At 37.2% G+C, this 60948-nt stretch overlaps 6 protein-coding genes, 1 non-coding gene and 4 pseudogenes across 9 annotated transcripts; 4 read left to right on the forward strand and 7 right to left on the reverse strand.

The window, feature by feature from the left end:
* The first annotated feature begins 20655 nt into the window (after positions 1–20655).
* LOC125207985 (E3 ubiquitin-protein ligase At3g02290-like) lies at positions 20656–23066 on the forward strand. Of its 2 annotated transcripts, none has more exons than XM_048107516.2 (5): positions 20656–20795; positions 21198–21590; positions 21824–22256; positions 22563–22672; positions 22868–23066. In XM_048107516.2, the coding sequence occupies exons 2-5, from the start codon at positions 21474–21476 to the stop codon at positions 22892–22894; spliced, it is 687 nt and encodes a 228-aa protein (XP_047963473.1). In that variant the 5' UTR covers positions 20656–20795; positions 21198–21473; the 3' UTR covers positions 22895–23066. The 2 variants fall into 2 exon arrangements, with proteins under 2 accessions (XP_047963473.1, XP_088918229.1); XM_089062103.1 differs by lacking the exon at positions 20656–20795 and adding an exon at positions 20861–20944.
* A 100-nt stretch (positions 23067–23166) lies between these two features.
* LOC125207986 (glutathione transferase GST 23-like) lies at positions 23167–24156 on the reverse strand. Its single transcript, XM_048107518.2, has 2 exons — positions 23815–24156; positions 23167–23654 (listed from the first exon to the last, which is right to left on the reverse strand). Exons 1-2 carry the CDS (start codon positions 24121–24123, stop codon positions 23286–23288), a joined length of 678 nt encoding a protein of 225 aa, XP_047963475.1. The 5' UTR covers positions 24124–24156; the 3' UTR covers positions 23167–23285.
* Positions 24157–24610: 454 nt separating this feature from the next.
* On the reverse strand, positions 24611–26131 carry LOC125207987 (glutathione transferase GST 23-like; annotated as a pseudogene). Its single transcript, XR_016133066.1, has 2 exons — positions 25165–26131; positions 24611–25074 (listed from the first exon to the last, which is right to left on the reverse strand). The product of XR_016133066.1 is annotated as a glutathione transferase GST 23-like (transcript).
* A 135-nt stretch (positions 26132–26266) lies between these two features.
* LOC125207984 (oxidoreductase bty37-like) lies at positions 26267–28243 on the reverse strand. Its single transcript, XM_048107514.2, has 8 exons — positions 28075–28243; positions 27836–27986; positions 27642–27761; positions 27522–27568; positions 27317–27442; positions 26789–26873; positions 26649–26705; positions 26267–26564 (listed from the first exon to the last, which is right to left on the reverse strand). Exons 1-8 carry the CDS (start codon positions 28119–28121, stop codon positions 26490–26492), a joined length of 708 nt encoding a protein of 235 aa, XP_047963471.1. The 5' UTR covers positions 28122–28243; the 3' UTR covers positions 26267–26489.
* A 1523-nt stretch (positions 28244–29766) lies between these two features.
* LOC125207303 (Regulator of chromosome condensation (RCC1) family protein) lies at positions 29767–33757 on the forward strand. The gene is made up of 8 exons (XM_048106584.2): positions 29767–30281; positions 30837–31030; positions 31506–31553; positions 31893–31965; positions 32213–32384; positions 32687–33118; positions 33192–33383; positions 33486–33757. The coding sequence occupies exons 1-8, from the start codon at positions 30026–30028 to the stop codon at positions 33526–33528; spliced, it is 1410 nt and encodes a 469-aa protein (XP_047962541.1). The 5' UTR covers positions 29767–30025; the 3' UTR covers positions 33529–33757.
* Positions 33758–34284: 527 nt separating this feature from the next.
* TRNAI-AAU (transfer RNA isoleucine (anticodon AAU)) lies at positions 34285–34358 on the forward strand. The gene has a single exon. It is a non-coding gene; the product is annotated as a tRNA-Ile (tRNA).
* A 114-nt stretch (positions 34359–34472) lies between these two features.
* LOC125207304 (MYB-like transcription factor EOBII) lies at positions 34473–36042 on the reverse strand. Its single transcript, XM_048106585.2, has 3 exons — positions 35772–36042; positions 35435–35564; positions 34473–35047 (listed from the first exon to the last, which is right to left on the reverse strand). Exons 1-3 carry the CDS (start codon positions 35896–35898, stop codon positions 34624–34626), a joined length of 681 nt encoding a protein of 226 aa, XP_047962542.1. The 5' UTR covers positions 35899–36042; the 3' UTR covers positions 34473–34623.
* Positions 36043–42058: 6016 nt separating this feature from the next.
* LOC125203269 (scarecrow-like protein 3 pseudogene) lies at positions 42059–43455 on the forward strand (annotated as a pseudogene).
* A 1327-nt stretch (positions 43456–44782) lies between these two features.
* Positions 44783–46299, reverse strand: LOC148923801 (putative receptor-like protein kinase At5g39000; annotated as a pseudogene).
* A 2265-nt stretch (positions 46300–48564) lies between these two features.
* On the reverse strand, positions 48565–51078 carry LOC125203932 (putative receptor-like protein kinase At5g39000; annotated as a pseudogene).
* Positions 51079–53503: 2425 nt separating this feature from the next.
* On the reverse strand, positions 53504–56912 carry LOC125203933 (SNF1-related protein kinase catalytic subunit alpha KIN10). Its single transcript, XM_089060379.1, is given in 10 exon segments — positions 53504–53878; positions 54199–54288; positions 54598–54783; positions 55158–55289; positions 55412–55509; positions 55512–55591; positions 55675–55855; positions 56343–56420; positions 56423–56532; positions 56620–56912. Coding segments are annotated over 9 exon segments (1083 nt in total). The 5' UTR covers positions 56529–56532; positions 56620–56912; the 3' UTR covers positions 53504–53746.
* Between the last annotated feature and the right edge of the window lie 4036 nt (positions 56913–60948).

The raw sequence follows: 60948 nt of genomic DNA on the forward strand, positions 1-60948 counted from the left end.
GCGGCGATTCGGCCTTCTATGGTTTCGGGTGTTCTAACTACTTCTATCCGCAACTTACTCAACTCTCGTACTAAGCCTTCCTCTTCGGTTAGAAAAACAGCGAGTTGCGAATGGTCTCTACAGCTTAAAGCATCTGCTACTACGTTTGTCTTGCTGGGGTGGTAGTCGATGCCACAATCGTAGTCCTTCACTAGCTCGAGTCATCTCCGTCGTCGCATGTCCAGGTCCTTCTGCTCGGAAAAGTACTTCAAACTCTTATGGTCCGTAAAGATTTCACACCTAACTCCGTGGAGACGGTGCCTCCAAATCTTTAGGACATGCACTACCGTGGCTAACTCTAAATCGTGGGTGGGGTAGTTCGACTCGTGCGGTTTTAATTATCGGGACACGTAGGCGGTCACCTTGTCGTCCTGCATCAATACGCATCCTAATCCGACCTTCGAGGCATCGGTGTAAACTACGTAGTTCACTCCAAGCTTTGGCACAACTAACACTGGTGCGGTGGTCAGCTTTTTCTTCCTTAGCGTCTCCAGTGCGATTCGTAGGTGCTCCGCATGCTCCTTCCCGTCCTTCGAGTAGACTAAGATGTCATCAATGAAAACTAAGACGAACGTATCTAGGTATGGGTGAAAAACTCGGTTCATCAGGTCCATAAATACGGTTGGGGCATTGGTCAGTCCAAACGGCATCGCGACGAACTCATAGTGACCATATCTCGTGCGAAAAGTGGTCTTTGGTATCTCCTCCTTGCGAACCTTCAGCTGGTGGTATCTGGATTTTTAATCCATCTTTGAAAACACGCCGGCTCCTCGGAGTTGATCAACAGGTCGTCTTTCCTCGGTAGTGGGTAGTTGTTCTTAAAGGTCAATTTGTTCAATGGCGCCTAAGGACACAGGTGCGGCTCCTGGTTCGAGATCGGTCGTGCATTCTAGTTGTCGATCTGGCGGCGGTCCCGGTAACGTCTCGGGGAAAATGTCGGGAAGAATCTCGTACGGCGGCGACGTCTTCGATCCTTCTTTCCTCCTTTTCCTTTCTGTTGAGTTAGACGAGGTAGGCGGGGGGTCCTTTCTTTATCATCACGGTGGCTTGTAGCGCAGAGATTATAGCGGTTCGCCGGTTCATCGAGATTCTGTGGTATACGATGGGTTCCTTATTCGGGGCGTGTAGGGATATTTGCCTCTCGTCACAGCGAATCGTCGCAAAGTTAGCGGTCAACCAGTCCATTCCTAAGATTACGTCGACATCTCTCATCGCCATAACTCGCAGATCGTAAGCGACTAACTTAACTTTTCCTAGTACGATTTCTACGTTCGAACAAGTTCGGGAAATATTTCTCGTCCTTCCATTGGTCGTGTCTACACCTCTTGTTGGTGTATCATTTCAGCGTGTGTCTGTCTGTAAAACTTATTTCCCACGTGTATCTTAAAAGATTTAAGCTTTCGCCTTCCTTTGCCGTGTCGCATCAAGAACTCAGAGTATGCATTAAGAACTCAAATTTTAATCAGACAGTCTTAACTTGGATATGGGACGATTTCAATTCGAAGAATCACCACAAAATGTCTTTCATCGGAAAGGCTCCAACTTTATCAAGGAAACAAGAATAATATCTCTAGCTTGACACTTTCAAATCACTGACACTTGGTTTAAAGCTTAGCGAGGACTAAGTTCCATTGAACATAACTCGTCCATTCTGAGAATTAAAAAGTTTAGGGGTATCAAGAAAACCCATAGAGCTTGAGAATTTAATTCTGATGAGAGCCCGAAAGAACATGGGATGGGTCATGAAAACAGGGTGGAACTAATTCTGATGTACTGGTAAAATTATGATTCTTCCTATAAGTAGGGTTCAAGGAATGATCGCACAGTAGTACTGAAAGAAGACAGTTGTGCAAGAAGAGTCATAGACTAGTTGCACAACACGATGGGAGGTACTTGGAGAAAAATAAAATGGACAAATACATTCGTGCAATAAAGTGGAAAAGAGTGGGAACAGCTTACTGCAAGATAAGATGATAAAAAGATGCGAATTCCCACCTTCACGAAATAAGGTAGAGAAGAGCAGATGTAGTTCACGGTGAGTTAAGATGATAGAAAGGTGCGAATTTTAATTTCGCACAATGAGGTAGAAAAGAGTAGAAACAACTCATTGCAAGATAAGGCAGTAGAAAAGTGCGAATTTCACAAATCTCAAAAGTGTGGTCTCAGAAGGGGTCTCAGTACAACGAACGAAATGGAGTAACGCAAATGCGAAAGTAAAATGGTAAGGTGAATAAAAGCTTTAGAAATCTTTTTTTTTTTTTTTTTAAATCCCAAACCAGACTGCCCGATAAAATTTGCAAATATTTCGGACAGCGGTTTTTTTTGATCGAAGCATGTCAAGGCCTAAAACGATCAATCGCGTCAAAATTTAGAAATGTTGACAAATGTCATGAAGTAGCACCGATAATGGTTCAACGGATTTGTTGAGGACAACTCGAAGTGATTGGAACTTATCAGAACAGTTAAGGAAGAAGAGAACATGATAGCCTTAACTTGGTGCTGAAGAAAGAAAAGTCATTGAGGGTGAAACAATATATGTAGTGAAACCGAGCTAAAAGAATTCAACTGCTACCAAAGAGAGCTTGCAACAAACATGGTTATAAGATGAAGGGGTGAACCAAAGTTTCAAGAAGAATGTTCCATCATTTGAAGAAAAGCAGGTCCGGAGATTTGATCACACTGAAGGTCATAACTACAGACAACTTTAGGAATGAAGTTCAATGACGGAAGCTCACAAAACCAAATATCGTTCTTATGAATTTGAAGAATACTACTCAAAGGTGAGGTCCAAAGTTATAAAGGGCAAACACAAACTTCACGCCAAGTGAATCATGACTCGATATAGGAAAAGAAATAATGGGTATCACTCGCAAATTGTGAGTCAACCAAGGTGTTTAAATAGATAAGGGTTCATAGTTATTCAAAACGTCCCGAAAAGAACTTAGGATCCAAGTAGGTACTGTCGAGTTAAAAATTGGTCATTCTAATTACGAAGGTCGCACTCTCTCGCATATCTCTCCCGAGCCTATTCATGATAACGTCGTTTTATGAAACCGTGGATTCCAAGTCGAGATTCATCGTATCGTCCAAAATAACTAAATTTGATGGTCGCATCTTCAAAGTCTTCTTCTTGCCGTGTCACATAGTCTTTTCGATTGCCATTAAACACGTGGTCTTAATGGGTCATAAACGTCGTCGTATTTGTGTTGCGTCGCCACTTTGGCATGGTATTCAACTGTAACAGCCCGCTTTCCTAAGGTACAATAAATGCGGCGACTGCTACCAAAACGGACTCAAGAAATGAACGAAGGCTAGGGTTTCAATTAAAGAGTATTGACCAGAAGATTTGAAAGAAACTATCAGAGTGTTTAAAGCAATAACTTAACCTCGAAACTCGAATAAGAAAAAGAAAGGTGTAATGAATGACGTTCAACAATGTCAAGAGTATGACATAGTTTTCCAAGATAAAGCCACAAGATAGTCTAAAGCCTCTAACTCGAAAGGAGAGTGCAAAATATTCGAAATAAACATAAGTGTATCAAGACTCAGCGGAAAACGACCAAGAGAAAGAATAGCTATGTATGAAGACACAACTACGCTTGAAGTTCCAAATATCCATCTTAATTAATTATCATACTCAACACCCGCCCCCGCTCGTCATCGTTCAACCTGCAAATAAGGAAAACACATGCAGGGCTGAGTATTTTGTAATACTCAGTGAGCTCGTTGCCAAAACATTTTATAAGTTATGCCACCCTTACCAAGTGAACTCGAGTTTTACAATTTATAAAATATCAACGAGTATCACAAAATATTTTCATAGATTGGCCAATCAAATATCTCCCATTTTCCTCATCAAATTCCACTGTCACAATCATATCCATGTGCGACGAAAGTGTGGCCACACTTTTCGCCCACGAGACCGGCCGACTAGCAAGGACGGCTCCCGATCCCCTCGTGTACACAGCCTGGTAGGGTTTGCGGCCCATACTCAGACCCGAATTCGTATAACATATCCATGACCATATAGCCCAATGGAGCGAACTCACAAACTAGGCATCAAGCACACAATATCACAATAAAACAGACATAGGCATGGCATAACAGTTAAACCACCCTTATAACACCAATCAATAATTTTGATAAAAAGTAAAAGAGTTTAAGAATAAAGCCCACCTCGACTGTTTAGTTTTCAAGTAGTTTCGCTTTTCCGTTATCTGGCTTCGCAACCGAGGTTTCACCTTTTTATTCACATAGGCACATATTCACAAATCAGATTCAATCACGACTCTTAACTCATGCATGTCACAATACTTCCCTCTTTCCCATCGATTCACCTTAATCTTTATAACTTATAGATTTCAAGTCACACTCATCATAAATTACTAATTTCAAGTCACGCTTAGCATACATATATTTCTTAGCATCTCAACCCTAGATCTATCATCATATGTCATACAAAAGTATTTAGCCATCAAGCACACACTACACAACACACACTTCAACACACACATCACACGCATAACACACACACGGCACACAAACCTCACACTCTCGGCACACACACACACACATGTTTCCCCATATCCCTTCTTATCCCTTTTTCACTCAATTAATATGCATGAAGGTTCAAGAACACCGATTAAACCGGTTGGAAGAAAAAGAAAAGAAGAGGTAGAAGAAGAACAAACATAACTCTTGAGCAAAAGTACCTTTTCAGAGAAAATCAATCGGTAGAAACAAAGTAGGGACTTGGTTCTTCAATATTCTCAGATTAAACTTCGATTTCTTCTCAAAAGATGAAGGATTTATGGAGTAAAGTGGAAGAAAATTGAGAGAGTGTATGGGGAGGGAGTTTTCGAAAATATGGGGGCTAGGGTTGGGGTTTTGGTTCTTATTTATAGAGTCCAATGAGATCTTTCTTGCAAGCTCCAGCCATTAGTATGTCATCAACGTATAATAGCACCTCGTTGAAGTCCACTCCATATTCTTGAGTGAAACCTCTAGAAACCAAACGAGCCTTGAATCCGATTTGCTCACCATCTACAAATTCACCTTTCTTTTTGAACAACCATTTACAACTAATGATCTTCCTGCCCTCCACCTTATCAATTAATATCCAAGTACCATTTTTGATAAGTGAATTAATCTCTTCTATCATTGCCTTTAGCCACTGATCTTTCTCTTCACACTGCATAGCTGCCGCATAGGAACTTTCTGAATAACAGATGTGTTCAGCCACACATAAAGCTAAATATAGCATTTCTAAATCAAGAGACCTAGCTGGTGGTTCGATATTCTTTCTCCTGACTCTAACCCGAGCCAATTGGTAGTTTCTCGGACCATCTTGACCATCACTGTCATCAGCATGGTCTCGTTCCCGTTCATCCCCAGCTCCACCTTGAGTTGTATCATCCCTGATCTGACCATCATGAGAGTCAGAATCAGGCTCAGCTCCACCTTGAGAAGTGTTTTCTAAGATTATCTCATCATTTGGAGTTTCTTTCTGGATCTCTTTACTGACTTCCAAATTATTGTTGTCCTTGTTGAGTGGCATCACATTCTCCACAAAGACCATATCTCTATGCTTCTCAGGCTCAATACACCCTAGTCTATGGCCTTTAACTCCAGCCTCATACCCTACTAGAATCACTGTGGCTTGTACATAGTAGAGATTTCCTCTCCTTTCTTCCTGCATAACCGATTCCCCATCTTTCTTGATGGTCATCTTCCCCTCAAAGGACTCAAATGAGCATCCCTTGTGTTCAAGCAACCCAAGTGATATGAGGTTCCTCTTAACTTCAAGAATCAGCCTCACATCACTCAAGATTTTAATGGAGCCATCAGCCAGCTGCAATCTCACACTCCCGACTCCTTTAACCGAACAAACTTGATTGTTTCCAAGAACCACAGATCCACCACTCGTAGTTTCATCAAATGACTCAAACCAATCTATGTTCGGACACATATGAAAACTACATCCGGAGTCAAGAATCCAAGAGACAGACTCACCTTTCATCATCACATTTAGCACCTGAGGGTCTTCATTCTCTTGCACATAATCAGAGCTGCTAGTCCCCTGCGCCGCTTCCTGCGCTTGTTTTTTCTTCCAAGCGTAGCAATCCTTTTTCAAATGGCCCAGCTTCTTGCACCAATGGCAAGACCGTGTTTCCCTCTGCTCCGTGGATCCACTCTTGAATCCATCATCTTCTTTCTTGAAGTTCCTTTTCCCCTTAAATTTCTTGATATTTAGACTCTCTGCCTGTAAATCCTGATTTCTCACTACGCCCTTTTGTAACTCTTTTGCCATGAGAGCTGAATGAACCTCAGAGAAAGTAATCTCCTTATCACGACCATACAAGATCGCATCTCTCAGCTGGTCATAGGAGTCAGGCAACGCATTGAGGGCCAAAATAGCCTTATCCTCATCACTCACCTTGACATCACAGGCCACCAAATCATCTACAGCCTTATTAAAATCCTCTAGCTGCTCAAGAATTGATTTATCACCAGAAAAACTATAGGAATACACCCTTCTTTTCATGTATAATCGATTAGCCAGAGACTTACTACAATAGATCTCATCTAACCTCTCAAGAATCTCAGCGGCGGTCTTCTGCTCCTGAATTTCTCTCAAAACCTTATCACCAAGGCTCAAGATCACCGCACCATAGGCCTTGAGCTGCATCTCAGCCAGCTTCGCCTATGCCTTCTCATCTAGAACAGGTGCCTTCCCTTTGCTCTCAGGATCGGGCTTCTCCAAGACCGCTGCGCATCCCTTCTCGATCAAAATTGCTTTAATCTTCATCTTCCATAGGCAGTAGTCATTCTTCCCATTGAATTTGTTTGACTCCAAAAGCAACACCATTCTCGAACAGATCTCCGACTTCTTCCAACGATTCTCCTCTTTCCCACAGACGGCGCCACTTGTTGGATTATAGAACCTAATCGGAGATTGTAACAGCCCGCTTTCCTAGGGTACAATAAATGCGGCGATTGCTACCAAAACGGACTCAAGAAATGAACGAAGGCTAGGGTTTCAATTAAAGAGTATTGACCAGAAGATTTGAAAGAAACTATCAGAGTGTTTAAAGCAATAACTTAACCTCGAAACTCGAATAAGAAAAAGAAAGGTGTAATGAATGACGTTCAACAATGTCAAGAGTATGACATAGTTTTCCAAGATAAAGCCACAAGATAGTCTAAAGCCTCTAACTCGAAAGGAGAGTGCAAAATATTCGAAATAAACATAAGTGTATCAAGACTCAGCGGAAAACGACCAAGAGAAAGAATAGCTATGTATGAAGACACAACTACGCTTGAAGTTCCAAATATCCATCTTAATTAATTATCATACTCAACACCCGCCCCCGCTCGTCATCGTTCAACCTGCAAATAAGGAAAACACATGCAGGGCTGAGTATTTTGTAATACTCAGTGAGCTCGTTGCCAAAACATTTTATAAGTTATGCCACCCTTACCAAGTGAACTCGAGTTTTACAATTTATAAAATATCAACGAGTATCACAAAATATTTTCATAGATTGGCCAATCAAATATCTCCCATTTTCCTCATCAAATTCCACAGTCACAATCATATCCATGTGCGACGAAAGTGTGGCCACACTTTTCGCCCACGAGACCGGCCGACTAGCAAGGACGGCTCCCGATCCCCTCGTGTACACAGCCTGGTAGGGTTTGCGGCCCATACTCAGACCCGAATTCGTATAACATATCCATGACCATATAGCCCAATGGAGCGAACTCACAAACTAGGCATCAAGCACACAATATCACAATAAAACAGACATAGGCATGGCATAACAGTTAAACCACCCTTATAACACCAATCAATAATTTTGATAAAAAGTAAAAGAGTTTAAGAATAAAGCCCACCTCGACTGTTTAGTTTTCAAGTAGTTTCGCTTTTCCGTTATCTGGCTTCGCAACCGAGGTTTCACCTTTTTATTCACATAGGCACATATTCACAAATCAGATTCAATCACGACTCTTAACTCATGCATGTCACAATACTTCCCTCTTTCCCATCGATTCACCTTAATCTTTATAACTTATAGATTTCAAGTCACACTCATCATAAATTACTAATTTCAAGTCACGCTTAGCATACATATATTTCTTAGCATCTCAACCCTAGATCTATCATCATATGTCATACAAAAGTATTTAGCCATCAAGCACACACTACACAACACACACTTCAACACACACATCACACGCATAACACACACACGGCACACAAACCTCACACTCTCGGCACACACACACACACATGTTTCCCCATATCCCTTCTTATCCCTTTTTCACTCAATTAATATGCATGAAGGTTCAAGAACACCGATTAAACCGGTTGGAAGAAAAAGAAAAGAAGAGGTAGAAGAAGAACAAACATAACTCTTGAGCAAAAGTACCTTTTCAGAGAAAATCAATCGGTAGAAACAAAGTAGGGACTTGGTTCTTCAATATTCTCAGATTAAACTTCGATTTCTTCTCAAAAGATGAAGGATTTATGGAGTAAAGTGGAAGAAAATTGAGAGAGTGTATGGGGAGGGAGTTTTCGAAAATATGGGGGCTAGGGTTGGGGTTTTGGTTCTTATTTATAGAGTCCAATGAGATCTTTAGGTAATAAGAATAGAATATTTGGTAAGATCTTTTGCCTTATAAATAAATAGACTAAAATAATATATTGAAGTAGGGAAGAAGGATTAACAAAAATAGACTTGGTGCCAAGCTTGGTAGTTCTCGAAAATTAGGCTAGATTAATTAGCCATGGTTTTGTTTTGGTATATTTTACGGAGTAGAATGAGATATTATGAAGTAAAATTAAATAAATAATAAAAGAATCCTCCCATGGAGAATGGTCTAGGCGTGTGTTTACAACTTTAAATAAGGAAATGAGTTTTATAATAATAACTAAAATAAGGTATGCCAAGATCTCTTGAGGTATGGAAAGATTTGATAGAATATTTTAAAATTCTAGGTATGGAAGGAGATCTCTTGCCGAAATATACATATATAAAATGAAAATATTGTCATGCCATCATAGTAACACTCGAGGGTTTTCTCTTAAAAGGCCCGAGCTTACTAAATTCTTTGTGAGCTAAAGTTCGACTGATCAGTTTAAGTTCTTTCTTTCTTTTGCCATATCTGAACACCAAGTGCCGTGGAGATGGTGCTCTCCCACGGTCACCTACCTTTTTCTCCAGCCGGGGAGGTGGCCACCTCCCAACGGCCTCCACTATCTCATCTTTGTGCCGTGGAAGGTGGCCACCTTCCAACGGTCACCTGTGTACACTAGCCCGAGTAGGGACACCACCCTCACTCGAACCCGAATTCGATTCTTACGTTCCAACCAAACAGATAGGCATAAAACAAATCATTTATGGCAAGACAACATCATTTTCACAAATAACAAAACATAAGTTTATATTTTCATCCACATTAGTATGTAGGATAGAAAAGTTCACCTCGTGCGTTTAAATTCTGTTACTTGAGGTTCTTTACTCCTACCATCACTTGCTCGTCGAGATAGCCTTTTGAAAATAAAAACGTATACTTAATCATACTCAAGAAAAACATCTACTTAGAATGCATGCATCCTAGTTAATCTCTTTTTATCCTTCGTTCTTTCATAGAAAATTTATGAAACTTTCATATTAATTAAGTCAGGAAAATTGATTAAAAGCAGTCCTTTGTTAGACTTAATTAATTATGTGACTTGAGAGCGTCGTCTCTCTCTCTCTTTCTTTCCTTCTATTTCCTTAGCGGCCGCCCAAGGCGTCGCGGGGCGACGCTGATCGGCCGTTCACGCCCATATTTCTCTGTTGGCGCCTCATAGTTTCCACCACAATATCGAAATAAATTTCCAAAAATTATTCAAGCTCACACTTAAATTATTGCAGTTATTTCCCTTCGCATATATATATTTATTTTGTACTTGGAAAAAGATTATTCGTAGTTCGCAATTTAATCCGGGACTTAATTTAATAATTCCCCATGATTTAAATTAATTATTGGCCCAAAGAATTATTAAAGGTCCAAGACTTAATTATTTTACTAGCCCACCTTATTTCTCCACAATTAAAAGAATTGAGCCCAAGCACCCAAAGCAAAAGGAAGGAGGCCCAAATTTAATTGTATACTCTCATCCTCAACACCACACGGGTCAACCCCTCTCTCTCCCTTCTCCCTCATTTCTTCCGCCCCAAATCAGAACTCGTCGACCTCCAACCCACAGCGACGGCAACTCGCAAATCGCCGGCCGTCACGCGCTCACCGGTCGCTGCCTCTCCTCCACGATTCAGCCCCAATTTCCTATCTCCCTCTCTTTCTCACTCCGAAATCGGCGCCGCCGCGCCTGGCGGTTCACATCGCCATCGCCGTCTCCCATCGCTACCCCAACCCGTTCTAAACCACGCCGCCCCTGAGCCTTCCTAACAGGGCCGCTGTTCGGAGTTCGTGGGCAGCCACTCCGTCAAGGAAATTCTTCTTCCCGAGTCGTTTCACCTTTGCACAACTAAGCTAACTTACGTTCTTTTCTCTTTCTCTATTTTTATAAATTTTGAAATGCTCCGATTTGCTCCAAAGTAAACAAAATTCTATTTTGGCTGTATGGAAGACTAAGATTCTGAACTAAGGTGACATGTATATATTTTGCTCACTGGAACGAGCAACTTGTGAAAGCTAGAATCAAGGTTTGTTAACTTATGTGAGGTTTGTGTTTTCCATGAAGTTGTGCAAGATTCCTATGTGATGAGAAGAAATAAAAAAGGGCTAAAAGTTGTAGTAACCTGTTATTGTTGAAAAACTACCTTGTTAACTCTACTCTATCTCACTTCTCATTCTTTGAAATTGAAATTGAAATTGATATCGAATATTGTGTGTGAACAAGAGTATATAAATACACATGAGACGGCATTTTGTTGGAGATTTTGATAAGGCGGTGGAGTGAGTCGGCAAGGATTCGAGGAATCCACGTGTGGAGTTGTGGGCTGCCATATGCAAGAGAGGATGAGCTGGGCCTCTTCATGACTCCCAAAATTTAAGAAGTGGACTGAAATCTAATTGATAGGGACACACCTATATGTACACTTTTAATTTCTTGAATTCCATTTTCATAGTTTTTGAGATGTGTTCCGGTAGTTAAACTTGTAAAATAAAAGTTTGGTTCCATTAGTGTGACCCTGTTCTTCACTTATGTATAGCATTCATTTACTAGAATTATAATGACATATTTTATTCTTCTGAAATTTTCGGCTAAACATTCAATGTCATTTCGAGAATAAAAAATAAAATAAAATAAAATAAAAAGTCGAGATGTTACATTCTACCCACCTTAACAAGACGATAAAAGTCGGGTTGTTACACTTGAGCAAAAGTACCTTTTCAGAGAAAATCAATCGGTAGAAACAAAGTAGGGACTTGGTTCTTCAATATTCTCAGATTAAACTTCGATTTCTTCTCAAAAGATGAAGGATTTATGGAGTAAAGTGGAAGAAAATTGAGAGAGTGTATGGGGAGGGAGTTTTCGAAAATATGGGGGCTAGGGTTGGGGTTTTGGTTCTTATTTATAGAGTCCAATGAGATCTTTAGGTAATAAGAATAGAATATTTGGTAAGATCTTTTGCCTTATAAATAAATAGACTAAAATAATATATTGAAGTAGGGAAGAAGGATTAACAAAAATAGACTTGGTGCCAAGCTTGGTAGTTCTCGAAAATTAGGCTAGATTAATTAGTCATGGTTTTGTTTTGGTATATTTTACGGAGTAGAATGAGATATTATGAAGTAAAATTAAATAAATAATAAAAGAATCCTCCCATGGAGAATGGTCTAGGCGTGTGTTTACAACTTTAAATAAGGAAATGAGTTTTATAATAATAACTAAAATAAGGAATGCCAAGATCTCTTGAGGTATGGAAAGATTTGATAGAATATTTTAAAATTCTAGGTATGGAAAGAGATCAATTAAGGAACCAATAAAATAGGCATAATATTATTTCCTTCCCAACATGGTGATTTTCGAAAATCACTATTAAATAAGGGGGTGTCGATTTTTCCATCTTTAAACAAGGAAATAATTGGCTCTTGGATTTAATTTGAATAAAATCCCAAGGATTAAATAAATTCCGGAAGAAATAGAATTCCCTCTTTACAAAGCAAGGGGGTTCGAAAATATCAACAAGAATTAGGGTGACAAGTATTTATAGAAATTTCTCTCTAATATTCTCACTCACCCTTAGATAATTAATTTACCACATAATCAATAAATAAATCATATGCCACATCATTAAATCAAATAGTTTGACTTTTCAAACTTTCAACACATACTCAACTCATGAAATTAAAAGCATTCTCGATTCCACGTCATCAACAATTAATTCTAGGGCTCTAAAATTAGGGTTATAAATTCGGGGTGTTACATTCTACCACTCTTAAAAGAAATTTCGTCCCGAAATTTGGTACCTTCAAGGGAAAAGTTCCGGGTATAGTTCCATTATCTCATCCTCACGTTCCCACGTGGCTTCCTCGGGCCCGTGGTTTCTCCATTGAATCTTAACGAAGATAGTGGTTTTATTTATCAAGGTTTGGACCTTTCGATCCAAGATCATCTGGGGTTGCTCCTCGTAGTTCAAATCCGGGTTTACAGCAATATCCTGCGTGAAGGGTTTAGACGGGAAAGCTTGAGAATTGAGTTGGAAAATGGAAAGTGTAATTAATTTTGAATTTGTCGTTCATAAAACAAGATTAGCATTTCACGTTGGTATAATTATTTTAACTAAATTAATTCCATTTCAGATTGATATATTCATGTCAATGACATTAATTTTTATTCATCCACGTAAATAGCAAAAAATAATTAACATAGTTTGTTTCCAATCTACTACTATAAACATTAGGGTGTGTTTTGATTTGTATGTTAGGAGCATTTAGTGCATGGTAACTAGTGGAATCTATTGTTTGGTAATGCTTGGCTCGATGAAATGTGGCAGTCCCAAGCTAAACACTCTGAAATAGGTGGTTTTCTTATCTTACAAATTTGGTGTGATAGGTATATGGGTTTTGAACAGTAACTCATATAAAAACACAAAATGACATTATTGTCCTCAACTTTAATTCCACACAGAGCAGCTCATTTTGAATTAATTAACGCAGCTGAATTATAGTTTTCTTTCACCTCGACGCAGTTGCTGCTCGAGATCAACCGGTCGACACCCATAATACTGTTGACTGCGCCGATTCAGAGAGTGGTAATGGAAAACGGCGCCAGCCATTTATTTTGTTCGAGGTTTGGTTTAATTTACCCAACTCCGAGATTTCCTCCGCGCCATTGTATTTTAGATTTGGGTGTTTAATTGGTATTCAAATCTCGAGTTTAACAAACTGTTTCCTCAATTTGATTCAAGTTGTCTGGTAATTTCATGTTTAATCTCTGTCAAAGGTTGATGGCAATTCCATGGCCACCAACAAGTTTAAAGATTTCTTCCGAAAACTTGCAATTAAGTTTCGACATTAGACACCGATTCCACCGAGTCCCCCACACCAAGTTTCTGCAAACAAATTAGTTCATCTGACTACATTAGAATACGAATTAGGGCAGTAGGGCAAATGGTGTTATTTGGTGAAAATTATGAGGGTAAATTCGCCAGTTCTAGTTAGTAATGTGTACTCCGTATATACAGCAGTACAACACCGCTATGTGACAATCCAAACTATTGTCTACTAAATGACCACCCAAGAAAGGCTATTCAATTTCAAGTGCCACGGACACAAAATTTGACAATGTCGATTGTTCGATGATGAAATGTATATTATAATAGGACCTAATGGAGTAGTTTTTAGTATTCATGTTAATATAAAACTTTTATAGCGATATAAATTAATCATTAATCTTTTAAAGCTGATGGAGTTTATAAGAATAATCATTTTAGACCAATAACTCCTAGAAGTGGATAAATTCACCATATAAATCTGCTTACTTAATTTTGTTATTTCCTCAAATTTGTTCAGAATAAAAGACAAAACTTTTTTTTCGTTTCGAAGCAGATTATATGTTTTCAATGTACAAACATATTGTGTTAATGGTTTTAATCGATTATGTGACACGACTTTATCATGTATTTGAAATCATAATAAAAATTAGTGTGCATAATTAATTAAATCTTGAAATTGGATTAAATAGTTATCAATTCTGTGAAGTTTGAAATGGAATATTAAATGACGATGATGATATTTCTTTTAAATTGTTTTATCTCCGATCCTTAAAATATTGTCTTTTGGCAATATTCAAAACAATATTATTTCATTAAAATAAATATTTACTTTAGTGGAATAATAATACTAGTATCATTTTAAACGTAAAAGACGATATTTGAAATCAACAATTGGATTGGCTAAGACGAATACAGATGATGAGAATTACATGTAACATGATTAAAGTAGCAAAGCTAAAACGCAACCAAGCAAACTAAGTTTATTAATTCATCATTATACATATACTATATATGTATATATAACTGCAACATCATCACGGCTTAGAAGAGACCTCAGCCGGCGGGCCTCCCGGAATCCCAGGTGGCAGGAACGGAACAGGAGGGACAGGCAGCGGAGGCAGAGGCACCGGCAGCGGAGGTAGAGGAACCGGGAGTTCTGGCGGCGGTGGTGACGGAGACGGAACCACGCCCGGAATAACCGGCGGCAAGGGCAAGGGCAAGGGGAACGAAGGCGACGAGGGCGGCGTCGGGAGAAGGGGAGGAATCACCGAAGGCGGCGGAGTAGGCAGCACCGGCGGAATGATCGACGGCGTAGGAGTCGGCAGGACCGGAGGAATCAAGGAGGGAGGCGGCAGGAGGGGGTTGGGAGGCAGTAGACCGGGATTCAATGGATTTGGCGGCAGAAAGAACTTTTCCGGCAAGTCACCGGCGGCGGAGGGGGGATCATGCCTGGCGTCTGACAAGAATGGGGAAGTGAGCAGGATGAGTGTAAGAATCCAAGACATTCTGACTAGTTGTGATTATGTACTTCTCTAGTAGATGGGAATGCTCCTTTTATAATGGCTAGTATTGCCCAAGTTTGACTGGGCACGGATATTAAAAAAATGAGCGGAAAAGTTAGTAAAATGCAGGTCCCATATTTATATATTGTTGTATAATAGAATGTGAGTGTAATGAGTTAGTTGAAAGTAGGGTCCATTTACTGAAAATGGAAAAAACCCAGGTGAACAATATTTTACGGACGGACTGAAATGTATAAACTGGACAATATGTCACGGATGAAGGGAGTACTGTGATGGAGCAATCCATACAAATTTGTAATATTTGAAAAGGGCAATGAAATCATTGGTAGAAGGTGGCAGCAGTTATTTTATTGAAGGCAAAAGGGAGTGAATGTAGGAATTTGGGGTTGGGATGAGTTATCTTATCTTGGTTGTCTGATTTTAATGTTGATTGAAGTTTTTTTGGGAATAGGGTTGTCCCACATTTGATTCACGAGAAGCTTATAGGATTGGAATTCACCACACAATATGATTGAACTCACTTTCATAAAAAAAATAAAATAAAATAACTGTATTTAAGTTAGGGAATCTGTGTTGAATGTTATCACATCAAATTAATATTGGGAATATTTTTTTTTATATATCTTTGAAGACGCATTTGGAGTATATATAATATAATGGCATGCTCAAGTAGTAAAATTTAAAGAATTTAGTTAATTTGCAATGTGTGTGACTTCATTTCATGCAACTTTCTTTAATTTTGCCTCCAACTTTGTAACTCTAAATTTGAATTTAATAAATCTACAAATGTAGATGTTTATCTATTAATATAATTTAAATAATTTTGTATTAAAATCAGTGTAAGTCATTGAAAGATGATTATATTTAAATTTAGTTGGATTCATGCTTTTATTCTTTGACTTTATAATACTCTTTGACTTTATAACATTAAATGATAAGAGGAGAGTGTGTTTTACATGTGCATTGATTGAGATCACTATAATTTGTCAAATTGTTCTATGTCATAATTGCTTTTAATCTAAAATTTCAAATAACACTAGCCCATCATCAATGCAACATTTTTAGATGGGTAAAAGATTTGAATAAGATTCCAAGTTTTTTTAGTCCATTATTTAATTGCAAAGCCCTTTAAAATGTTTAATGGTAAGTTGATATCGGTTCACGCGGTGTGCTACAAAGATTAATTTTGAAAATTTGTTTACATTATTTCGTATGCCATACTTCCTTACAAACATATTGATATATTGATAGTGTTAGTTGGTAAACTAAAATATAAAATATGATATGAAAATATTATCGAAAGAAAATCGAAATGATATAGATGGGCATTGATTTCTCTTTCTTCACGGGTAGTGAATTCACGGGCTTATGTTTATTCTATTTTAATTATCGTAGGCGACAATAGATTTGGACACGTCTTTTGTCGATATATTTACTATTTATATCGCATTGGAAAATAATAAATGAGGTGTGTGTCTTGATATAGGATGAAGGGCTCATAATATATATCAGCATTTAAAAGTTAAATGAAATTTACGACTTATCTTTTACACTCATACAAATGCACACACACTCGCACACCCTAGTTTTTTTTTTTTCCTTTTTTTAGTTGACACTAGTTAATATCTTTATATTATTAAAATTCTCAGTCTACAAATTCGATTAAAGTATATTATAAATCAGTCGAGCAAAATGTGTGAGTGGTATAAAATTTTAAAGTACTAATTTACATGCACGGTATATATAACCCTCGTATGAAAATATTTATTGCATAATTGCATCTCTAGTTGTATTTATGAAATTTTTATTCATAACTCTAGATGAATGCCAGAAATTTTCGATACAAAACCAAGATCATATCATTTTCATTTATGTATATTAAAAATAGCAACAAATCAAACATTGTGATTTTATAAAGTTACTATGATTTAATGAAATATGTAACTTTAATCTCATTCACTTATTTTAAAATCTAATGATGTAGGAATATTGGTCTTAGTTGTGGATTGGATACTATATGCATTTTAATTTGACCAATGTTATATCCGTAATTCTTAGAAATTCTAAAAGGCCGTGAGATAAAATTGAGACTATATATATAAATCTCATTTAAAATTGTTATCACAAATATGCAATTGACAACAACACTAAACAAGAATTGAAATCAAGAATCAACAACACACCAAATTACGTGGTTCAGCCAATGTGTCCTACGTCCACGGGAGAACTCGGGCAAATTTGTATTGATGAAAAGAAGAGAGTTACAGAAGCATACAATAGCAATAAACTACACAATTAGTCACACACTGATCCTATACAATCATAGCTACAACGTAGTAGCTCAATTAACTAACCAATGTGAGCGACAATCACTGAGCGAGTCACACCAACGATCAGCAAGAACTCCTTTTCTTCTTGACCGATAACCTTGAGCTCTCCACAATGAATCCCCAATTTCGAATGTCAATTTATGTTACAACATAATACCAAATCGATTGAGTCTTTATACTCAACTCCAATGATATACACCATGGTTTTTATTCCATGTGATGCAGCTCAGCTACACCCTCTCATATAAGTAATTAGCATGTTATATTCAAAAGATATTGTGAGACGTCATTCTAATAAAAGTTGCATATAGGAAGAATTAGAACAAAATAAAGTTGGTGAAAATAATCACACAATTCATTAGACTTTTAATCACATTAATTCAGCGGTGAAAATATTCACACAATTTTAATGGTTATTTTTTTTCGAATAAAGGCCAAAACTGGTCCTCAACATATGACCATTTTACGATTTTAGTCCTAAACTTTATCTTTTGGATTTTTTGGTCCTGAACATATGAAAATTTGATCATTTTGGTTCTCCGTCAATAGTTCCGTTAATATTTAACAGTCAGCGGATTTAATCATAATTTTGACCAAATTAAGTACTCCCTCCGTCCCAGAGAAGTTGGCATACTTTGAAAATGGCACGGGATTTTAGGAGGTTTTGTTTTGTGTGTTAAATGGAGAGAGAAAATATAATTTTTATATTCATGTGAGAGAGAACTTTTTCCAAAAAGGGAAATGTGACATCTTTTGTGGGACAAACTAAAAAGGAAAGTGTGCCAACTTCTTTGGGACGGAGGGAGTATGTTAATTCTGATTTTTTAGTCAATAATTAAAACCTTAATTATTTTAGTATATATGTATTAAATACCAAATAAATAATATTAAAAAACAAAATAAAGAGTTTGAAATAGCTTCTGGCAATATTTTGAAAGCTCATTCTCTCACTTCGACTTCGACGGCGTCGTTCTCCCTCTCTCACTTCGACGGCGCCGTTCTCCGAGTGGCGACCACCGGAATGAGAGCTAAGCTTGTTGTCGTCTAACCCTAGGTTATCGTCCGAACGAAGAAACCCTAGATGGAGAAGGAGAAGGAGAACGAGAAGGGGAAGGGGAAGAGCACCCGCCTCTCAAAATCGAATCCGGCTGAGAATCGACCTCAAGCACTGCCTCCTACTGAGAATCGACCGCAACCACCATCTCCGACTCTTTCCAGTGGTCGCTGCTCGAAAAACGGCGCCGTCAAAGTGACAGAGGGAGAACGGCGCCGTCGAAGTCGAAGTGAGAGAATGAGCTTTCGAAATATTGCCAGAAGCTATTTCAAACTCTTTATTTTATTTTTTAATATTATTTATTTGGTATTTAATATGATATATTTACTAAAATAATTAAGGTTTTAACTATTGACTAAAAAATCAGAATTAACCTACTTAACTTGGTCAAAATTATGATTAAATCCGTTGACTGTTAAATATTAACGGAACTATTGACGGAGGATCAAAATGATCAAATTTTCATATGTTCAGGACCAAAAAATTCAAAAGATAAAGTTTAGGACCAAAATCATAAAATGATCATATGTTCAGGACCAGTTTCGACCTTTATTCTTTTTTTCATAACCATTCTTTTTTTCATAACCAAATGTTATAAATGGAACTGGTCACCAGAGCTTTAACATGGTCAAGTCCCCTTTTAATGGTGCATGTCATATCATAAACTATACTTAATAATACATTAATTTGACACTAGAGCTTTAATTTGGTCAAGTCCATTTCAACGTGGTCAAAATCCTAAATCATAAAAAAGTGACTATAATGTCAAAGATAGTTTTCTTGGCCTTAACTGACTATGGCAATGGGTTTCTAGACAAAACACACACGATTCATCGGTGGATGGGCCTAAGAATCCGGCCCAATCAGGTTTAATATTTTTCAATTTATCAATCTTTTTTTTTATACATCAATTTATCAATCATATCCGATACTTTTTCACTTGTATCATTTTTATTTTTTACCTTGTTTTTTTAAGGAACAATGGGTGGATTGATTAAAAATATTCAACGATACCATCTGGAATAAAAGACTAAAACATAAAAGAAGGATAAAAAAAGGAATTGCGAGCTGCAATATGAGCTAATATATTTTTTACTACTGAAATTTTACTCCAAGCTACAAGTCCTGAGAGGACTTTTTAATTTGCTCTGAAAAATAAATTGTACACGAAGATATTTGCATATCTCTTTTATAGCTAATCGAAAAATATAATACAACTATAATTTTATAATTATGTACAATATTTATGTTATATTGATAATATTATTGTGGTTATGATTATTGAGGAAGCTCAAGAGACAAAAATACTCATGCCAACAGAATGTAGCCATCCCATTATTTATTTTTATAAAAAAAGACCAATCAGTCATAAGGTCGACGGCAAGCTTGGCCCCACCATTGGTTTCACAATTATATGGACAAAGCTAAATCCAATCGAGTTATACTTCAACCATATTACTCGGTTTGATTTGTTTTCTAATTTTTATTTTCTTCTTTTTTGGTATTGAAGTTTCCCCACTCATTCTAAAATTTGGAAGAAGTCATGGGAGGAGACTGGGTCAATTTTTCAAACCAATTAAAAACTGTACTCCGTCAAAAATGAATTTAAGTCAACCGAGTTTTATTTGATTATTCAATCAATTTCTCTATGAGATGGTATGGTTTAATCTATTAACAAATTAGTAGTACGAAATAATATAATTAAAAATTATATTGCATATTCCATGTAAGATATATGTATACGTAATTCAGAATATCTACATACTTTTTCACGATTATTAAATACTCCTATATTTCAATTGGATTTTTCGACAAATCGACACACTAGTTTGTGTATACAAAAATGCGTTGATACATATTATGGTTCAATTCTTTATATAAATTCTCATTTTAAGTATGGCTTTCAAGTTATGTAAATAATGGTAAAAACAATTTGAGTTGTTTCAATCTCAATGCAACGGCTGGAAATTCTGTGTAATTAAAATATTACCATATATGATAAATAACAAAATCAATTCAATTTAATTACAAAAATATAATGTAAATAGTAATAATAATGTTAATAATAACAATACAAATATGTATACAAACTAATTTTCTTAGTTACAAAACTATTCAAATTACTTATTTCATAATCCTTAAGGAATTTCATTGCCCTCAGGCAATTAAAACAAACACAAAATCCAAAATTTTGTCGCCTTCTCTACTTAAATACGCAGATCAATATCAGTTCTCTACCAGAAAATATTTAGATACCATCCTTGTGCAATTGACCTCTGATCATTCGGCTCTCTCTCTCTCTCTCTCTCCAGAATCATCTACCCTCTTCATATTGGTTCGTATTTTATGTTTCTTGTTATTTCTATTTTCCATTATATTCTGGTTTCAATCCTTGTGTACGTTTCTTTCGTTTTGATGAACCAATTTAATATTTTGTGGGGTTTCGTATTTTCTTTTATTGCTGATGTGATCACAACTTTTGAGGTGATTATCCGTTTCTTGGTTTGAGGGTAGTGGAAAAACTCAAAAAAGATTGCACCTTTATCGCTTGCAATTTATTTTCTAAATTCTTGCTATATCTGTTGCTTTGATTGTCGAATTTTATGGTGAATTGTATGGAACTTCTGATTTTTGAAATCGACTTTTGTATATTTGTGATTTTTTGTTGTTGGGAGAGTTGCTTCTTTTTCTCCAAATCCGATCATGCAATTTTATTTTAGTTTTTTGGCCTTGGCAGGTTGTTTGAGGTCTCCCCCTATAAGAAAAGACAGTTTTTTACTTGTGGGGAGAGGCTGCTGGTTCGCAAAGCTAGCTCAACTTCTGCGAGCTCGGGGGCCTCTCTCTTAGTAATTGAGTTACATTTGGGTGGTAGACATTAATCTTTTGCTAATCTCTGTGATAGATAACAGAGTTTGTTGAAGACATTGAGAAAACAGGACAAGTAGATTTTGTGAAGGTGTAAAAGGGGGGAAAGGGGGTTTTCAGGGGTTGGAGTCGAGTGTCGACAGTAGCCATGGGTGCTTCTTGTTGCTGCTTGAGGGATGAATTTGAGGATATTGCTAATCCAAACAGCCCAACATACAGGAATTGTGTATGCCTTGGTTCTTTCCTTCCGAGTTTCGTGCATATGGTATGTAATGCTATGATGATACATTGCCTGTTTATGGATCAGCGTGCCTCTCAGAACTCAAATCTATAATCATATATTATTATGTCACGCTTAGCACGTCGTTCTGCCTGCATCATGGTCATATTTTGACAACAAATAGTTCATTGGATTAGTTTGCTTTTATGTGATGAATCTTTGTGAGTGATAAATACATTCGGGTGCAAATATGATTTACTAAATGTTGAATTCTGCAGTATGCATCTCTGTTTGATAGAGGGGAAGAAAATGCCTTATCCCCATCCACTCAGGGAGCATCATCATTACATCCTATGGTATCGCTAGATAATTCCCTAGCTGAGATGTACCGCGCTCCTCCAAGACCTCTTCCATACGATGTAGATCCAAGAAGCTTCCGCTTGCAACAGCTTGCCAGGCTGGACTCAAAAAGAGCGAAAGAATCGAGTCATTCGCATGACGAAAGTGAACAATTGAGAACTAGTGGAGTAGATGATCAATCAGAACTCTTGAGTAACAAACACAAATGGAATGAGTTTGCATCCCAAGAAGGATCAAAAGATTATAATTCAAGATTATCATTTAAGCTCTCAAACTCCAAAATGGCAACCGGATACGCTCATATTAATGCTTCTTCAGAAGATGAAGATGTTTGCCCGACATGTCTTGAAGGTAGGTTAAATACATACTGCACTCTTTCATTATTCCTTTGCATTCGTAACAAACACTCACATTGCCCAAAATATATTTGGGTGCAGGGGAGAGGTTTTGACAGAGGGCTGAAGCTATTCCCTACGTATGGTGAACTTTGGGTGATTCAAGGGATGAACATCCATCATCCCCTGCATCACCTAGAGCTCGCCATACGAAGGGAATATCGTCAACCCACTATGAAGCAACCTCTCCCCTGCAATGTCCTCCTTTTATTTGTGTTCCAGTTTAAATTTTTTATACACCTAATGCTTCCTTGTCTTGCAGAATATACTACAGAAAACCCAAAAATAGTTACAGAATGTTTCCACCATTACCATCTTGGATGTATATATGAGTGGATGGAGAGAAGCGACAAGTGTCCTGTTTGCGGGAGGGTATGTAATATCTATTAGTGTATATATTCCCTCAGAACTTTTGTTTGGTTACTTTAACTAACAACAATCTTTGCTGTTGCATTATCGTTCAAGAAATAAAAACCTAGCTTTTGAATTTAGTAGTAGGATATGTTGATATGAAGTGGCATGATATAGTTCTGCTTACGGTCTAACATCTCTTGGTTGGATTTCCAGGTGATGGCGTTCAATGAGACGACGTGATATATATTCATGAAGTTTATGTCGTGGATGAAACCAACACCAACAAGGAGAGGAATAACAAACGAGGTCAAGGAAATGTAGAATACACCTAGCTAGAATTGGTTGAATCTTTGTAAGCTGATTCAATTCAGCATAAACACCCATGGCTTATAATAATTTTTCCTCCAAATTACTTCCTCTTCTGTAATTGTATAGTGTACAGCCCTTTTATCTATTGTTTTCATGAAGAAAGTCTAAATCTTTTATAAAATTAATTGGTGTGAAGAAGAGTATGCACATAACAATTATATTATTTTATTGCTGTTGCATGGATATAACTGATACCAATCATAACATCAGAATTCAGACATACATCACAATTTGTTCCATACTGTAACTATTTTCTTGAAAGCTATGCAGGCTTGAATTTGTTGCTCGATTTTAAGTGCTTTGTTACCCTTTTGAAGTGTTCCAACAGGGCTGTGCTGTCTGGTAGATTTTCTTTGATTACAGGTTCTTGTTTGAAATCCAGAGTCCATCGGTGCAGCCTAGGAAGAGTTTCGGGTAGCAAAACCTGTACTCCACTTATGTTTTCCATGCATCCGAACGAGTAGGTGAGCCAGCCGAAAAACAGGTCCACCATATTGATAGTGTTACCCCCAAAGAATTTCTTATCTCCTAGAGCCTCCTCTTCAAGGATTTTCAGAGTTTCCAGTACCTGTGCTGCTGTCTTGTGTTTGTCCTCTTCCGAAGTCAGAAAGAAGGCGAAAAAGGTAAGGCTCTGCATGATAACGAAATTAACATATTTCAGAAATGATCGATTATACTACACTGGTACAGGGAAAATCATGTCTGTGAATGGTTACTGCCAAAGTTGAGTTCTTTTTTTGTGTTTTAGATTCTGACTGTGATTACAGGTGGATAGAAGCATATATTTTTACCTTTTGCTGCCCGAAATCGATCCAAAATCGAGCCATGGCTCTCTCGTAAGGATCTTCTGGCAGTAAGGGGGTCCTATCTGGCCATGTCTCTTCAATGTACTGTAGGATCACAGCTGACTCTACGATGGGCTTTCCGTTGTGAACCAGCACCGGAACCTTCTTGTGAATCGGATTGTACTCCAAGACGGCCATGCTCTTGTTGGAGAGATCTTCTTCGATGTACTCGTACTTGACGCCTTTCAGCTTGAGTGCCCATATCACTCTAATCACATAAGGGCTTGCCCACATGCCATGTAGCCTTACTTCCATTGATGGAGGAGGTAAGCAAATTATGAACTCTATAGTTAGCTAACATATGGCTTTTATATTCCCACATATATTTGTTTTTTTAATTTTTTTTTAAAACCATCTATAACTTTACACAAGTTTTATTCTTTTCCAAGAAATTGCCAAAGGAGTACAAGTCAAACAAATTGGATGTGTTCAAATTAGAATTCTTGTGTTTGATGGCGACGTTGCCGACTGGAAAAGAATCATTTTTGAGAATTGTTTGTCTGTGATTTTCTATTGAATTATCCTCTTTATCTTATGTGAGTTAGTTTTTTAATTTTATACAAATGTTTTTTTATCTTTAATGCATAATAACTCAGTTTATTAGTAATTACTATCCTGCAACTATGAGTTTTATATACTTCCGAATCATTAAGATTAAATTTGGTAGCAACATTTGTTGATATGGAGTATGTGTAGTGTTTTTTTTTAATCTAATTAGAGGATTTGGAGAAGACAATCAGAATTCAGACATGGATCTAGATTTAATCATATAAAGTAAAACGATAGTACTACAAAGTAGCAGTGATTCTTGAATTGTTATAGCAGAATGCTAGATTCCTATCAAGATTCATATCAGTTCTTGGTCGAAAGAAGATGCTTCCTTAAATTTACGAGCTCCGGAAACTGTGCCTCTGTGTCCGGAAGATTCTCCTTAATCCCAGGCTCTTCCTTGAAATCCTGCATCCACCGGTGCAGCCGCGGAAGAGTTGTGGGCCCCAGCACCTCCACGCCCACGACTCGTTCCACTTGCTTGAACGAGGTAATCCAACCATAACACAAGTCCACCAAACTAACCGTGTCCCCACCGAAGAACTTTTTATCTCCCAACGCATTGTCTTGAATGATCTTGAATATTTCCAGCAGGTCTTCCGCCGCCTTCTCCTTGTCTTCCTCCAAGCACGCAATGAAGCTTTGAAATGCGTAGCCCTGTGCGCACGATCATGAGATAAATGAAATATTAGTTCCCTCCAAAACAAGAACAATGAGGGGAGAATTCATCCCACTCAATCTAATTACCTTTTGATCTCCATAGGCGATCCAGAAACGAGCCATGGCTCGCTCGTAAGGATCTTTAGGGAGTGCGGTCGGGCCATGTTTCCTCAATGTATTCGAGGATCACGGTCGACTCTGCGACGGGCTTCCCATCGTGGACGAGAACCGGGACCTTCTTGTGGACAGGATTGTAGCGGAGAAGGGCGTGACTCTTGTTGGAAAGATCTTCTTCGACATAGTCATAGTCGAGACCTTTGAGTTTGAGTGCCCATATCACTCTTCGAACAAACGGGCTTGCCTCGGTACCGTACAACCTCAGCTTGCTTGCTTCTTCCTCCATTGATGATATGGTGTAAGAAACCAAAAATATGAATTTATACAATTGGAGATGTTGATTTCTTATTGTTCCAGTTAAAGAGGTAGATGACTATTCCTTGATATATTTCACTATCAAGTATAGTATTAATCATGAATGCAGATGGTATTGATGATTGCAACTAACAACTGATCTAACACACATTTAGTCCAACTTGTTTGATTGAGCGACGCGGATTTCCTCTTCACCACACATTTCGACTGTTCATAGTCACACGTTTGGAAAATTTTAATGTGACTTTGGTTGATTTTTTATATAGACCACCACTTAGCCAATTCTAAAGGGCTTGACATGAATAAATAAATTAACAGATTGTGCATACTCTTTTATAACTATGTTTTGAGCTTACAAGGAATTGATTCTTGATAAAAACACGTATAATTTGAAGAGGCCAACAAAGATCTCTTAACGATTACTACTAATCTCCTACCAACAGAGGAGGATAGTCAATTGAGACTTTTTCCTTTGGTTATTAAGATAGAGACAAAAATACAAAACATAAAAAGATAAATAGGTTTTTTTTATGCAAAAATGCAAAATTGAGAGCACACGAAATCAACAATAATTTTTATGAGGGTACTTTTAAATTTTTTTTATTATGAATATGAGGATAATTAAATAAGAGGTAGATAAGGATAATTAGGGAGCACACATGAGCCTAATTAATGAAATAAATATTTGAATAATTTGATTTTTCAAACAATCATGTGTTTCCTACCACATCAAATCACAGCTTCAATGAACTATGAATACCACAACCAAATTATTTGTCCATTGTATTTTTAAAAGAGCAACTCATGTAGTAGCTTCAATTTACAAGAATGAAAACCTCATAAGTTGGCAGCACAATACCTGAGCAAATTCAACACAATACCAACGTTAAGTTTAAGATCACCTCAAACACATGATAATGAGGCTTGACACAGACACACAATCAAAGAGACTATTGTCCCTCACTCGGTTCAGGCACCAGTCATGCAGCCGCTTGGAAAGCTCGTACGAAGGTCTCAGGTGGCTGACCTCCGTTCAGCTGGCTCTTCCCGTTTATCTGCAACAGTCACACCTCTTAGTTATCATCCCCTTCGTGCAAGATAGCACTCGGTGTTTTCACAGAGTTTTAGGCAGGGCTTACCGTGTAATGAGGGACTCCATTGATTTGTGATGCGTAGCGTTTAAGGTCCTCGTTAACCTTACAACAAAAAGAACTAGTGTAAATTGGTGATACAAGCGAGACAAGGAAGCAATGGGAAGTTTTTTTAGTTGGAACTATACCTCCTTGAGTCCATTGTTGGGATCTTGTAGAAACTCGGCTGCCCCTTCTACACCAACCTTTTTGGCACACTCCACGAGAAATTCCCTTCAGATAACGAAAGAGGGGCTATGTTAACGAGCATTCAAGCATAACTCATCAAATGTTTGACGCCATAAGGCACAATATATCATTGTTTTCATCGTGTGGAAGAATGAATGATACTACGAGTTCACTAGCAGACAACCCCAACAAAATAATCAAAGAAACCAACTCCAGCCAAGAATGATATTGTCATAAATCCACCACCAATCCACCATTAACATCCCCAACATGAATCATTTTCGATAATAGGCTGATTATAGTGATAACAACACTTCCAAAGAGAAAACAAATAGTAGATGGACAATACTTGCCAATAAAAACTTGAAAAATGATTTGGTTCACACAATCACACCGAGTTATGAAGAAAACCGATGCTAGAGAGTAAACAGACGTGCATATATATAGCTAATAAGCGAGCCGAAATTAAAAAAAAAAAGATTACTAACCTATCACCTATATACTTCCCCTGAGTGAAGTAGCCATTGTCAAGCTCTTCGACAAGTTTATGCTGCTTGTCCAACCCCTGCGTCCCGGCAAACCATATCAACCTATGGCTGTCCAATGTGTTGCCTCTACACATCCAAGCAAATAAAAAAAATCAACAAAAAACCTTCCTTTTTCCATAAACAAAGTTATAAATCGACGACATACGTGAGCCCTGATGTGTCATAATTATCCATTCCCAAGCCCTTAAAAATCTACACAAACCAACACAAATCAGCACCAAACAAACAAAAAGGAAAAAGCAAAGGATTATGATCAAGATATAACCTCAGTCATTCGAGATTCCATCTGTATAGAGCGAGGCCCGAATCGGTTCAGGTAATAATCCTTCTTAACAACGCCTTCTTTAGGCGCGTTAGGATTAAGCATATAGGGATGCCATTTGATCTGTAATTCAAACAAATTCAACAATCCTAACAAAAGCAAATAAGGCCAAAATTAAACGGACATGATTAGGAGACCTCGAAATCGAATTGATCATTTGATAGAGCTATTGCTTTGTCCAAATTCTTTTTCCCTACGTAGCACCAGGGGCAGACAGTGTCAGCAACGACGTCGATCTTGATGAGTTTCTTTGCTCCGCTGCTGCTCATCGCGGCTATCTTGATTGATCTACAACATTCGGTTTTTAAGATACTAATTCAGACAGCCGAAAATCTAGTTTAAGATTGAGAACCAGGCAGAGAGAGATGAAGCAAACCTGGAAATCCGAAGAAGCTGAGAACTATTGGGACAGTGGAGAAGCATACACGATTTGTGGAATGATCGGAATCGAAATGTGCGTATTTATCACGTTTGACTTTTGGAAACTCTCCGGCGCAGAAAATGTTCGATTCTTTATTTTCAATTCTGAATTATTGACTCAGCAATTTCTAAGATTTTAATTATTTTTTTATGTCATTTGATAAACATTAATTACTGTATAAATCATAATATTGGTATTTAAAAGCGTCGGCATTACCGGATTGGCCACGATTCATGCTGTTACACTTTTATGACACGTTTTTTTAATGATTGTTGACTAAGAGAATTATATTATATTATACTCCGCGAAGAATATGCACTTTGAGTTCGGCCTAGATTTTAATGCAAATTTGATAAAGTAAGATAGAGGTAGAAAGAAAAAATAAATAAATTATTGTTAGTGGATAATGAGTCTCACCTCATTAAAGAGAAAATAGTTCTAAAATTATAAAATACATATTCTTATGAGATAAATTATAAAGAAAAAAGCCGCATATCTTATAGAACTAATGGAATAACGTACATTTATAGGAGTACATACTTATGACTACCCTATTTGTAATTATAACGAATATAGTGAAATGAGAAAGGGGGTGAAAATCAATGGAAATAGTATATGTGCTAGTAGTATTAGTAGTTTATTTGATTATTATTGAGGGAGAGTTTAAAAATTATACTATTAAAATTTGAAATAATTAATCTATCAAAAATAAATCATATAGTAAGCTTGTTTTACCAATCAATCACACTACTAAAAAAATGCAATAACTTAACTATAAAAGAATACACGTATAAACGAACACAATGACAAAGATTATCACTAGTTATTATAGGTCACCAAATCGAACCGGCCCGGAACCGTCACCGACGATTCGGACCGTGAACCGAAACCGCAGTGACGGTTTGGAACCGGGACAAAGTTCGGCGGTTCCGACGGGCCGGTTCAGGTTCTCAAAAAATGAAGAACCGTAACCGGCGGTTCGAAACCGCCGGTCGCCGAAAACCGGCGGTTCAAAACCGACGGTTTGCCGGTTCCGGCAGGCTTTTTCAAACGACAAGCTAACAAGCATGTATTATGTTATGTATATAATATATTTACAAATTACATTCATCATTCATTTATTAATTATTATTGTTTAAGTCTTTTGACTATTTTGTAATTTTAATTTTCAACATTTGTATTTGTAATATCGACATATCGTTCAAATTTGTATAATTGTATCAATAAAATTCTAATTGTCCAACTCCAATGTCGACTTCTACTTCATTTGTCAATTGTCATTCTCGTTTTATTTATTTATTCGATAGTATAAGACTATAACTACAAGGTGTAATTTGTAATTAGTATTTTAAATTGAATAAATCTGTGAAAAAAAAAAAAAGAACTTGAACCGGCGGTCCAAACCGGAACCAACCCGAAACCGTCTGGAAACCGCCGGTCTTGAACCGGCATTGAACCGTGGCTAAACCGATTCAAGAACCAGAACCACCGGAACTTAGGCGAGCCGATTCAGGTTCAAAATTTTTTCGAACCTAAACTGGCGGTTCTTGAACCGTGGTGACCTTTACTAGTAAATATGAAGATAGTCGAAAAATCGATTTTACTAGTAATTTATCGGATACAATACAATTGTCGCGTCAAAAAAATCAGTTGGAGCGGGCAGGTCGGGCAGGAATCTGAAATCACGTACGGGCAGTCCGCCCCATTCTTTCGCCAACTTCTTCGGAAAGGCGATAAACCATATTTTCCCTCGAAAATCAACCCCAATTCCTTCCAACGTAATTACTACAATAATCATTTCCCTCTAAATCGATTCGGTACGCGGGAATTTCTCATCACTGCTTGAAATTCCTCCGACTATCTTCCCGCGACTGCGATAGGCTATCCCCGATTTTGATTAGACCACATGGAGATCGACGAGATATTGGGGGAATCGAAGCTGGCCAAGATTCCCACCAAGAGTGTGATATACGTTTGGGGCTACAATCAGTCTGGGCAAACTGGCCGGTCGGGCAAAGAAGGGAATTTGCGGATTCCGAGGCAGCTGCCGATGGATCTCTTCGGCTGCCCGGCCGCCGGCGGAAACTCGCGGTGGCTCGATATTGCTTGCGGCCGCGAGCACACCGCCAGCATCGCATCCGACGGCTCGCTTTTCACGTGGGGTAGTGTTGCCTTTGATTGGAAATTTCTTTTTGGACTTTGATTGTGTTCATTTGCGGAAGAAGATTGCTTGATTTCTTTTCAATCAAAATTGAATGTTTGAAAGAGCTGAAATTTGGGACATTGTGGAATTGGGTCAATTCCTATTAGCACACTTGCAATTTTGTTCCTTCTGAGTCCAGTTTGTGTAACTGTAAATTTTTTTTTGTCTTGGATGTTAGTTGATATCATGGAATAACCTTGATAAAATGGCTACTTTGTATTTTGTTTTGTCGTAGAGGTTTTGTTCTAGTCGGAATTTGGTTAATAGGCATATACAGATACCCTCACTATGCATCCACCATCAATGTTGGTGTATGTAAATAACGGATTTTGGTATAATTCTGACTAAGATTATTCCAGTTCCTGAATAATTGGATCTATCATTTTCTTGGCTGTGCTAGTTTCATGATCTTGCCGGTGTCAGTATGAAGTTCTGTCTGGTGCACTAATCTATACTAGTATATTTGTGGGGCAAAGCGGAAAGTTCTTAGCATGTTTATGTCATCTGTCGACAGGGGCCAATGAATATGGGCAGCTTGGAGATGGAACTGAAAGGGGGAGGAAATACCCGAAGAAAGTGAAGCATTTGCAGTCTGAATTTGCAATCTCTGTATCCTGTGGGGCACATTGCACTGCAGCCATTGCTGAACCGCGTGAAAATGATGGTTCTATGTCAACAAGGAGACTGTGGGTCTGGGGGCAGAATCAGGTATAATGGGTGAATTGGTTAATATTACAACTTCTTTACTCCGGCAGTGTGGCTCAATGTTCTTAAAGGAGGCTCTTAATAATTTTTGTTATGTCCCCCTTGTAGCTCCTACTATTTTTTTTAGCATGGTATAATCTGATGTCACTCACATTGCCGGTATAAGTAGAAGTTACATCAGTATAGTAAAGCTTACTTCAGGAAAGTATATACACTTTATGCTCATTTGATTTTTATTAGAAAGTAAATTCTTATTTGTGGCGCATAGGCTGATAAAATCTACTATAATTGTGTTCTTGTTAATAATACTAGGAGCTAAAAAGGTAGTACATGAATGTATATAACTTAGTTTTGAGTTGCATTGCAGTTTTATATTTTGTGTGCATATGAGAAACTTCTTCTAATGAATCACTTTTTGAAGATTATACTTCTTCGGGCTTCGTGACTAAGTAAATTTTCTTGTTTTTTTCCTTCACAGGGTTCTAATTCACCACGTCTATTTTGGGGAGCCTTCACACCAGACACAGTACGCAACTCTGTCCAAAATAATCATAAATACTCTCTCTTTTTAAATGCTTATGTTAATTCTAAATAATACTTCCATTGCACATTTGCATGACATGTGCTTGCTTCATTTTGTGTATAATTGTATATCTTGGAATTTTGCCTCTAGATTTTTTCCTCAAAAAGGTTTTTAGTAGGGGCTCTAAGATCAAATCATGTACCACATCACGCTTTTCACAGCTTTAAACTATGCATAGAATGTGGCAATTCAAGCTTTATTTTCCTTGTATACATTCAGAATTTTTTTTTCTATACATCCTTGTAGAATAAATTCTACTGTATCTTTTCTTCCTTGTTCCAGGTTGTTCGCCAAGTTTCTTGTGGTGCTGTTCACGTGGTTGCTCTGTCAGAAGATGGCATGCTACAAGCATGGGGTAATGTCGGCCTAAATTCAATACCTTATATTAGCATAATAAGATAATCCTTTGTTTTTCTATATGCATTTTCATTATACTGGTTTGTTCTGATACTAAATTGCAATCTGGATTAACTTCTTGATTCGTACTGTGTTTCAATTTTTTTATTACATCATAGCCTAAATGAACTGTGAAATTGAAACTACTAAAAAATGGTTGTTCTACATTTATTAATCAGAATTCTATCACTGATCTGGTAAATCAGGCTATAATGAATATGGTCAGCTCGGCAGAGGTATTACCAGTGAAGGACTTCAGGGGGCTCGTCTAATTAAAGGCTATGCTAGGTTCCTTGATGAAGCCCCCGAGCTTGTAAAGATTATCCAGGTTTCATGTGGGGAGTACCACACTGCAGCTATATCGGACACTGGCGAGGTGTAAGTGTTCAAGGGTTCTATTAGACTATTAGGCATAAGAGTTTAGGATAATATGCTTGGAAAATTTTATCGAACATTTTGGAGTGCAATTGTCACAGACAGAGTTCACAGTTCCATTTGTTGGAATTTCTGAGGTCTCACATTGAAACATCATTTTGTCACATTGGTCCAGATTGTGGGGAAATACATGTGGTCGAATATCCTGACACTTATTTAATTTCATTTTATTATGTGCCTTACTTGGGGGTTTTCACTTATAGCTTAATTCTCATCCATTTCCCGATTAAATATTTGTGTGGCAGCTACACTTGGGGACTTGGGAGCATGGGTCAACTCGGGCACTGTTCACTTCAGTGTGGTGATAAGGAACTGTTGCCTCGACGTGTAGTTGCTCTTGATGGGATAGTTATCAAGGATGTAGCCTGTGGAGGCGTGCACACATGTGCATTGACTGACAAAGGAGCTTTGTATGCTTGGGGTGGAGGTCAGGCCGGTCAGTTAGGCATTGGACCTCTTGCCGGATTGTTTTCTTGCAAGCCTAATGGATCCGACATGATGCTCCGCAACTTGCCCGTCTTGCTGATCCCATTCGGTGTTCGACTCGTCTGTTGTGGCCATTCCCACACACTCATTTGCAACAACGAAGGGAGAATATACGGATGGGGTTACAATAACTATGGACAGGCCGCTAATGAGAAGTCCACGTACGCATGGTACCCTTCTCCAGTTGACTGGTATGGTGTAAGCTTATAGGAAAAAAAGTCTTCACTTTTAGAGCAAATGCTGATCGAAGCTTCTTTCACGTAGGTGTGTTGGGGAGGTTAGGAAGTTAGCAGCCGGAGGTGGCCATTCAGCAGTACTCACCGATGCATTTTCTTTGAAGGAGCTGTGTGAATTTGCACTTGCGAACAATGTAAATCAGTCGAACGCGTCATTGATTGAGGATGTTGCCTCGAGAACTGGTTCGGATGCTCTAGCCCGCTTGTGTGAAAGACTGAGGTAATAAAAAGAAAGTGTGTTTATTTTTGCAAAACTACTTTAAAATGCATTAGAAAATCCTCTACATTTTATGGTTAAAAATTCATCCAAAAAATTTTGCAGGGAGCATTTTCCAAATGATGGAGTTTGCCATAATGAGAGATAATGTTGTGACAGCGTAGTTAGTGAATTGTGGGTGCAGCAATTCTATTTTTAGTTGTAGGTTTTAAGGTATGTTTGGTGGGTAAAGACTAGGAAACATTGGTACTTATATTGTTGTCTGTAAATGTTGTAACAAGCATCAGCTTGACATTCGATACTCTTCAACTGTATTACTATGATTTATCATTTGCCTTACTGTTATCTAATAAATGTAGCATTTGGATTAATATAAATATTTTGTGGATGCTTTTCTGAATTTGCAACAATGAGGCTGCACTTGTGATTGTTTGTTTCTTATCTAGAAACCTTTTACTATTTAATTAACTCTTTAATCTGATGTTCCATTTCGTAGTTATTGGACCTATCAACTCTTAACTAACACTCACTTTTTAATATTTTCTGTATAATTTGTTAGTCGATATAATCATTAATCCATTATTAATTGTTGTTTTAATCAATAAAATGAGTATTACATTTCATTTTTACTAATTTATTTTTACTAATTTAATAAATGGTCTACGCATTATTGATTCATTGCACTCACATTTTACTATATAAAATACGATCTACATTTTTCTAAATTTTTATTTAATTTTACAATTTGTAAGTAATTAAAAGTAAGATGTATATTGATAGACGGGAGATGTCATTTGAGGACCACAAATGTCTGATGCTGCTAATCACAAGAACGATATAAAATAAAGAGGGAAGATCTAAAACATGATTGGTATAGGATTTTGTCACTAATACTTTCAACAGAGGCCCATTAGCTCAGTTGGTTAGAGCGTGGTGCTAATAACGCCAAGGTCGCAGGTTCGAGACCTGCATGGGCCAATTTTATTTCATTTTTTCCCATGTTTTATTTTAATAGTCCTATCCTACTTCAGTTTTATGTTGAAATAGTTAATAATACTGAGAGAGATCACCAAAAAATGCAATAACACAATGTTGAGTAATAATCTCGATTCTGAATTTCGGATTAGTAAACATACAAGTACATAGTTTTGGAATCCTGTTATTGAGTATCAATCCCACAACCAAACTACTCCACTAAACAAGAAATACCAAAATTACATATCACCATTTGAATCTATACATCTCAAAATATATATCCTCCTCCATTAATATAATCCATAGCATCACTACCGCCACCGCCACCGCGCGAATAGCCTCCAGCCTGATTGTGAATGGCCGTCTTACTGCATCCACTCTGCTCATCCATATCCCATAATCCACCAACATTCAAGCAGTTGTCAAAATCAGACCAACTCCACCTGCTGCTATTGTTACAATATTCATCATGACCCCTTCCCAACATTAGTCCATCATTCTCCATGACTCCCTCTTTCTTCCCTTCTTCATCACTAATCTTATCATCAATCCTAGCTTCCTTCCGGCATTGCCCATTCATCTCATCACGCGATGACAACGACGGCGACTTCCTCTTCTTGAAATGCGTTCGCCAGTAGTTCTTTATCTCGTTGTCCGTCCTCCCCGGCAAATACCTTGCTATAGTTGACCACCTACACAAATACTTATAATAAGTCAATACACACTCGTTACAAACCAAACAAAAGAACTCGTAATTTCATGTTGGTCACACTTTTTTCCTTCCAAAATATTAAGAAAGTTTATTTGGTTTATAAATTCCACACCAGGAGATTATTGGTCTATAAATTTCACACCAGTTGTCTTGCACAACGTATGGGATACTTAGTCTTTATCTGGTCTATAAACTCTATAACAGTTGCTTTACACAACCGATATGAGATACTCAAATCCGTAACACACTCATTGAGATAGTTTATTTCGTTTATAAACTCCTCATCAGTTGCCTTACAGAACCGACATGGGATAGTACTAGAGTTTGTAACACACTGATTGAGAAAGAAAGAAAGAAAGATGCATACTTGTTTCCCCAAAGGGAATGGAGTTCAATGATGATCCCTTCCTCTTGTGGAGTAATATGGCCCTTCTTAAGCCCAGGCCTCAAATAATTAACCCATCTCAGCCTACAGCTCTTCCCACTCCTGTTCAAACCTGACACCAAAAATAAATAAAAATAAATCAACACAATGAAACGCAGCTCAGCTGGTAAAAAGTTTCTCCCCATCCAATAGGTCAGGGGTTCGAGTGATCACGCGGTAGATGTCGGACCATTATTGATACTCTTTAAATGAAAAAGTAAAAACAAAATTTTCAAAAACTCAAACACACACACACACACGTGTGTCTGTGTGTAAGTACCTGCACACTTAGAGACGCAGCTCCATCTCCCCTCTCCATAGCTGCTAACATACTCCACAAGCAGCTTATCCTCTTCCGGCGTCCACGGCCCTTTCCTCCATCCTTGCTCTGCTACTGCAAATCCCATTATTGCTTTGTATTGTCACCAATTCTTGAGACAGACAACCTAATCACAATCCTCTCACATATATATATATTAATACGAGTTGTCGCCTTCGCTGATGATCTGATCATCTGCGGATTAAAGAAATCAAGACCAACGTCTTTAGTCATCAAGGATATTTTGTTCTTTGCTTGGAGATATGTATATTTTAAAAAAGTGATCCTCACACAGCCCGCCATGTGTTGAACAGCAAGGATGGATTGTGTTGACCAGTGAAGTTTGAGCAAGTGTTGATTCCAAAAACACGGTTTTAGTACGATGAAGGACGAGAACAATTATTATTAATCGTGCTTCTTTATTTGACACCTTTATTTGTTTTTATTTAGTTGTATAATTCACGCTAATGCGTAAATTATGACTAAAATATTTGGTTATTACACACTAATATCACAAACTATGACCGAATTATGGATTTCGCACGAACTAAAAACTTGGTCGTAAAAATTTAGAACTTTGATCAGTTATGAAATCTCTTACAATTGACGTTTCCAAGAAAATCGGATCATGTTCCATGAACTTTGATCGGTGCCTTGGCAGTTGGCATTACCAAATCGGATCTAATTGAGTTCTCAATATGCTCGACAGGTTTAGTCACAATATTTGTTTGAAATGATCTCTTTTACAACCGTTTGAAATGCCATCGTATTTTTTTTTTGTCTAATTAGTCCAACTAGACCTATCCGACAGAGCCACATATGACTTGATTTCGTCTAAGTCGTCAATTGTGAGAAATCCCGAACACATGTAGGTTGAAGTTCATGTCTTTCACTTTGTGGAAAAATTCATAATTTGGCCATAAATTGAGATATTAGCGACTAATAATCCTAATTTTTTTTAATTTATCCAAAAACTTTCATTTTTTTTAAATTTCCCAATTTTCTCCGGATTCAACTGTACCATTATGCTAAATCAAAATTGATGTGGCAACGACGTAGCTTCTTAAATCAGAATATCTGGTCCAAAACCCATACTATAATATAAGAATCAATTGTTAAACAGTGTATAATCTTAAAAAAAGTGCTCATTACTGACCTTAAAAATAAAATTAGTAACTTATCAGTTAGTTCAACGTAATTAACACGTAGCTTTGAATTTAGAAGTAACGGCGAATTTGGTTAGCACTTAATTTCAATATTATATAATAAAATTTGTGGATTCTAGGGTAATTATTCCAAAAAGAGAGAGGAATTATTAGATTCAGATTGCAATGTGCATTGAGCCGTAAACTACATAGTGCGTTGTAGTTGTGTGTTTTTTGTCTAGGAAAATGGCTTATTATCCAATCAAAACGAAACACATGTTGTTGGTCGTATCTTTAGATTTCATGTTGGTGATCATATTGGGTTGAAAACGACGTCGTAACCTTTTGAGATTGAGAAGGTTCTTGATGCCAAAACCAGTAAATGGGGTGATTAAAATATGGAAAGGCGACGAGAACAAATGAGTCACTTCATGGACGCGTGGACTTAGCCATTTAATTATGCTATTAATTAATTAGCATAGTGCTATATATAGGTAATGACGTGGTCACCCTTGGAAATTAAATATGTGACACCAAATTTTTTTATATGAAATTGGAGAATAAAAGGAGTCAAAAGTGCAAAGATCCTCGATGCTGGATTTGGTAGCTAGGGCATGGCATTCTTATCTTTAATTATAAGTGAGGTTTTGCTACATGGGAGGAGTATTTAGGGACGTAATCAATAATAATTTAATTGATTGTGAAAACGATTGTTTTGTTTGTATTTTTATTTTTGCTGAGTCAGTACTTAATTGTTGAGTATTCTCGTGATAATCGATGAGTATGAGATGAGATATCATTTTGTACATTAGACACGATGGAGTTTGTGGGACGTGGCTAAGTCTCTTAGTTTTCTTTGTTGATTCTTTCCCGAATTATTAAGAGAGTCGAATCGCATAAGATTAATAAATCATAGTCGTCGCCTAACCCCTCGTTCGCAGATTAATAAATCACAGTCGTCAACCTTATTCATTCTGTACTGTCGATGTTTCGCTGTTAACATCGAGCATTCCCCATCCCGTATCACATCACTCGTCTCGGGATTTCATATATATATATATATATATATATATATACTATATATATATATATATATATATATGAATCTCTTTAGTTGAAGAGTATTTTCTAATCGTGTTTCTCATTTTATTCATATATTGAGATATAGTTGGTTGAAAAAAGTTTTATAAAATTTTCAGTTCGGTTTGAGCTTTGAAGAGATATTGATCACTCGTTTATAACAAAACAATTACTAATTTTTTTTCATACATCCATAGAAGATATACTTAAATCACAAGAAAAATGAAATAGATATATTTAGATTAATTTCTACTAACTACACCTTATAGATATTTATATCGTAGGAGTATTTTGTATGAATATAATTTGAGCGGTTAGAGCATCAATAAGGGGGCAGGATGCATTGCAAGCGTCACGTTCCCCTCAGGTTATCTCCAATGGCGCCCTTCCCGTTCGCCCGTCGGGGACGGGCGACCCGACGGGCGCCATAGTAGGCGGGAAGGGCGCCCACGCCCGTCCCGGGTGCCCTTGCGATGGCCTCGCCCCTCCCGTCGACGAGCGAGTGGGACGGGCGCCACTGTGGCGAAGGTCGCCCGTCCCAACTCGGACGTCCGACATTTTTTTTTTTTTTTTTTTTTTTTTTTTTTTTTTAACTCTATAAATAGGGCTCCTCCAACGTCATTTCATTCACACCACTTGTGTTGACAAGTTTCTCTCTCTAAACCTCTTTTTTCAATTATCTGTAATGGCGAGTAGTCGTGCGGGTGGTAGTGGCGGAGGCGCTAGTGATAGTGATGGCTTTAGTGATGATGAATTCGATCTCGCCGTGCAAGCGGCGATTGATCGACGGATCCGGCAGAGGCAGCAGCGGCGGCAGCAGGCGGCTGCGGCCGTGCCTCGGCCAATCCATCGCCGACGGCATGTACCCCGGGACCACATTGCTGCACATCACCGGTTGTATGCGGACTACTTTGCTCCAGAGCCGCGTTTTGGGGATGCCTTATTCCGCCGACGTTTTCGGATGCATCGTCCTCTGTTTATGCATATCGTTGGTGCATTAGAGAGGAGGTACGAGTTTTTCAGAATCAGGGAGGATGCGGCTGGCAAACCCGGGCACACGCCAATACAGAAGTGTACGGCCGCGATCAGGCAACTGGCGTACGGAGGCCCGGCCGACATGTTCGACGAGTACCTCCTTCATTGGGGAGTCTTCAGCCGTCGAGTGTATGTTGGAGTTTTGTGCGGGCGTAAGAGCGATATTCGGGGATCGGTATCTTCGGCGTCCGAGCCCCGAAGACTGCCAGCAGCTGATTAATATGCACGGGTCGGTGCACGGGTTCCCTGGGATGTTGGGCAGCATCGATTGTATGCATTGGGAGTGGAGGAACTGCCCCGTCGCCTGGAAGGGGATACACACTTCCGGCTTCAAAGCCAAGCATCCTACGATGATCCTTGAAGCTGTAGCTGACTACCGGCTGTGGATATGACATGCTTATTTTGGAGTAGCCGGGTCGAACAACGACATCAACGTCCTCCAGTCGTCGCCCCTGTTCAACGATCAGTGCAATGGCGTTGGTCCCGCCATAAGTTTCATCGCCAACGGCAACCAGCACAACATGGGATACTATTTGGCGGATGGGATATACCCAAGCTGGCCCGTCTTTGTGAAGTCGATCAAGCATCCGGTCGGGCCAAAGAAGAGCTACTTTGCGACCCGGCAAGAGGCAGCGCGCAAGGATGTTGAGCGCGCATTTGGTGCGCTGCAGAATCGATGGGCGATGGTGAGGGGTCCGGCACGGCAGTGGTATATCCCCAACATCGGCGACATCATGTACGCGTGTATCATTATGCACAACATGATTGTCGAAAGTGAAGGGGACGAATTGACTCAGTGGAGCGGCGAAGAAGACACGGGTGCCGGACACAGCCACGGCGTGGCCACCGCGAATGTGAACATGGGTGTACCTCATGGAGAGGTTGAGCGGTTGCGCGCATTTACCGACATGCGGCAAAGAAATGCCCATATTCGACTTCAGGAGGATATCATCGAAGAGGTTTGGACGCGGAGGGGTGGACACTGATGTGGTTGTTTTTTTTTTCGCATGATGTATGTTTTTTTTTTCTACTATGTAACTTTTTTTTCGAATTATGTATGTTTTTTTTTTAATGAAATAATCGTATTTCTCGTTCGTATTTTTTTCGGATTATGTCTTCCGTGAATTTAAATTTTAATTGTGAATTAATTTAATTGTGGGAAGGGCGAGTGGGAGGGGCGAGTGGGAAGGGCGAGTGCAGTGGGAAGGGCGAGTGATGTGGCAGTGGAATGGGAGGGGCGAATGCTGACGTGGCATGGGAAGGGCGCGTGGGAGGGGCGAACGGGAGGGGCGCCACCGGAGACAACCTCAGCCAAGGGACGAATGAGGTCCTTCCTCACGCCACCTTCGTCCAACTATATAAACCTTGAAACTTGATATAAATAAGGGCAAAAGTTTCACAATCCGACGAAATAATGTTAATAATAGTATTTCCTAAGTAATTAATATGATTTAATTGATAAATCGTAGTGCAAGTTATACAACAAAGAACGTAACTACGTAAGTAAATTAAAAGAAAATACGAAATGAATTCTTAATTGATGGAATAGTGGGGGAAATGCATGTTAACATCTGAAATTGATATGCTTCAGAAAACACATCTGAAGTTGATCCTTGTCACTTTTGATAAAGATAGAATACAATGATAAATTAATTATATAAGTTGAAAAAAGGCTTCTAGATGTAATTTTTGGTGCATGAACAAAGGCAAGTAAAATATTTCTATATCGAAAAATGGAACTCCCATCCCACGTATATAGTAGTATGAAATTTTTGGGCATGATTATTTTTATTTTGATCATTTATTATTTTCTCGATTAGTCGATGTTCATTTTATTATTTTGCTAGTGTTTATTTGTATTTGACAAGACACTTCCAACAAAATGCATTAAATCTCTCATACATAAAATTATGTACGAAAAGGGATAATCTCTGATTAACCTTAAACTTAGTTATTTTCATGGTCAAACATTTGAATAAGATAAAAATAAATATTATTCACGAAGAAGAAGATTTATAAGTATATAGTATTGATATGTGTATATATATTATATGAAAATAATTGTAATGGCCCTATAGAGTATTTTATGAGGCCCAATAAAAATTGAGAGTGGGCTTTGTGTGTAAACTAAACAACATTTACTACTTGACGCTATATGGGTTAGGGCCCATTTCATTATTTTATTTGTTAAATTGTAAATACTAGTAGTAAAATAATTTGCATAATATATTTAACTTTACCCTTCCTCTTGTCCTTAGTGATGGAAGAATATGGTTCTTTTTTATATACTATATTTCAAATGAATCTTTTAAGGGAAGGACAACAGTTTTATCTCGTAATTTGAATCATGTTTTTTTCTCTTGTCTTTTAGGAAAACCATCACTAGTTTCAAACGTGAAAATGGATTGTAGCAATGTGTCATTGCACTGAAAAATAGGTGCAAAGGTTAGAAGTTTTGGTATTAGTTCTTGTCACTAAGTCGTTGTAAATTTAGTTAGCTGGCTTTGCACTTGCAAATTCATCTTAGGATTAATTACTAATTGAGCATACCGTTATTCATAAATCGAAAACTTAATTATATATCTAAGTTAGATAAATAACGAGAATGGAACTGTTTGTCCTTTTCTATTTTGCATGTTTCTTTAAGCTTGGATTCTTGTGATTGTCCTAATAAATAAAAACATTCATTACCAAAAAAAAAAAAAAAATTACTACATAAACACCAAACTGACCAAACCTATGTACAAATACACGTTAGTTAATTTTTTTACTATTAGTTGACAAATGCGTCCTTAACATAGTTATTGTAATTATATCTATAAATTTATAATAAAATTGATAATCAATACAACCAACAGTCCAGAAATGTCCACTTCATAGCATCATTAACAAACACCAACATTTGTATTATGCTATTGTATTTGTCTAATACTCCCATTAGCTAATTTCCCTGCATCAAAATCAACATTTTCAACCAAGAAAAGATACTATTATCCATTCATATATCTGTCTTCCTCAACACACTCAAATATCTTGGATTAATTAGCTATAAATCCTTAATTATGAGTTCTTCATCTCAATCACAAAATATTGATGTAACCTTGTCACTAAGCTTACCACCAAGAAATGATAGCCTAAATCCCCAAGAAAGAGGCATCAAGCTCATTAAACTCTTGCTAAGTTGCGCCAACCATGCCTCCTCCGGCAACCTCCACCACGCCGACACGTGCCTCCGCCACATATCCGAGCTTGCCTCCGTCACCGGCGACTCCATGCAGCGGCTGGCCGCTAGGTTTGCCGCAGCCTTGGCGGCCCGGCTAGTCAAGCGATGGCCGGGCCTTTACAAGGCCCTAAACAATGGTGGCCTTGTTGGTTTTGATATGGATCGGGCCAAGTCCATTTTTGCGCGGGCTTTCCCTTGTTTGGACTTCGCCTACGTGGTTATAAACCGGACCTTGGTTCAAGCCCTGTTAGGAGAGCCTATGATCCATGTCGTTGATTTGGGCTGTGGTGACCCAAAATTATGGGTACCTTTTATTCGGGCCATGGCAGATGGGCCCAATGGGCCGCCTCATTTGAAGATCACAACTGTTGGTATAACCAATGAGGCCCAAGAGAGATTGGAGGGAAGGATTTTGAAAGAGGCTCGAATTTCGAAGATGGAGATTGAGTTCAATCATGTGAATGTTAAACTTAGGGATTTGACTTTGGACATGCTCAAGGTCAAACAAGGTGAAGTGTTGGCATTGACTTCGATTTTGAGCCTTCATGTCCTATTGGCCGAGGACGACAGTGTCGATGCGCGTTTCGGTCTAAGCAAAACCAGTGAATGCAAGCAAATGACAGAGTTTCTAGAAATGGTAAGATCGGCTAGGCCGAAGCTCGTGCTACTATTCGAGCAAGAGTCTGATCACAACTCAACCCGTCTAATGGATCGCTTTGTGGAAGGGTTACACTTCTATAGTGCCTTGTTTGACTTGATAGATGCGACATTTGGTGCATCATCGTGCTCGAATCGAGCAACCCTAGAGGAAATGTTGGGGCGAGAAATCGAGAATATCGTGGCCAGAGAAGGGTTGGAGAGGGAGGAGAGGCACGAGAGATTTGCGAAGTGGGGGGTTAGGTTTACAAGAAGTGGGTTTAGACCGGTTCAATTGTGGTATGACACAATGGATGAGGCTCGAAAAGTGGTTGAGGGCTATGAGCCGAGGGGGTTTAATGTAACTAGTGAAAAAGGGAGTTTGATGATTTGTTGGCACGATAGACCTATTTATGCAATGTCAACTTGGGGGTTGTTCTAGATTATATAATTTCATTTTTTTTAATGTTCTTTTATTATTTTTCATTTTTTGTGTTTAAAGTGAAAGGTGCGATTAAAAGCACTATAGTACCAACAAATATTTTTCTTATATTCCGTATTACCTCTATAAAAAAAATAAAGATATTTGAGACACGGAAATTAATGCATAATTGGTAAAATAAGAGAGATGACGAGAATCTTTTATGGGACGGACGAAAAATGAAAGTGTCATTATTTTTATGAAACAAGGAGTATATTGGTGATATGCACGTCGCTCTTCTGAAATTTTAGTGTACAAAAACAATTAGATAATCCTAAATACATATTTTATATACTTTGATTATGTATAATGTTTTATCTTTAGAATTGATTTTTCTCTTTTTGAAGAGATTTTTAAAATAGGTTTAGTATGGAAAATGAAAAATACAAATTTCTTTCTATTTGATACTATCAGACAATGTCTTTTTATACTTTTAACCCTGTCTAGTTTCGTTTTAGATTAGAATAATTGTTAAAGTTTTTTTGGCATTTCTGTTTGATCTTCAATAATTTTAATTTTTAATATAGAAAAAATTGAATGCAAGTATTATACATAGGGGTGGGTAGGTAAGGTATACCTTACCGAAACCACCATACCGTATACCTTACCGTAAATACGGTATGCGGAAAAGTCATACCTTTACCTTACCAAAGTTTTCAGTATACCGAACTTCGGTATACCTTATTTTCGGTATGACGAATTTCCATACCGATACCGTACCTCATTTTCGGTATACCATACCGAAGTTCGGTATACCTTACTTTTGCGGTATACCTGACTTTCAACATCAATTAAAATAGAAAATTAGAGTATTTAGAATATTGTTTATATTTTATAATTTAAAAAATAAATTAAATATAATTTATTCATAATTATATTTATATTTAACAATAGATTTTATAATTTAAAAATATATAACATATATTTTATATATAATTGTGTTTATATTTTTATGGTATATACCTTAGTTTACGGTATATACCTTAATTTACGGTATATACCAAATTTCGGTATACAACGGTATACCGCGGTATTTGAAAATTCATACCGTTACCTTACCGGAATATTTCGGTAAGGTATCTTACCGTGCCGAAAGTCACGGTATACCGAAAATTCGGTATTTTCGGTATTTTTTCGGTACGATAAGGCCGGTATTTCGGTATTTCGGTATTTTTCCCCAGCCCTAATTATACATCATCATTTTTATCGACATAAATTCACAGAGATACTATAACTGACATTCAACAAAAAGCGTAGGGCAATCACATCTACTATCTTGCTAAAATAAACTAACTCTTCAACTCTGTTTTAACGGTAAAAAATAAATGAACTATATAGAGCGTATATGTTTATGGCCTAGTGCTTTTCTCTCTCACAATACTTCCAGTAACACAACATTCTGTATGTCCATGTACCCATGTGTGCCCTTAACTTTTGTGCTAGCGTGGCTCTGTAGCTTGATTCGATCTCATGCTTAGCTGAGCCAAAATCGGAGACCTTGGCTATGAGATTATCATCCAAGAGGATGTTTGAAGCATTAACATCGCGATGTGTGACTCTGTTGCCCGTATGGACTGGAGATAATATAATCCTCAGGCGGTTCCTATGCAGATATCTAGGCGTTGCTTCCAAGTGAGAGAGCATGAATCATAAGATATCTAGGTGATCAGCCAGTGTGCCGCCGGGCATGTACTCATAAACAAGAATCATTTCCCTTTGATAACTGCAGTAGCCTATTAGAGAGACTAGATTAATATGTCTGAGCTCACAAAGTGTTTCAATCTAAGTCAAAAACTCATGTTTCCCTTCCTTGTCTTGAGTTAGATTTTAACCTCTTTACGGCATCAGTCTCTCGCCCAAATCCTCCCCTCTCGATGAGTAACCCTTCAGCTGATTGAATCTCAGCCAGTGAAAAATGTCGTTCAGCCTTTGCTGATGGTATGCTTTCATCCTCCGTAGCGCTCCTTGCTTCATAGACAATTATATTCATCAGAGCAAGTATAGCTATTGAAAGAGTTGCGAGACAGAATAGGCGTTAAGTTGTTAATAATCCGAGGGGCAGTATCACTTTTCTGAAGGAAGATATTTAAACTGGCAAGACTGTTATCAGGATTGCTCACCAACAAACTCATCATCAAACTGCAGGGAAATCAAGAGCTCTCGTTTACCCTCCTCTTTTCAACCTTTAACTGCCATTACATAGTCTCTGTACTCCATGATGCCATATTCACCATTCAGTAGTATGAAATTGTGAGCATCCACAACTACTTTGGGTCTCTCCCCATGGAGACGTAGGTCGCAGAAATGAATCCTGACCAAGTACCTGAAGCCAACATCCACCGGTGATCTCATTTTCCGTTGCTTTATCATCAAGTTCATCAGAAAATGAAACTAAATACTGTTTCATGTTAACTCTGTGTGTTAATTCAAGTGCAGTGGTATTGTCTGTAGACACCACAGCCTTGTGGCCTACCACTTTGGCTCGATAATCTCTTCCTTTCGAGTATGAAAGACGTAGAGGTACTGGGATTATCTCTATTCCATTTATGAAAGCATCTATAGGAGTATCTCTTAATTGACTAGGTTTTCCTCTATGCTTATGCAGAACTCATTGGAAAAAGTGTTGGCACCGAGAGCAGCAGCATTTAGTGAAGCACCAAAGTTAGCGAGCAGAGTAAAGGGCCCTGCTTCAACATTGAACAAGTCGTTACCCTTTATATGGAGCGGGATTAAAGTGAAGGCAGAGAATTTTCTCACCCGGGCTGACTCGAAATGCATAGGAGAATTGAGAAGTAGAAATTCTTGTCGTCTCGTGGGGGACTAGATGAGCAGCAACGGAGCTAGCTTGACAGTTGAGCCTGTTGATGAACCCTTTATCTGTAGCAGAGATCATTGTATGTCTCCAATGATCCAATCCACTGTTTGACTTGGGTGTGGTTGTAGAGAATTGTAGAGAAACTCACCATATAAAAACTAACGTCGTTATGTTTTAACATCAAGTTCTTCACATAGTACTTTAGATGAGATGAGAATGGAATTCAAGAAATCATCTTCAAAATATTTAGAAATGGCAGAGACTTCTCTTGAACACCCATAACTAATCTTTAATTAGCTTCATTGCTCCTCCATTGTTTGAGAGTGTTATTGTCACAGACGATATAGGAGTAATTCATTCAAGTTAGTTGGCTTTTTTGCATTTCGGCCTATTGCACGATTCGAACTTTCACTTGATCACACTAAGAAAAATAGAATCCTCGCACAGAAGAAGAAGTCCTTGTTATATGTAGTGCAAGACTTTTGTCTCAAAATATAGGGTCTTTCAAACCAAGAAGCATACAATCATAGGTCGAAATCACAGAGCTCTTGTAGTTTTTAATTTCATCTTCATTTATGAAATGCACTATTGAAAAAATACTTGTCTAATTGTAATATCCCCAGACGACTCGCTGTGCATTAATACAAATGACACTTGTGATTTGTTATCTTAAGCATTTCTGACGATGCAAAACCCTGAAATTTTACAATTCAATGTGATTTTTTTCCCATTTTAGTTGTTCTTAGACAACTGTGTAACAACGTGTTCATGGGAGAACAGAAGTAGATAACACTTGATGGTTACATAAAATAGAGATAGCTTTTTTCACCATTTTAGTTGTTCTTAGACAACTGTGTAACAACGTGTTCATGGGAGAACAGAAGTAGATAACACTTGATGGTTACATAAAATAGAGATAGCTTTTTTCACAATTTTGAAGAATCTAACTATAGAATGAGTATCATCTTATAGTTGTTGCAAATGATGTGAACATAATTAATGAAATGAGCAAACAAGCAGAAGGGTAACTGAATTCTGCCAAGGGTACTAAAATTCAACATAAACATGTCAAGTGGAATAATACTCTGGACCCCAAATGTAAGGGCACTGCTGCAGTGATACTTGGGTGCACAGCTCACCGCTTCTTCCCGACCATCGCAATACGTACATTCCTTGTTCCTCTCCAAAGCCTCCATGCCTGGAAATTCATCATATCATAACACATTCACAGTTATAACGACTGCATAAACCGGAAATGACACTCTGACACTACTGCACAGTATATGTCTATTTGCATCTTCATTTGAGTTCTACTCTTCTATTTCATGTATGTATAGTATGATGACAAGTGATTAAAGGCAGCAAGTCAGATAAAATTTTGAAAAGACTGCTGACTTGGTACGTTCTATAGTTGCTGAAAGGACTGCTCTCATGCATCTATTTGTATAACCTCAATCCTTACTGTCCATGATGAACTTGCATTGCATGCACATTTACATAGAAGTTCATGAATTATGCTTACATTGTAAATCTGATTCTCCGTGTATACATTGCTTCTCTTGCCACTGAATATCTCCATGACTAACACACCAAAACTGTAAACATCTAGCTTCTCTTAGAATTATCCTCCCATAGCATATTCTGGTGACAAATAATCTCTGCACACACAAAACAAAGAAAAAAAAGTACTATTATTATTCGGGACTCAGAAAGACAAAGTTGGAGTGATAAGGAAAGGATTCATCGTGATGTCCAGGTTCGTGGACACTTGTGATTGGTCATCTTCAGTAATTCTAGCTAAAGCCAAAGTAGGAAATTTTAGGATTCATCTCATTATCCAGTAATATATTGGTGGGGTAAGATCCCCGTCATTCACTTTCGGACTCGACTCTTGATGAAGATAATTTAGATAAATAACTCCTTTAGCAATTCCAGTTATGACTTTGAAGCGTTCGGACCTGGGATGTCGTTCTTTATCTATGTGCAAATGTTCCATTACATTCAAGAAACAGAAGAATAAATCTTAGGTTCTATATTTAATACTTGAAAAACTAAGGAAAGAGTCTAAAACACTAACCGAATCTAAACTTCCATTGCCCATGAACTCATACAGAAGCATTCGTGTTTTGTCATGTATGCAATATCCAAGCAGTTTAATGGATGGAGACTGGAAACTAACAGAATCTCATTTTTGAACAAAGGGACAAGGTCTTGTGATGAATAATATCTCTTAACACAGCCTATACGAAGATTCAAATTAGAATTAGTTTGAGGAAGGATAACCTTATTCAGTCATTTGCCATCGCAATATTGAAAGGAATAAAAAAGGGAAATCATCAGCCTTGTCAGAGTCACCTCGTAGACTTGAGCAGATCCACCTTCTCCAATCTTATTGGAATCGGAGAATAGATTGGTTGCAGCCGCAAGCTTGCTAAATTCATAATTTGGCACTCTTATTTATGCAAAATCATTGCACACTTCTATTTACTTTTGGTAGATATAGATTGGTGTGTTAATTATAAGTTGAAGAATTAGCATATACTTAAAAGAAAGTGTTTGGAATGAGTTAAATACCTGATGCTAATCTGATTTCTTTTCTCTTGGATGGTTTTAACCTGTTCCATAGTGCATCTAATGCCCAAAAACGTGCCTTATACGATTTTGGTTCTCTCCAATCTTCTTCTCCATCTGGAAAATAGTTTAGAATTGTTTGTTCCATAGGAGAAGATGTATCAACATGTACATTTGAGGAGGCTTCTGCTGAGTGCTGATAGTGCAGTGTTTGCAGAAGACACCATATGTTCATTAGCTGCATGAGCTAAGTCATTTGGCTCAGCAGTCTTTCCACTCTCCTGAACCACAATTTGAGCCATCGTTGGCCTTTTCTTTGGTCCCTTGTGCAAACATCTTTCAGTAACCTCAACAAATGCCTTCAGGCTATCTGGTAGGATTTCTAGCAACAGACTCGAAGCTACAATCTTATTAACCTCTCCCTCTCCCTTGCCAATTTTGTTTAGAGCCCATATGGTGAGATAAAAATCTTCATCTCCATACCTTTGACCAGCAACACAACACAAAAGGCATATACTATGATACTTTTCCTTGTCAACTTGCCAGTATTTTGATAATATGGGTGATCATAATCATGGAGGTGATCAGCCAGTGTGCCACCGGGCATGTACTCATAAACAAGAATCATTTCCCTTTGAAAACTGCAGTAGCATATTAGAGAGACTAGATTAATATGTCGGAGCTCACAAAGTGTTTCAATCTAAGTCGAAAACTCATTTTTCCCTTGTCTTGAGTTAGATTTCAACCTCTTTATGGCAACGGTCTCTCGCCCGTTATCTATTAAGTCCAATGTAAACTTTACCAAATCCTCCCCTTCCAATCAGTAACCCTTCACTGAAGTTTTTGGTGGCTAATTGAATCTCAGCCATTGAAAAACGTCGACAGAGTCATGCAGCCTATGTTTTCTTCACAGATTTCCCGCAGCTTATATACTATGTATATTGCAAGAGTTGCAGTTGCATTTCCTTGACAGAGAATTGGCCGTAAGTTGTTGATAATCCAAGGGGGGGATTTATTTCTGGGAGGGAAGACATTCGGGCTGGCAAGACTGTTTTCAGGATTGCTCGGTTTGTATATCTCAAATCCCTTGATGAGTTGATGTGCATCAACAAACTCATCATTCGACCGCAAGGAAATCAAGAGCTCTCGTTTACCCTCCTCCTTTCGCCCTTTAACTGCCATTACATAGTCACTGTACTATATGATGCCATATTCAATCAACCCATTGTATGGACGTGTTAGCATCCAAAATTACTTCATCAATGAGGACTTTTAGACCCTCAGCATGGAGACGTAGGTCGCAGAAATGAATCCTCACCAATTACCTAAAGCCAACATCCACTGGCATTTTCCAGGTAGTACCGTTGATCTCATTTTCCCTTGCTTTATCATCAGAAAATGAAACTAAATATCTGTGTGTTAATTCAAGTGCAGTGGTATTGTCAATGTTCACCAGAGCCTGGCTAACCACTTGGGCTCGATGATCACCTTCTTTCAAGTAACGTAGTGGTACTGGGATTATCTCTTAGGTCACTAGTCACAGGAGAAAATGTTACATTCTATATTTGGTTTTCTTCTAGGCTTATGCAGAACTCTTTGGAAAATATGTTGACACCAAGAGCAGCAGCAGTTAATGAAGGAGTATTAAAGTTAGCTTCGACACTGAACAAGTATTTCAACCTTTCAAAGCCTTTATATAGAGTGGGATTAAAGTGAAGGCGTATAATTTTCTCACCCTAGCTGACTCGAAATGCATAGGAGAATTGAGAAGTAGACATTCTTGCCTTCTTGTGGGGGACTTGGTGAGCAGCAACGGAGCTATGCTTGACAGTTGAGCCGGTTGGTGAACCCTTTATCTGTAGCATGGATGATCCTCTTGGTTGTATGTCTCCAATACTCTCTCTGCCATTGAGTGCTGCAGACATGGAAACCGAGCCACAGTTAATGGAAAGCTGGGATGTGCAGAGCTGGTTGTAAAAACTGATTCATATTATATTTTTTTAAAGTACGGAAGGCATACCTCCTTCTTCTTCCTCCTCCTCCTGCAGATGCCACCGGACTGCTGCCACCATCATTGCCATCACTGCTAAAAACATCAAGTTGCTGTCTCGGATTCACTGCCGCTAATGAAGATAAATATTAGTATATCCGTTAATACAGATATCTACATGCTTTCAAATGGAAACTTGCATACCTTCAAACATTAAGGCCTTCTTCTCGGAGAGGCCACCGACCACATCAAGGTAGACCCAGCACTCACACGATCCCTCGTAAAGGATCATGTCTAATCTTCTTAATCTTAGCTAATGATATATCGTCCATTGCTGCACTAATTCCACCATCTGGCGGTGGTGGTGGTAATAATGTTGCATCTCTACTAGGCGCCATCTGAGGATCAATTACATCGAGTATGTGTTTTGCAAGAGTTACTTTGTCTTGGCTATTAAAGAAGCCTTGATACAATTAATGGGGGAGTTCATGAAAAAAAATTAATGGAGATAACATCCAATCAGTTCTATTTAACTACTTCTTTAAGCATTAAAATGTACGAAGGAATCAACATAACCATAAGACCACAAAACAAAGAGAAGGATATTGATTATAAGTTCTAACATAGCTAACACTAATACACAGTTTTTATTGAACAAATCAACAAAAACCAAGTTATTTTACTTGAAAATGGAAAAGGGTTAGGTTTTGGGGATGAGCTTTTGCTGTCAAATATGGTGTAAAATTAGACACCTTGTATGTTGGCACCAAATTATACAGTAGTAACAGTACTGATAAATTTCAATGTGAGATAACTAGATGAACACTTCTCGTCGATTTCAATGGTTATCGTTTCGAAAGATGGGACTCTCGAGCAAATCAAATTCTCATTACAAAGAAGAGAAGTGCAGCATTCAAAGTTGTTGACAATAGGAATTGACCATTACAACAAATATGTCTTATAAGGATGCTAACTTAGAGACGAATCAATTGCGTTGTAAATTTTTAAAGGAGAAGTTAAAATTTAAGACGAAAAAAAACGAAGCATCCCCAAATTAGGGACATATAATATAATTGCATCTCTAATAAATTTAGACGCAATATATGCGTCTCTAATTACAAAGCCAATAATAAACATTTGAGCGATGCTAAATGGCCACATTATGGCCAGCTAGGGCTGAAAATTTACTCCGCGGGTTTCGGGTGTTCCCGACCCAATCCCAATACCCGACGGGTTTTGGGTACCCGAAACCCGAAATTATGGGTTCGGGTACGGGTTTGGTTAGTTAATGTTAGGATTTTTTGGGTTTAGGGTACCCGAAACCCGTATTAGGGTACCCGACTAATACCCGATTGACCCCGATTAATCATGTATTTGTGATAAATACTTTTATTTAGTATAGGGCCATAATAGGGTAAATCTAGGGTTACTTTATTTAATCAAGTGTAGATTTAATACTTCTTTACATTCGTATTCGATTCATGTTGCATTATTTATGTTCTTACTTGTTATCTTTTGAAAATATATAGTTAATAGTTATTCTTTCTCCATTTTATTTACATGTTAATTTAATGTCTTAAAAAATTATTCTAATTTCTATATCTATTTTATATAATATATATTTATAGTCAGTAAATAGTATAAGTATTGTGTTATTTTTAATAATTTCTATTCTCATCACAATTTAATTTATATAAAAGAATAAATTTTAAATATAATAATTCCGGGTTTATGGGTACCCGATTAGTTGGGTTCGGGTACCCGCATCGGTATTAGGGTGCCCGAATTCACATACGGGTCGGGTATTGGGTATGATATTTTTGAGATTTCGGGTTCGGGTACCCGAATTTTCGGGTTTGGGTACCCGCGAGTACCCGAATTTACACCCCTATGGCCAGCCACACAAGATTATATTAGTAAATTGAAGTATTGATTATATTAAAATATAAATTGTACTTAGTGGATAACTTAAAATGACTTGTTAACCCTCCACCATACTTTCGGTTAGTATATAAGAATCCCTTCTCATTTTAGTATTGAAAATTTAAATTAAAGTTATGCTGTTATGCATTAATTACACATTTTAGAGTTTCAAAGTTAGAAATCAATACAAAATCTTTTACATTCACGGCGATAATATTTATTAACAATAAAAATTAACAAAACAAATTACATTACAATAGCTATTAGAGTAAATCATCATTTAATACAAGAGGTGGCGTATAAATATGGAGAAAACTTCTTTTTCATTTGTATATTTTATTTTATTACTACTATTATATAATATATGTATATTTATAGAGATTTAATCATATTAAAAAATCAACTTAATCAAATATTAGTGATAAGAGAATTTCTTTTAATAATTCATTAACTGTTCTATTTATCTTGTGATATTATATCTTAATCACATAAAATAATTATTTAATCAAATACTAATGTCAATAAAATCTCTTTTACCAATCAAATAATTGAACGAAAATAATGCATTACTTTATATATCTATGTTTTGATAGTATTAAATTTGACCAAAATAAAAAATTATTTAATCAAACAATCTTCCTATTTTGTGAAATTACATATTAAGAACATATAAAATTATGTAGTAAATATTTATTTCATTTGATTTTTTTTTGTAAATCAAATAGCTGGATGAAAATAATTCAGTATTTGATCTATCTATTTTTATGATATTAGATCTTAAGCACTTTAAAAGATTTGTTTAATCATACACTAATGTCATTAAAATTTGTCACATGCACATACTACAATATTCTGATACAAAATGTAGACTACCTAGAAAGTGCATCGCCAAAACCTACGAAAAACATTAAAAAAGGGAGCCAGAGAACAACTTCATTTTCCCGCCAAAACCAATGACAAGTGGCAGTCCAAAAAACTGCTCTTTTATATTTGTATAGATTTGGTTGTGCAGAGTAAATGTAAAAGCTCTAATTTCCTTAAAACATTTTAAATAGTACATCTAATCTATTGACAGAAAAGTGTACCGCCGTCTCTTGGAACTCAGCTCCATGGTAGCCATTGGCAACGCGAAATCGATTGTCTAAGAGCAGATAGTATGAAACAGTACCCTGAAAAATGGTTGAGCGTTGAGAATGAACACAACTTCAATAACAATACAGTTAACATTCCTTTCACACGTGCAACGATTCAAAGTCATGATAAATATAAAAACATTGTTCCTTGTGCAATGATTAAGAGTCGTGTTAACAACCAAGAAAATGTGCTGCGATCGTGATATTAGGATAGAGTTTATAATTGCAAAAGTTGCTAAGTTGTGTTGTGGTATAATTTTAAGGTTTATGGTGTAACCCAGAAAACGTGTCAATGTCAGGTTGTTAGATGCGATTAACCCATAACAATGTTACAAAGATAGAGTAACAAAATTTACCTCATTTTGGACCCTGTTTCGAATGGAATCAACAAGTGCAGTCCTGTCAAATCCCATCTAAATCACTTCTTGGAGAATATCTTCATCAATCTGCACATTATGAAATTTCTTCACTATAAACAACCGTATAAATGATTCTGGGCATTAAAATTTCAGGACATGCGATGAGCAAAAGTACGATGAGTAAGGAGAACACTATGAATGTCAAATCATCTGGATGGTAAAATAAGGAGAGGACAGGTGGTGCAGGAACAACACTAATGCCAGAAAACCATTGTATATAGATACAAAGAAATGGAAAGATGCTCTTAATTTTACTCATTTCTTGGTGTTCATTGGTCAGTCAGTCATCGAGAATCTTGTAGAAATTTTTCAGTTTTAACAGAATCGGCCACTCACCTTTTTAGCTTGTTGGGTTGTATCTGGTGGTGGCACAGCCAGATAACGGGGGAGATGAGCTTGGAACCAAGGATGGGCACGGATCTCTGGAATACTTATTCGTTTCATGGGATCGACTATAAGCATCCTGGGAATCAAATCTCTTGCACAAGCAGATAAGTGGCTTGGAAGAGTGTATATTCCACCCTAGAGACAAATTGAACAGATTAGCATTACGAGTATCATGATATGTGAAAGTCTTCCTTTCATTTACAGTTTTACACCTGTTTATGAATGCTATGAATAGGATTCAATTTAGGTTCCATGGAATACTTATGAATTAATGAGAGTAGGCCAGCTAGCAATTTTGTGGAACATTTAAAGCTTCAAAACAACAATGTTATATGGTCAAGAGGAAGCTCAGAAGTCAGATCTGAACTGCACCTCTTATGAGCTCAAAAATGTAATGATGAACATTGTCGAAAGCGATGCAGTGGTTGATATTTATAACTAAACTTCCAAGCATAAAATATATGAAGAGGAAACAACAAACATAATAACATAAGCTTATGTGGATGCACCTTTATTTTTTTAAACAGGTTTGGAATATTCTCGTCATCGAATTGGAGGGTGCCACAGAGAAGTGCATAAAGAATCACACCACAGCTCCATGCATCCACCTCAGGCCCCACATATAGTTTACCCGATATAACCTATGATAGAAACACACATCAAACTTTGAATTCCACATTTCTGAAACGGTCAAAATCTCCTGATTCCAGTCTCTTTGTTTAAATTCTAACTACATCTTTGCCTCATGGGTATTTTAAAGTACCTCTGGTGCAGCATAGTTAGGGCTTCCACAACTGGTCTTCAGAAAATGACTGTTACGCATAATGTTACTCAAACCAAAATCAGCAATCTTTACGTTGTGCCCAAAAGCAAGTTTTCAGGCTTCAGATCTCTATGAACCACCATGTTCCTGTGACAGTATTCCACTCCAGATATTATCTGCAATCATCAGTACCACAAAGACATTGTTACACCCATCATAGATGAAAAATATCTTGGTAAGTCTAAAAGGAAAAATCTAACCGTTGAAAGAACATGTGTGCCTCCTCTTCATGTAACCTGCCTTTCTCCACAATATAATCAAACAATTCACCAGACTTCACATATTCCATCACAACGTATATGTCGGAATTTGTCTTCACTACCTCATAGAGACGTATGATGTGGGGATGCATAAACAATCTCAAAATTTTGTTTTCCCTTCGGACTGCAAGAGGCAACCAACTGTTAAAAAAACTGATGTATGCTTGATTTAACTAACATGTGCATTACTAGAGAAAGAAACATACAGAATAACACGAACACATATCCAAGTACGGGAATAAAATACCTTGGACACAGCTAGACACCATTTGGAGTCTCAGATTTTAAAGTAGTAAAAATTTTGCAATACTGTTATATTAATAATTATCATCTTTACTCTGAGAATAGTTGCACGGAAAATGGACCTTACATACCCGACATGATGCACATGTAAAAACAGATTCATGTGAAAATTTGTGTATTTTGGCGAAATTAATACCCCAATACTGAGCATGATAAATTACACAACCGTAGTTCTTCAAACAACGAAATTGGAAAATGAACATGGGAGGGGTACGGGGCGGGACAACAGTACAACAATAGATGACGAACACATCAATTGGAGAAGATGTATTATAAACATATACTGTAGTGAATATGGTTTGCCTAACCTTTTTCTTCCATGTCCATATTCTTTATCTTCTTACGATTTAGACTCTTGACAGCAACTTTGTGCCCTGTGAGTGCTGTTCAGCAATTTTAACTTTGCCAAATGAACCAATCCCAAGAGTCTTCCCAAGTTTGTAGTTCCGTAAGAAAGAATCCACACTGTTGCCATCTTGGTTTAATCCATCCATAATCCTAAAAAGACATAATGTCAGATTTGACCTTCATTCATAAACCACACTTCAGGAAGGCAACAACTATGTTAAGATTGAAAGTAATTACCACAGAATTGAATTATAGAGACATGAATTTACTCGATTGGTCGAAAATCAACAATAGCAAAAAACCAGCATAAGTTACTCCTTCAGCATGCTAAGTAAATTTGTCCAGATTTTCCATTCTAACTCATTTCCTCTTTTTAAACAAGTTACTATAATGGAACACCCATCAAGAAGAGATCAAAACACACAATTTGTTATCATGAAAATAAAATTGTAAATGCAAATTGAACAATGACATGCAAATTCGAAAAACAAAGGAAATCAACAAATCGAAATCGTGAGGGGGATTTGATTCAGTACGAACGAAGTGTGTGCGGGGTGGGGGCGATGGCCTCCTCCAATGCAGGTTGAGGAGATGATGATGGTGGTGATGGCGAATTGGCGATGCCGATACTGAAAGCTAAGTTTGCTTTCTTTTTTTATAATTTAATTTTGATTTTGAATAATTAAGGCGTGAATTGGAGTTGATTAATTAGAGATTTTGTGGAAAATACAGTTACATAAATGGAAGTTTAGTGTGGATTACACAAATAGGTGGGGAAGAAAGATCCAATTATTTAGAGGAACGCGTGGGGAGCATTATTTCAATTATTGCTATTGTTATCATTAGCACAAATCAAATTAGGAAAGTACTAACATTTTTTACAAATTAATAAATTATACTCTTTTTTCACTCAAGATTTGGTTAAATATGATTTGGTTAGTACATATAGGAGGGATTCTTTCTGTATTATGCATTTGATTTTGATAAGTAAATGTAAGATTTATTTTCTTTTTTTTAATGAAGTGAAAGTAAGATATTTGTCCTCCAAGATTCTCAAATAACACTACTCCATAATTTAGTACTACTATTATTCATGTGGAATCAAGTTCTTATATTGTTAGTATTGCTCCCTAATTAGGGCTTGAATCTTTGGTGTTTATGTCAAGCAGAATTAGAGATGTCAAGTGGGCCGGGCCGACCCAGCCCAGCCCGGGCCCGGCCCGGTATGGGCCGGCCCAGGCCCGACCCACCAATGAAATGGTGCGGGCTTGGGCTGGGCTTAGTAGATTAATCGGGCTCCAATTGGGCCTTTTTACAAACCCAGGCCCGGCCCAGGCCCAGGCCCACTCAAAGCCCGACCCAGCCCAGGACCGGCCCGAGCCCAGGACCAGCCCAGGACCGGCCCAGGCCCGGCAGAATGTAACTATGAACTTAGTTTTATACTATTAGGTACATTAGTTCTTTCAAGTTATTTGTGCATATTTCTTACTTGTATATATGTATTATGAATATGGGTGAAGTTTGAATATTATTCATATATAATAATATATCGAATAATCATATCTCCTAGTTAATTTATTAGATGCATGATTATGGAGTATTATATTTGCACATTTGTTTTCTAAAATTACATAGATTAGTTATTGACTTTTAAAAAAAATAGTGGATCCTATAATTGTTTGTGTTATAATAATTTTGATTTGCTTAATTATAGAGATTAGTTGTCAATCATTTATCTCTATCAAATATAGTTCCATAAATATAATGATTGATTAGTTATTTATATGTATATAATATATGTATATGAGTATGAAGATTGATTGGATGTATATATGTATTTGTATGTTTTTATGATAATCATAGATTTTATTAATAAAATTATGCAAAAATAATCAATTAATTCAATCACTCAACCTAAATCAAAATTTATAACAAATTTATTTTCATAATTACATTTAATTTGCATAATCATAAGGAGTAGGTTTTTTATAGATTTATCTCCATTAAAAATAGTTTCATAATTATACTATTATGATTCCTAAATTTGGGGATTATATATAACATTTATGCGTGTATAATCTATTAATATAATACCTAAATTTTGTGGGAATATATAAAACTTCATGCTCAAAATCTTGATTCCTTATTTTGTGGTAATACGTATTTTTTACATCATTAGTACTACACTAACCCCCATCATTTTGAGGTGTTAGTATATTAAATATATGCAAGTACAATGATACATTTCAATCTTTACTCAATTGGTTAGTGTAGCTAATTGGGAACCATTAGCACTTGGGTTCGAAACCTTCTGATCAATTAATTTTTAATTAGTGCAATTAAAATTTGAGCTTGGCCCAGCCCAGCCCAGCCCGGACCGGCCCAGCCCGGCCCACTTACTAACTGGGCCCGGGCTTGGGCTGGGCTCATTCTGTATTTCAAAACCCAGGCCCGGCCCGGCCCGACACAAACATGGGCCTGGGCCGGGCTGGGCTCAAATACTGGCGGGCCATACCGGGCCCGGGCCGGGCTGGGCCGGCCCGGCCCACTTGACATCTCTAAGCAGAATATTAATTGTTTTGGGATTTGTTCATGCATTTTTATATGTACTAGGACGATATCATATTACACACAGAACACTTCATCTTATATATTTATTATATTGGGGTGAGGGGTCTACACCATTTTTCATTAAATCAAAATGTGATGTATTAATTTATAATCATGCGTACGTAGTTCAAATCATTTTCCAAATTTCATAAATCAGATTAAATGTATTCACGTGCGATACTCTCAACATTTGGAGGGCCTTTTCGCAGCTATTACTATTTAACACGTTGAACTTATTATAATTATAATTATTATTTAATGCATATTTATTCCGCACACATAACTATATACAGTAATTTTTTATTTGATATAGTAAACCTTTAAATGAGCGGTCATGATTCAAGAAGAGCCTTTTAATGTTCACATAATTAATATTAAAAATGATATTATTGTTAAATACAATTTACAGATGACATTATTGTTAATCATGCAGTTTAAAGTAGTATTTAAAAATGCAGATATATAATATATATACTCACTCCTTTCCACGTAGTTGAGTCATTTCATTTTATGCACTCATTTTAAAAAAATAATAATAAATAGTTAAAACTGAGAAAAAATAAAGTAAAATAAAGAATAATGTAGATAAAAGTCTTCTCTATATTATTCTATCTTAAATTTTACTTTTTATCAACTTTAACTATTTATTATCATTTTTACAAAATGAGTGTATAAAATTGAATGACTCAACTACTATGGAACGGAGGAGTACTAATTTACTATAATATCCACACTAAGTTAAATCTAATTGTAAAGTATTTTTTCTTAAATGAAAGAAAAAGAACTGAGCTTACAAGTGGAGTAACAATTATTGTTACTAATAGTTAGAAGTTAAGGACTATAGCCCTCTTTAGCACCCCAGAAAAAGTTAGAAGTTCGAATTCTATTCGTATTATATAGTGGAGTAGTAGTGTTGTCGACTGGGCTGGGCCAGCTCGAGTAGACCCGCCGCAGTTTAGGCTCGGCCCGGTCAGGACAAACAACTAAGTAGGCCGGGTTGGGCCTGCCCTGATTTTGACTTTTTAATGTAGTATTAAATACTTAATAGATTTTACACTCAAATATTGAACGAAAATAACTAAATTTCATAGTAGCAATTGAACGCATATTAAATCGTGTATTTGTTAACATTTAAATATTCATTAATAATACAACACGTGAATAATTTAATTGTGTGTTCACGACTTTGTATATCAAGGGACAAGGAGTACTATTATTTTTTGAAAAAATATGACGCCTTTTGATCACATGATAAGTAAATACTCATTGAGTGATGATTTAGAGATATAAGGTCTCCAAGTTATAATATCTCTATGTCACTTTGTCATATAAGTTAAATTATAATATGGAATAATTTACCCTTATTTTAAATTAAATAATAATTGAATAAATAAATATATATCAATTAATCATAAAAGGAAAGACAATTCATATCAAATTACTAGTATCTTTTATCTAAAATATACATCAATCAAATTATTTTGAAACATGAAGGGGTGGGAATACGGGTATCCGTGGATACTCGATCCGAAAAAACCGGGTATCCAAACCCGAAAATCATCAAAATGTCTATCCAAAACCCGACCCAATATATTTTCGGATACTCCAATACCCGCCCCGGGTGTCCATACCCGACGTATTGGGTACCCGAATACCCGACTCTTTACATGTGTTAATAACTAATAAAAAAATTTAATTTTATATACTAATATAAATATAGAAATATTTAAATTGATTTATATCTTTAATGTTGCATTTATTTTGTAGTATAAAACTATAAAAAATGGGTCATTTTTATTTTAAAGTGTGTGATTATATTTATTGGGATTGGTTATACAATATGTAAGTAAAATAGTAAAAGTTACGCATTTAATTAAATAGTAGAAGCAACCAATAATATAATTCAAAAGTCAAAATAATTAACTAAAATATAAAAACCATATGAGTTGGTTATGC

This window comes from Salvia hispanica, chromosome 6, assembly GCF_029641045.1.
Source record: "Salvia hispanica isolate PSC_SH4W2 chromosome 6, Shi_PSC_v1, whole genome shotgun sequence".
NCBI classification, from domain to species: domain Eukaryota; kingdom Viridiplantae; phylum Streptophyta; class Magnoliopsida; order Lamiales; family Lamiaceae; genus Salvia; species Salvia hispanica.

Excerpts from the sequence above, each read along its gene's own strand:
- LOC125207985 (XM_048107516.2), top strand. The coding sequence starts at position 21,474 with ATGGGTGCTTCTTGTTGCTGCTTGAGGGATGAATTTGAGGATATTGCT. Across the intron at positions 22,257-22,562 it reads TTGCCCGACATGTCTTGAAG|AATATACTACAGAAAACCCA; the intron begins GTAGGTTAAATA and ends CTTGTCTTGCAG. Across the intron at positions 22,673-22,867 it reads AGTGTCCTGTTTGCGGGAGG|GTGATGGCGTTCAATGAGAC; the intron begins GTATGTAATATC and ends TTGGATTTCCAG.
- LOC125207986 (XM_048107518.2), bottom strand. The coding sequence starts at position 24,123 with ATGGAAGTAAGGCTACATGGCATGTGGGCAAGCCCTTATGTGATTAGA. Across the intron at positions 23,655-23,814 it reads TCGATTTCGGGCAGCAAAAG|AGCCTTACCTTTTTCGCCTT; the intron begins GTAAAAATATAT and ends GTTATCATGCAG.
- LOC125207304 (XM_048106585.2), bottom strand. The coding sequence starts at position 35,898 with ATGGGATTTGCAGTAGCAGAGCAAGGATGGAGGAAAGGGCCGTGGACG. Across the intron at positions 35,565-35,771 it reads CTGCGTCTCTAAGTGTGCAG|GTTTGAACAGGAGTGGGAAG; the intron begins GTACTTACACAC and ends TTTTGGTGTCAG. Across the intron at positions 35,048-35,434 it reads CATTCCCTTTGGGGAAACAA|GTGGTCAACTATAGCAAGGT; the intron begins GTATGCATCTTT and ends GTATTTGTGTAG.
- LOC125207984 (XM_048107514.2), bottom strand. The coding sequence starts at position 28,121 with ATGCTTCTCCACTGTCCCAATAGTTCTCAGCTTCTTCGGATTTCCAG. Across the intron at positions 27,762-27,835 it reads ATGATCAATTCGATTTCGAG|ATCAAATGGCATCCCTATAT; the intron begins GTCTCCTAATCA and ends TTTGAATTACAG. Across the intron at positions 26,874-27,316 it reads GGGAAGTATATAGGTGATAG|GGAATTTCTCGTGGAGTGTG; the intron begins GTTAGTAATCTT and ends CGTTATCTGAAG.
- LOC125207303 (XM_048106584.2), top strand. The coding sequence starts at position 30,026 with ATGGAGATCGACGAGATATTGGGGGAATCGAAGCTGGCCAAGATTCCC. Across the intron at positions 31,554-31,892 it reads GAGCCTTCACACCAGACACA|GTTGTTCGCCAAGTTTCTTG; the intron begins GTACGCAACTCT and ends TCCTTGTTCCAG. Across the intron at positions 33,119-33,191 it reads TACCCTTCTCCAGTTGACTG|GTGTGTTGGGGAGGTTAGGA; the intron begins GTATGGTGTAAG and ends TCTTTCACGTAG.